General features: G+C 35.3%; 1 protein-coding gene and 2 long non-coding RNA genes across 3 annotated transcripts; 2 read left to right on the top strand and 1 right to left on the bottom strand.

Annotated features, from left to right (window-relative positions):
- The first annotated feature begins 14,097 nt into the window (after positions 1-14,097).
- LOC145792261 (uncharacterized) lies at positions 14,098-17,049 on the top strand. The gene is made up of 2 exons (XR_014331649.1): positions 14,098-14,309; positions 16,762-17,049. It is a non-coding gene; the product is annotated as an uncharacterized LOC145792261 (long non-coding RNA).
- A 31,040-nt stretch (positions 17,050-48,089) lies between these two features.
- On the top strand, positions 48,090-49,052 carry LOC114287654 (uncharacterized). Its single transcript, XR_003637973.2, has 2 exons — positions 48,090-48,386; positions 48,457-49,052. It is a non-coding gene; the product is annotated as an uncharacterized LOC114287654 (long non-coding RNA).
- A 1,894-nt stretch (positions 49,053-50,946) lies between these two features.
- On the bottom strand, positions 50,947-57,598 carry LOC114287644 (protein WALLS ARE THIN 1). The gene is made up of 6 exons (XM_028231081.2): positions 57,212-57,598; positions 56,951-57,013; positions 56,186-56,302; positions 55,236-55,641; positions 52,559-52,710; positions 50,947-51,434 (listed from the first exon to the last, which is right to left on the bottom strand). The coding sequence occupies exons 1-6, from the start codon at positions 57,430-57,432 to the stop codon at positions 51,245-51,247; spliced, it is 1,149 nt and encodes a 382-aa protein (XP_028086882.2). The 5' UTR covers positions 57,433-57,598; the 3' UTR covers positions 50,947-51,244.
- Positions 57,599-72,089: the final 14,491 nt, after the last annotated feature.

Here is a 72,089-nt window from a genome sequence, read left to right as displayed (position 1 = left end):
GAGGGGTCTCATTTGTAAGGCATCAATCCAAGAGATCCAAGAGAGGAGATCCAAGAGAGCTCTAAGAGTAAAGCACTTGTGAGGGTGAGAGCCTTGTAAAGCTTTGTACACAACTATACTTGTATAGTGAATACATTCTTCTACCTAAACTTTGTGTTTTAGTTAGTGTGGTTGAGTGGGGAAGGCTGACTTAAGTGCAACTAAGTGGGTTGATGTGACGACCCCACTGCGTATAATGAATAACACTTAATCAATTAAGGAGATTTGAATTCTAATTGCCCATTGTTCTAATTTAATTTGGGGTCATAAGAATTATTTAGTTTGATTCGTATATGATTCTATTGAGGATTTATTTTGGAATTAGAAATTGAAAGCCAACATGGCTCAAGAGAGTACGAATGGTGGATTAAATTATTTTAATTTGCAGTATCGGATCATATGGGAGTTTAATTAAATATTCGATTTAGATTTATAAATTGAGATTTGATTAATTGGGTCCGAATTGGAGTTAATTAAGTTAAGAGGATTGGGAATTAAGATTATCATGAATTAAATTCATTTATGTGGTGCCTAATTTGAATATGTAATTTATTGACAAAATTTTGAGTCTGATCAGAAATTAAAGGCTTAAATGATTTAAGAAACCAAAATTGAGGATGGAAATAAGTTTAATTTAATATTTGGAGCCTTTTGGGAGTTCGATTAAAAATCTGATTCGGATTGATAAATTTAAATATATTTAATTAGGCTCTAATGGAAGTCAATTAGACTAATTAAGTAATGTGAAATTTATGATTAGTTATGATTGATTTAATTATGTACTAATTAAGATTCATTAAGACCAATTGTTATTTAATTAAGCTAATTTTTAATCATAAACTAAACTATGAAAGAAACTAGAATTGTGGGTGTATGTGAGTGTGGTGTAGTGAGCAATTTTGTGGGTGTAATAACAAGTGTGTGGGCACGTGTCATGTTGTTGGGCAAGAAGGGAGGTGTGTGTGAGTGTATAATCTAGTGGGTTCAAACTTGTACTCAACCATGAGTAGAAAACACAATATAAGAGAGAAAGAAAAGGAAATGAAGGCATTATGTGTTTGTGCTGGAACAACAAAACCGAGAGGTAGAGAGAGAGAGAGAGAGAGAGACCAACTCTATATGCTGAAATGGTGAAGGAAAAGCAAGGGAAAGCTTGGGAAAAGTGGAGAGTTGAAGAGAGGCTCAAAGCTCAACAAGAAATTCAACAAATCAAGACTCCAAGTAAGGTATTGAAACTTAATTCTTGTAGATAAATCATCTAGCAACAAAAATCAAAAAGGATTTGGGTTCAATTTCATATCATTTGGAAGAAATTAGCAAGAAGATGAAAAAAATTGAGCTAGGCTCATGTTTATGGAAATGAATTATATTGAGTTTAATTTTTGTAATCTTGCATAAGATTAAGTTCCATTGTTACATGCATGAGGGAAATCTATGAGTATTTGAATCTATATCTACATGTATCATGGATTTTGAAGAAATTGAGCCATTTAAGTTCATATTTTGAAGAGAAAAAGGAAATGTTTTATGAACATCAAGTTTATGAAAATTTAGAGTTAATCCTAATGCTAGATAAAGTTTTGATTTTATAATTAGATTTTTACTCCATGCATGTAATGTAATTTAAAATTTTATTTAAATTCAACGTATTTTGGAACATCCATGATTATGAATTAAGTTGAGGTTACAAATTAAGTTAAGTTCAAGATTATGGAAATTAGTTGAAAAATTTATAAGAATATAAAATTAGTAATTTTGATGTCAATTTCATACATATGAATGATTTTATAAGGAGTTTATGACTTTAATTTCATGTTTTGAAGAAAAATAGAAGACCTTGAAGTCAATTTTATGTAACTAAAAAGAAAATGAGAAATTAGAGCCATATTCAATTTATGAAGATTAATTTAGAGATTAATCACCTTGGGTTTGAAATTTGGCTTGATATGGAGAAAATGAGTTGAAACTAAATTTAGGCAATTGGAGTATGATTTTGAATAAATGATTTCTAATTGAGAGTGTTTACTAAATCATACAATGGTTCTCCATATTTATGTACTAAAAATACATGTTTTGAGGCTTTGAATATCAAATTTGAACTTCAATTACAATTCTGGAAATTCCAGAATTTACACTGTCCGTCTCGCTCGAGCGTGAAAATCGAGCTTCCAGAAATTTTTTCAAAATTTTACAGTCTGCTCGAGTGACCAAAGTGGCGCTCGAGCGAAGTGGCGCTCGAGCGAAGACCCTATTTTCAGCAATTTTTGACTAACTCATTTAAATGCATAATTGCATCCAAATGACATTCTAAGTATTCTTAGGCACTAATTGGACCCGCATAGTCATGGAATAAACTAGAAACACATAAAGAGAGTTGAATTAAGATGAAATGAATATTAAACGGTGCTTCTATTGTGTTTTTGTTATGTGGTTTATATAGGTGGGCATCCAAGGCCTTATATCGACTTAATCCACTGTGAGTAACAATGTTGTAAAGCTATGTTCGATTACAATTATTTTCTGAATGATTAACTGTATTGCTTCCTGAAATGATATTGTTTACCGAATGAATGTTTTTCCTATTTTACAAACTGTATTCATAGCAATTGACTGTTACTGCTACTGCTACTGTTACTGTTACTATTACAGAGATCTCTGTCAGTTCCAATGTTTGGAACTAATACTGTTTACTGTTTCGATGGCCATGAACTGACTGTTCGGTCTATTAAGACCTACTGTACTGTTCTGCTATTGGATGTATTACACATGACTGCTATGATTTCTAAATGACCGATGTGACATGAAATATGAGACATTTATTGAATAATTGATCTATAGATGATATTGACCGTTTTAATTACTGAAAGGACATTCATTCTTAACCCCTTTACACATTCGTTATTCATTGGGTTTTAGTTCACAGCTTATTATATATATGTAGGTGGTCAGGCATCGGAGCAAAGTTAGCAGCGTCAGCCTAATTTCATTTTGTCAAGCCAACCTACTGTGCCTCACCACGAGATTCCAAACCGTTATTGTCAAGGCTTTGTTTTGGGTGGCCTAAATCCACCTCTTTTGAATGAATGCCATATGGAGTCAAGTGAATATTTCATAAGCTATTTTGGCTTTGGGATTTAATTCTCCAACATGTCTTTTATTTTGTACTTAGACGTGTTTTGGACTTCAGTTTTTACATATATAGTGAATATGGACTTGGACTTATGTCTGTATTGACATATATATATATAAGTGGTTTGTGCATTTAAGTCCTCACAACTCTTTGGACATTATGTTTTAATATTTACAGGCTTCCGCCGACCCCTCCTACTGTATAATTGCTATTACTGTTAAGCAGGCCTTTGGTAATCACGGATTACTGGCCGGTTACGATGCTATACCCTTAGGGGCGGGTTTTGGTCATGATAGAGTGGTATCAGAGCACGAGTTAATTTCTTACACACGTGTCCATTGAGCATTGGAATGTTTAGAACATATTTCAGTTTCATGCATATAGAAAGTAAGTAATAAGTGGTGCATTCAGGAATGTGTATATACATTTGTGTGATATGTTTAAGTGTTGAAACTAAGAATTAAGAGCTATTGTGAGCTTTTGATAATTATAAGGACACTGGAATGTGTTGAATCAATTTAGCAATGGGCTTAAAAGCTAACAATTATGGTGAAATTTCTAAAATTTCTACTGTTATAAGGAAATCAGAATATTTGACTAGTACATTGGTGAGTCTAAGTATGTTGATTTGTGGAAACACAGTGTTATGTAGAATTAGAATCTTTAATGAAAGTCATGAAAGCTATATGGGTTATATGTCAAATTGGACTATGAGAATATTTGGAAAATTGAGAAATTTGATGACCAATGAAATATGTGAAACTATGGTAACTGAGGATGAGAGAGTTATTTGGTATGTAAGATGGCCTATTTTGGAGGGAACCAATTATGTGAAATATTAAATCGTAGAGTCTCATGCATTCGTTGAATGACCTTGAAAGTCCGATTGGAATCACGTTTGGCCAGCGTAGCTTCGAATTAGAAATTCTTGGTAAATTCCGTGGGAATGAATAGGTTGCCTTACCAGTGTCCTTATATGCCTATATGTGTATGTCTACCTGTATATGATATGTGCTTTGTGTTATAAACTAAGTCAGTTAAATTAACCCAAGTATTATCAACCATCTTCTTATGTTTAACCTTATCTTCTATCATTAGGAAAAGATGGTGAAAAGTGTGAAGGAAGTGGAGGTTGAATCCTTATCAAAGCATCTAGACAAAGTAGAAGAAGTGTTAGAGAATATGATGAAAGTTATGCAAACGTGTCATGAGAAAATACAAGATCAAAAGAAAAATCTAAGTGTGAAGTCAATGAAAGGACCAAAGAATATAATTGAGAGTGTTGTGATAGGAGAGACGAGCAATCCTAACCAAGGTCGTAAAAGAAGTAAGCTTGCCCCAACATGTTCAATATGTCTCAAACGTCATAAGCAATTATGTTATCGACTCTCGGGGGGAATGCTTCAGATGTGAAGAAATAGGGCATCAAGTGAAAGATTGTCCAAAACCTAAGGGATGTTCTAAGTCACTCAATCAAATTATAAGTGAGTACCTAATGGAGAAATCAACAAGAACATGATTAGTATATGCAAGCAATTTTAAATTCGGTATGTCTGCATATGCTTGATTTGATTTAAAAGTAAATAAATAATGCATTTCTTTCTGGCTTATCAAGATTGTTTAGTCTAACGAAATTATATGCTTTTGAGAACTTGTTTGAATAGGAGGGAAGATGTACTTCCCGTTAGGAGACTGACACCTATGAGAATTAGAAAGGAAAGACTCAAGTAACCCATCTATTTGACTATTTAGAATTCAACCTGAGATTGCTGAAGAATGTTAGACTATCACCAAGACTTAAGCTAAGTAAAAGACTAAAAGAATTAAGCTAATAAAAATTTTCCTGCTTAGTATCCGAACAAGTAAGACTCAATTTACCGCAATCATATCGTTATTGAACTTTCTAATAACATTGAAAAGGATGGTATTTACGTTACTCCAACATAGTAATATTCCTACATGAATGATAGATAAAGTTAGAAACCATTACTTGGATATTTGAGACTTAACTCGAAATTGTCAAACTTAGAAAAACGAGATCAAGATTTAAAATGATTTGGAAAATAGGTCAAATAAGATCACAATGATAACATTAGAAGAGGAAGAAAGGATAAGAAGATCTAGTAATTTTGTATCTGAATAATGGTTAAAAAGGAATGATGATGTGATCTTATAGACACATAATTGAATTTTGATTTTGAATCCTAACTTAGATAGCCTAACTCATTATAAAGAAATTAAACTCTAGTGTTAAACGGAAGAAGGATATTGTAATGAGAAATAAGAAAATGAATTTCATTAGAATGACAATTGTATATTTCTTAATGGACCTTTGGAAACATAAGAATTTCAGTCGGCTAATTGTAATGATTTGAGAAAGTTAAAAGTTTTGCCCTAAGTTACCGTGTGACAATTTATCAAAGTCAATGAATATATCTCTGTAGGTCTAAGGCTTCAATGATGGCTACACGACCTTCAGAGAAAGACCAGATAAGAATGGTAGTTCGTAATCTGCACGGGAAATTGCTACAGAAAATGATAGTCCTACCCTTGTTCACATTCACCAAGCTCCATGAGATGGGAGTCCAGATTGAAGACGCTATGAAACAGAGGTTGATAACTGATGAGAAAGAACAGGCCAAGAGGCCTTTGTACGTAGTTCCAATGCAACCACTAGTGAAAGCACAGCTGCGCGACCGTCTGATGTGAGTGTTGTCACCACTACAACCAAGACCACCAATCCCTTCGCCAATACAACTCCACAAACTTCAAACAACTAGGCCCGATCACAGAGGACCTTTACCCCATTCTATATTGCCTTTATCACAAGCCCTGAGGGTGCTGATCAAAAAGGGGCACCTCAAGCCGTTAGAGCCTCGCCCACTACCCGATCCTTTCCTACTGAAACACAACCCAGCCAAGTATTGTGCGTTTCACCCACAGCACGGTCACGGCACTGACCAATGCTTCAGGCTGCATCATGAGATTCAAGATTTCATCGATAACAAAGTGATCGCACCACCCCAAAAGTCAAATGTAACTACCAAACCTCTCCCAGCCCACAATCAAGTTCCTCCACCTCACAACCTGAACTTAATCCATACACTGGCCCTCCCCTACGACCCCAGCGTATATATTACCCCTTCCCACCTACCAAGGTCGATTATGTTCATTCTTGAAAGCACAGATTTGTGTATAATGGACACATCCTCACTTCAACCTAAACCCGTAGTGGTGACAATGGCAAAAGAAGGGAGGCTGGCCTTAGAGGAGAGTATCAGTCCACTACCTGAATGCTTTGATGATTTGACTGAGGAGGAGTATGTTCCATGCTGTTACATTGTACCAGTTGATCAAGTCAAGCCAAAAGTGGCATTGCCAACAACAATAGAGGTCGATGTGGTTAGAGAGGATGGCCCGAGCCAAGGTTTGGATGATCTGGAGGAATTAAAGGAGGACTTAGACAATTTGTAATTCTATGACGAACAAGATTAAAGGGACGTGCAGATTGACTGGTTTGATTTGAATGGGTCGACGGACAACTCGGGGTGGTTAAGTGATGAACCTAACAGAGAGGAAGGAACTCAACCAAAACTTGAAGAAAAGGAAGCAAGAATAGCTATGGTGGCTGGAATGGTCGAGGAAAAGGGAAACTACCGGAGAGCACCGGCATAAAAAATTTAGCTCAGGAATTGGGCATGTAAGTACTGCTAATACAGAATAGTAAGCCGCGTTAAAGCGTTTTATGCCAAAAAGGAATAAAAACAAACAGGAAGTTGGAAAAGCCTAACACCTTGTGGGGGATACTTCTGATGTGAGAATGATTAGACCGGAGCCGAACAATTGTTTGTCAGTTGCCGGAGGAGTATGATAAAAGGATGATGATTTACTTCTGGCCAACACCAATGAAGATTGGGGTGGATCCCTGCCAGACAACACATGGTACGCTGAAGAGATAGACCATATGACTAGAAGTGGGCGGTATTTCAAGCCACCGCACTTGGACCAAGCTGAGGCCTCTGGGAAAGATAAGGAGGTTGAGAAGCAGAAGGAGAAGCAGAATGAGAAGTAGTTAGAGGAAGAGGCAGTGTTGAAACAACTAAAGAAAATCCAAGCCGATATTTCAACCTAGGGTCTGCTCATGGCTTCTCGAGTACATCAACAGGCTGTATTATTAGCAATGGACAAAGCCAAACTGTCCATTGACACCACCCCAGAACAGCTTGTGGAATTAGTTTTCTTAGGTAGTGCCAGTCCAACCCTAACCTTCTCCGAGAAGGAACTGTCGCTAGAAGGCTCAGCACACAACAAACCTTTGTACATATCTATTGAGTACAGAGAAAAATGGATGCTAGTGGTATTGGTCAATACTGGGTCGGCTATCAATGTCTGTCCGTCGCGCACAACTTATGCCATCTGTCTAAAACCAGCAGATTTCGTATCTACAGCCTAAGTGATTCGAGCATATGACAACACAAGCAGGGAGGTGATGGGCATAGTACAAATTCCGAGTTCAGGTGAGCCCAGCTCAACAGGACTTCGGTTTCATGTCCTAGATGTCCCGGCCACCTTTAACTTACTGCTAGGAAGACCCTGGCTGCACCTGGTGAAAGTAATCTCTTTTACCCTCCACCAAATGCTGAAATACCCTCACAGGAAGGGTATGGCTATTGTGTTCAGAAATTTGTCCATACATCCTCCGCAAGAGGTAACTACACTAGTATTGGAAATCGACCATGGCGATGGGGATATATTCCTTTCAGGGTTTACTCTGGCCGAGGCCCGGACAGTGCAAAACATCTTGGCAGCTGATGAGGACTTATATGTCAGTGCCTAATCAATCTATTTCATGAACAAGCTCCAACATGCGCCAAGAATGGGGTTAGGAAGAAATGGGCAGAAAAGTGTCACAACATTAGCCGATGTGCCACATAATCCATATGCCTTTGGTCTTGACTATACGCCCTCCAAAGAGGATTGGGTCAGGAGATGAGAAGAGATGGCAGGCAGAGCTAGAGCCAAGTAGGCCGAGAAACGCTATGAGCTTGTTTACAAGACAATCCGGGAGACACTAAATGGTCATTTTGTTCGAGAGGGTGAAGACTTCCCCTTTTATGGCTTTCCCGAGCCCTAGTTGAATTCTTCAAAACATCATGTCCCTGGTTTCAAAATCTTCTTTAACCTCCAGTTGCAAGATAGTGATGCCGAAGAAAAGGCTGAACCGAATACTGAAGCTGAACAGAGCGTGGAAAATAACTCAGAAAACAAGGAGCTTGGAGTAGGAGCAACACTGGCATTTCTCCTTTCAGATTCTCCGACCGACTCAAAGAGCTTGGGGGATAACCTGACCATCTCTATGATCGGGGACCAACTGGGGGTGAACCTTTGTAACAGCATTTTGGATGCATCTAAAGCACCATCTCTCGTTTGGCAACTAGAGGAGGGCTACCTGTCTAGTAGTTTTGAGTCGGGTAGTGAACCAGAATCTGATTCCACAGAGTCTATGGAGTCAAAATTAGATTCTGATTCTTCTGAGTCTGAGTCCGGTATTCTTGGGGGTGATAACCCGGTTGCCAAGGTCTTGTCTAGGTCTTCTTTTTCTTTTACTTTTGAGTCAGTTGTAACCGAAGAGCTGGATGAGCTGGACTTTATGAATGAGAATGCCGCTACTGATTCTGAGTATTTCTCTATGCCGCTTGTTTATTGCATTGATCAAGATTTTCAAAGTTTTAATGAAAACAATGAGGAAGGAATTCCTCTGGTTTTGAAAATTTTGATTAATCGAGAGGAGGAGAGGTTTGCTAAACCCTTTGCTGATGAAATCATTGCTTTTAACATGGGTGCTGAAAAGGATCCACGTCTGGTCCAGCTTGGGTCCATGTTATCTTCGGAGGAGCGCGAGCATTTAGTCGCTTTATTAAAAGATTTCAAAGATGTTTTTGCGTGGTCCTATAAAGACATGCCTAGAATTGATCCTGGGATTGTACAACATCAGATCCCTCTCAGCCCCGAGGCCCAACCCATCAAATAGAAGTTGTAGAGAATATGCTTAGATTGGGCTTTGAAGATTAAGGAAGAGGTTACCAAACAGATTGAGGCAGGGTTCTTACTTGTGTCTGAGTGTCCAACGTGGTTGGCCAACATTGTTTCAGTCCCAAAAAAGGATGGCAGAATCAAAGTCTGTGTTGACTTCAGGGATCTGAATAAGGCTAGTCTGAATGACGATTTTCCCTTGCCACACATCGATGAATTAGTGGATTTCACTGCCGGCCATGCATTGCTCTCCTTTATGGATGGATTTTCCCAGTATAACTAGATTTAGATGGCACCCGAGAACAGAGAGAAAACCGCCTCACTATGTCGTGGGGAACCTACTGCTACAGGGCGATGTCGTTTGGGTTGAAGAATGCCGGGACAACCTATCAACGGGCTGCAACCACTATTCTGCATGATATGATCCATAAAGAGGCCGAGGTGTATATGGACGACATGATTGTCAAGTCCAAAGAAAGAAATGGCCACTACTCTGCCTTGAAGAAATTCTTTCAACGGATTAGAGAATTCAGACTGAGGTTGAAACTGCAGAAGTGTACTTTCAACGTGATAGCAAGGAAAATGCTGGATTTCTTGATCACAAAGAGGGGCATCGAGGTAAATCCTTCCAAAATCAAGGCCATCCTAGAAATGCCACCACCAAGGACTGAAAAGGAGGTGCGAGGCTTTCTGGGTAAAGTGCAATTCATAAGACAGTTTATTTTCAAATTTACGTTGACTTGTGAACCACTTTTTGGTCTCCTGAAGAAAGGAAAGAAATTTCGATGGGATGATCAATGCCAATTCGCTTTTGAGCAGATTAAGCAGTACCTTCACGGACACCACAATGGGATGCATGCTTGCTTAGGAATCTAAGGATAGGGTGGAGAAAACCATCTACTACTTGAGCAATAAAATGTTGGATTATGAGACCCGCTACACTCTGCTGGAAAAGGCTTGCTTAGCCTTAGTTTGGGTTTCCAGGAAGTTAAGGCATTACTCGTTATCTCACTCTTTAATTCTGGTTTCAAGATTAGATCACATCAAATATCTCTTTGAGAAACCAGCACTTACGGGTAGACTAGCCCGTTGGTTGCTTCTTCTCTCCGAATTTAATCTGAAGTATGTCACTCGCAAGTCGGTCAAGGGGAGAGTAGTAGTGGAGTTCCTGGCAGATCACCCAATAGAAGAGGATAAAGTAGTAGAATACTTATTCCCAGATGAAGCTATTCTGCAAGTCGAGGAGGAGACTTGGACAACGTACTTTGATAGAGCGTCCAATCAATACGGTTATGGGATAGGTGTGTTACTGATAGCACCCGACAATTCCCATATACCTTTGGCCTTCAAACTCTGGTTCAAGGTATCCAATAACAAAGCAGAATATGAGGTATGTATCGCTGGTTTGGAAGCCGCCCTGGAACGATGGACAAAAAGGTTGGATGTTATCGGGGACTAGAACCTAGTTGTTTCTCAAACAAATGGAGATTGGAAGGTCAAAGAAGAAAAGATGAAGATCTATCACCAGACCCTGGACATTCTGATTCCTAGGTTTGAAAAGCTGACTTTCACACATCTACTGAGAGAGAACAACAGGTTCGCTGACGCCTTATTAACTTTATCTTCTATGATAGACATCTTGCTTGGAGTCCGGATGCGTCCAATCATTATTGAGCATAGATATATGCCGGCCTACGAAACTATCGCCACAATAGATAAAGCACAAGATCAAATCCCTTAGTACTATGATATCTAGAACTTCTTGGAAATAGAGGTTTATCCACGAGGGGCAAATGCCAAGGACAAAAGGGAAATACGGCAAATGGCCATCCAATTTATCATTTGCGGAGGTAAATTATACAAAAGGGGTCATCTAGGAATGCACAAGTTGTGTGTCAAAACAAAAGAATCAAAGCACCTGATGGAGGCCATCCATGGAGGAGAATGTAAAGTGCACATAAATGGAGTAATGTTAGCCCGAAAGATTCTCAGGTAGGGTTACTATTGGTCCACCATGGAGGAGGATTGTATTGGTTTTGTTCAGCGATGCCACAAATGCCAAATTCATGCAAATTGCATAAATATCCCGTAGTCGAAACTGTACAACATGACTTTACCATGGCCTTTTTCAGCCTGGGGAATTGACGTCATTGGGGCAGTCACACCAAAAGGGTCAAATGGGCATGAATACATTCTAGTGGCAATTGATTGCTTTACGAAGCGGGTGGAAGCTTAGTCTTATGCAGTGTTGAAGGCAGCACATGTGGCTAAGTTCATCCGAAACAACACCATTTGCCATTATGGAGTCCCAAACGAGATCATTTCAGATAATGGTCCCCATTTCAAGAAAAAAGTGATAGACTTGTTGGAGAAATACAATGTGGCTTTCCATAAGTTTTCTACATACAAGAACATCAAGCATATTTTGCAAAAAATGGTTGAGACCTACAGGGACTGTCCAAATAAATTGCCATTCATACTCTGGGGCTATAGAACTTCAATCTGGACGTCTACAGGGGTAACTCCTTATTCTCTTGTCTATGGGATGGAAGCTGTTCTGCCAATTGAAATAGAAGTCTCATTGCTGCGAGTCATGTCTGAGTGTCAGATAGCAGAGGCGGACTGGCAACAGAGCAGGTTTAAAGAACTGATGTTGTTTGATAAAAGAAAGCTGAAAGCATTGTACAATGTTCAGGGTTATCAACGCAGGATTGCTAGGGCTTTTAACAAGAAGGTTAAGTCCCAGAATCTGAAAGAAGGGGATTTGGTGCTAAAAGACAATCGAGCTCCTATCCATGACCCAATGGGTAAGTTCAGATCCAATTGGACTGGTCCTTACATCATCAAAACTATCTGGTCGGGTGGAGCTGTTATTCTTATGGACTCGGATGGCCTAAAATTTTCCTAACCGATCGACATAAACAAGTTGAAGAAATACTATCCCTAAAGGCCAACCTAGGCAAAAGTTAGAGTATGAAAAATTAGAAATAAAGAAAAACTAAGCTCGTAAGGTTGAAAACCCTAAAGGGCGACCTTGGAAAAAGTTAGAGCGCAAAAGGAGAGAGTTAATACTCGAGTGAACCCGAACCGAACTACGTAAGGCCTGATTCCCATCTTCGGGATATGTAGGCAATTCATCCTGAAGTTCGGCCATAAACACCTCAAAATCAACTGTCATGTCCATGTGTTTGATCAAGTCATCTTTGTCTGTTCTTTACCTAAGAGTTCGGTTATGATCTTTACTCTAAGAGAATAGTTGGTTATAGTGCAAAGCAATGGTGTTCAGTCAAGGGGCAGTTCTGATCTTTGGATTCGAGGTTGTACATCTTGAGGATTGATTCCGTTCGTGTCAAGTGGTGATCTTTTGAAAATGGTTTTGGAAAGTTTTAATAAAAGTTAATTTTGCTCAAATTTTACCTTTTACAACTTAGACCATTTTTGGACCAAAAGGAAAACTTTCAGTGTTCACAACTTTAATTTCATTAATTTCAATACAAAGTTCTCCAACTCTCGACACAAATCAAAGTTGCTCTTATTACATCTTAAAAACTTGAAAAGAAATATCAAAGCAATAAACTAAGGGTATAGATGAGTCAGGTGCTCCTGTGTTTCCCACTCGTACTTGTGGAAGCTTCTGATGCTAAAATGGGCCCGGTTTGTGCCTCATCCTCGAGCCAAGCCAAACACTCGCCAGAAAGGGCACAATTGAAACTAGGGGCAAGAGCCAGAAGTTATCTCGTCCTCCAAGTAGTGAGGTACCTAGCTAAATGTGAACCTCGGATGGGGAATGAAACCGGGTACTCTACCCTCTCCCCTGGGCGGATCTAATCATGTCCAAACTGACGCCTGAACTGGAAAAGGAAGTATAATACACAGTGAGTCAGGCTAATCAACTGAATACCGAACTGCCAAGCCATGTTGTAACTCATCTTGGTCAGATTAAGCCAGGGGTAATGCCAGGCTATGTCAGCAACAGACCTGTTGCACATCCACTCGCACTAACACCCTTCATTCAGGAAATCCACAAGTTGGTGGCAGAAGAAATAGCCTCGAGCTGAGTATGCAAGGCTGTAACGATCCCATTACGTATAACGCTTAGCACTTAATTAATTAAGGAGATTTGGAATTTAATTGCCAATTATTATAATTTAATCTGGGAATCATGAAAATTATGGGGATTGATTCATAAATGATTCTATTGAAGATTTATTTTGAAATTAGAAATTAAGGGTCCAAATGGCTTAAGAAAGTAATATTGAGAAGTTGAGTCAATTTAATTTTACATACGGACCCATTTGGGAGTTTAATTAAATATTTGATTCAGTTTAGTAAAATTGAGATTCAATTAATTAGGTCATAATTGGAGTTAATTAAGTTAATTAAATTATGAAGATTGAGAATTGTGATTATTACGAATTAAATTTATTTATGGGGTGTCCAATTTGAATATGTAATTTAATTGACGGAAATTCGAAGTCTGATTAGAAATTGAAGGCCTAAATAGTTTGAGAAATCAAAATTGATAATGGAAATAAGTCTAACTTAATATTTGGAGCTTTTTGGAAGTTGATTAAAAATCTGATTCAGAATGGTAAAGATTAAATATAATTAATTGGACCTTAATTAAAGTCAATTAGACTAATTAAATTATGTGAGACTTGTGATTAGTTATGATCAATTAAGATTAATTAAAAATCAAGAGGTGATTAATTAAGCTAATGAATGACCGGTGGCTAATTTGACTATGCTCAACTGATTAACATTGTGGGTGTATATTAAATATATATATATATATATATAATAAATTATTAAACCTTCAAGTTTTATATGTGTACATGAGGAGAGAGAGTAGGCAATTCCACTTATTAATTGTTGAGTGCATTCTGTGCTTCATATTTGTCTTGGCAAAACCGTAAGAGAGAGAGAGAGAGAGAGAACCGTGGGTGAGAGAGGGAGAACCGTGAGTGAGGGAGAGTTCAATTCCTTAGATCTTTGCTGGAAATTTTGAAGGAAAACCAAGAGAAAAGTGAAGAAAAGGAAGAAGAAACTCAAGTTTGGCTTGGATTTGTCAAGATTATGCAAGATTAAGTGTCTATGAAGACTCTAGGTAAGGATTTGTCTCTCAAACCTTGAAGATCCTATGGTATAGAGTTGGATTTATGGGCCATTACATGTATTTTGCTTGAGCATGTTAAGAAGAAGGTGATTCCTTACATACATACATACATGAATATGTTGGATTTTGAAGTTATATGTTACATGCATTCTAGGATTGAGTTATGTTGAAGTTCAATCTTATAATTTGAAAGCTATGGAAAGGAATTTAGACTAGATTGTTACAGGCATGAATAAATTTTACAAGTTTAATACTCTAATGATACATACATCATGAATTTTGAAGGAATTAAAAATAAAGCTTTGTAGATCAATTATGAATTGTTAAGATTTGGGTTTGCATGTAAAATCAAGTTAGGATCAAGAGTATGAATTATGATTTCTTAAATTTGTTAACTTGTGTTCAATTTCATGTAAATAGAAGAAGTTAGCAAAATGATGAATAAATGGAGTTATGTTCAATTTATAGAAAATTAGACATTGATTCGATTTTGATCCCCAACCCATGCATGCAATATAATGAAAGAGTTTCATTCAAAATTTAAATTTATGTTATGGAACCTCTATGATTATGAATTAAATTGAGGTTAAAATAAATTGAGTTAAGCTTGAGATTAAGGAAATAAGTTTGGGAAATTTATCAAGTAGGTTTAATCGGTGTTATTCCTCATGAATTTGGACTTCATCTTTACATGCATCAATGAATCTCTAAGAAAGTTATGGAATTAGTCTCATGGATTTTTGTAAGAAATGAGGTTTTAAGTAAGAAATTAAGTAGACTCACAGTTGTGGAAATTAGTTTGGAAGATTAATTGTTTTGATTTGGCTTTGTAGCATTTTCTTGTAATACATGAGTTTTAAGGGAATTAAGCCATTTAAGTTCATATTTTGAAGAGACAAAGGAAATGTTTTAAAAAAATCAAGTTTATGGAAATTTGGAATTAATCCTAAAGTTTTGATTTTATAATTAGATTTTTATTTAATCCATGCATGTGATGTAATTTAGGAATTTTATTCAATTTAGATACATTTTAGAACACCCATGATTATAAATTAAATATTTGGTTAAAAATTGAGTTAAGTGGATTTGTTATTAATAATAAAATTGGATCTATCTGTATTACATACATCATGGAATTTCAAAAGGTTGGGAAGTCTAATTTATATCTTAGAATTGTGGGTTGATATGAATAAGATGAATTAAAACTAAATTTGGGCAATTGGAACATGATTTTAAATGAATGTTTTCGAACTGAAAGTGTTTACTAAATCATACAGTGGTTCTCCATTTTTGTGTACCAAAAATACATGTTTCGAGACTTTGAGTACCAAATTTGAATTTAAATTGCAATTCTGGAATTCCAGAATTTACGTTGTCCGCTCGAGCGTGGAAATCGAGCTCCCAGAAGTTTTTCAAATTTTACAATCTGCTTGAGCGACCAAAGTGGCGCTCGAGCGAAGACCCCATTTTCAGCGTATTTTGAAAAGTTGCATTTAGTTCATATTTTTATCCTCATCTCTTCCCAAAGCATTCTAGACATGATTTATGACTCAATAAAGATTAATAAGCTATTAATCAACATAAATTAGTTAGTTAAAGAATGAATCATTGATCTGGTGGTAAGAAGCCAAGTAAAAGGTCAATCTATTTGAAAAAGAAGGGCTTAGTAATGAAAGAATGTATGAAATAAGAACCCGGTTTATTTGAATGGGAAAGAATAAGCGTAGTAGAACTTCAGACTATTTAGATGCAAAAAAAAAAAAAAAAAAAAAAAAGACTAGAAGAGTCAAGTTTAACCAAGGAAGTACTATTGTATTTCAATGTGTATATGTTATGTGCTTGTGTAGGTCATGCACCATTGCTTGCCTGATTTATCTGATATGTCCAGCCCATTTGATTTGCTTCTGCGGTTATCTGTGAGGAATAACATAGTAAAACTATGTTCAACTTTATTTATTTTCTGTGTGATGAATTAAGATATGTTTTCTGAAATGATATGTTCTGTACAATGAATGGTTGTCCAATTTCTGATATGTATTAGTGACATCCTTAGCATCATGTGATATCTGTTGGCTGTTACCCGGTATCGGAGGTTCCATCATGGAACTTAATCTGTCTGCACTCTGTTACCTGTACCGAAGGCTCCATCATGGGGCTCAACGTGTTTATTCTTTGTTACCAGGATCTGGAGGTTCCTTTATGGAACTGGTTGTTCGTAATCCTCACGTGTCTGCATATGTTTTGTATCTGCTTTGTTAATGCTAATGGATGTATCACGTATACTTAAGCATACCTCATGATTTTTGTATATGATCTGGACAAATTATGAATTTGATACGAAACTAAATTATGAATTCTGAATCTGTACGGACTCATTCATTAAAACCCTTTACTCTGTTATTATTCACTAGGCTCTAGCTCACTATATTATTTATGTATGTAGGTGATCAGGCGCGTGACCAGGCTTAGAGGCATCTGCCTAGAATCTGTTTTTGTCAGCCAACCTATGTGCCTCCCGTGGAGGTTCCGGATATGTCAAGTGATTATCGCTATGTGATTTAAAGTTTAAGTTACGTTTTCTTGTTTGGTTAAACATCTTCTTGTGTATTTTGAAAAAGGGGCTAAGTCCTTTTTATCTGATCGGTATATATATTATAACGTAGGGATGAAGTGTATATATGTATATAAAAAGTTAAAAAATTTTCTATCTCATAAAAGTCTGTACAGCTCAATGGATGTTGTATATTTGTTATTTGCTTCTGCTAGCCCCTAATATTATGTTAATTTGTCTCAGAGGCCTTCGGTAATCCCAGGATTACTGGTCGGTTACGATGCTAAACCTATAGGGGGCGAGTTTGGGTCGGATAAGGGCAAGAGTCCACTACTTTCAGCCTGTCCATAAATCACACCTGGGAAGGGATGAAAGAAAAGAGAGATTAATGAATAGAGAGATATACGTTAAGAGAAAAGTGAGAAAAGGGTTTTGAGAGAAAAACAGAGCACGAGTGCCAAGTGATGCGAGAAACACATATGAGAAAGGGTGGAAAACATTACCTAAAGAAGTAGTGGACTCTCCGCGAATCTGGTAGTCTCTCGCCGATGGAAGGCATCTAAACCCATCAAAGTCTCGGCCAGTGCCAAACCAATACAACTCTTGCCTTTTTTCAGGCCTTGTGCCACTTCGCTCAAGCGAATGCTAGACCCGACAAAACTAGGGGCAAGAAGGAAATGAGCTAGCATGCATAAACAGAGGGCATGTTGCCGAAAACCCTGTCAAAGATGGTCGTCGCGGCCATCAACATCGAAAAATCGACGAATCAAGCTGGGAATATTTAGTTCTCCGTTGTGGGCCAGAGATCGAGCCTCGTGCATAGTGAGCCCACACATCCGTCCCAAAGCTTGTGCATGACCAAAACAGGGCTGAGGTATGATTCCCTCATTGCGCCGGGATTTCATTAACGCCTGAAACTCTTCAATTGTTAGGCACATTTCTTGTCCCCCGAAGCTAAAGACGTGTGTAATTGGGTCCCATCATCTAGCCGCGGCATGAAGAAACGAAAAACAAAGTGGAGTTCGGCTCAACAGAAAAAGTGCATTTATACAGAAATCCCAAAAATTCATCTTTTCCGAGTCGTCTAAAGTTGCAATCCAATTCAAGAGTCTTTTGGTGAAAAAGGGCTCCATTTGTGAAGAATTTGCAACTGAAATGAAGAATCCCCAAAGTTCAACCTTTTGTAGAAGATATGGTAGTGAGTAGAAGCCAGCTGTCAACGATCTAGCGGTTCTGTACATTGATGGCCAGCAGGTGGCTGGCAAATTTCTCTTTTAGCCGGCACCCTTCCTCTCAGTTCTGCTGTCCACCTTTGTGCTGAACAATGTTGAAAACATGTGTTTTGGTTTGCTCTTTGTGTGTTTTAAGGTCTTGTTTTGAGTCGTTTTGGTTTTGGCAGGTTTGTTGAGTTTATTTGAGTTGTTTTGTTTATCGAGTTGTTGTTTTGTTGTTTATCAAGTTGTATGGTGCATTTTGTATTTTGGTTGTTGATCGGTTCATTACCTGATTAGGGATTTTGTTTCAAACAAGTGCTCTTGGCCATTTCATTCCATGTCATTTTCATGCCTATATGGTGCTCTTGATGCAAAAATGATAACAACACTTTTCATAAAAATTGCGAAGTTTTATTTCGATCATGGCTTTTTACAAAAGAGGAGTACAAGTTTTAAATCAGTAAAACTTCCTAAAGCTATACATGTGCTAATGTTATAAACAAAAAGAAACTACACAAAAAAATCAAAAAATCAGCGCCAGTCACCTCAGGCTCGAGAGGCCCTCTTTGTCCTCTTCCTCGGAGGAGAGGACTCTAGGGCACTATCTTCATTGGCTCCGCTGTCTGAATCTGCCTCTGAGTCAGAACTCGAGCCAACGTCATCGTCTTCACTCTCTACCCCAAAGCCCTCCTTAGCGTCGTTACCTCCACTCTTGGAACCCGAGCCGGCGTCATCATATCCTCTCTCAGATGACCCAGAGTGCTGACTCGCTGCCTCCTCCGAGCTGCTAGTCTCAGCATCGTCGTCCCTCAAGATAGGCTCGGGAGGACTGCTCTAGGCTCGGGTACTCCTGTCTTTACCTCTCCTCCCTGCTGCTGGAGGAGGTACTGCTGCTGGTGGTGCTCCCACCGCTAGAATAGTTGGTATAGTGGGGATCTGAAAGGGACAGTTGTCACATATTAGTTTCATTATGTATATCAAATGCAAATATGGTATATAGTGTGTATCAGATGCAAGCATGGTATGCAGAATGAGCTTATGCAGAAGTCAGGTATAATGTGTGAATGCGGTGCGGTATCAGTGCGGTTTAGAACAGACTAAAGTTGAAATGCTAGTGTATCAGTGGAAATTTGATGCTTGGAATGTAAACTGAAGAAATTGCAGGGATGCCATGGAGACCAAACAGCGTCTCCTTCCTTTGTATCATACCCATCAAGGAAGCTATCAGCTCAAGAGTGCTCCCTGTGTACTCAATGGATGCCTGCAAATGCTTTTGAATGATCAGTGTTCGTAGTGAATATATCTGAAATAAAATGTGGGGTGCAAGTGGTGAAGAGTAGTCCATACCTTAGTCGGGCCTCTAACCCCGACAAGCTCGTGCCCAGCCGCTGCAGGCTTAATCTAGACCTGGTAAGCATCCCCGGTATGCCGCTAACAAGTCAGCGCGGTAGGAAGCTCTGTCTCGCCCGGGAAACACGGGCCCTGGTCGCTCTAAGCGCCTTTTGTGCAACAGGAGCTCTTGCCTCCTCACCTCTATGAGTGCCTATCAAAGGTGGCATGAGATGCGTCTGGATGAAGGCTGCATAGTCACCCTCTGTTCGGAAGTAGTCAGCATCTAGGCCCACCATAAATTGAATGACCTCATCAATGGATAGGCTACTTGATGATTGCATTGACTCTGGCAGAGCCATTGGAATGATCGGGTCAGGTAGGCCCACAGTCTGGTGCACGAATCGCTCGCTTTGGAACCAGGCCCGGCAGACTGGGCCCTCGAGTAGGATGCGGAAGCGAGAAGTGGCCCAAGCCCTAGCATACTAGTCCCGAATCCCGACCGACATCATGGCCCATAGTTGCCACATGATCTATAAATAGAAGTTGTACAGATTATTAGTTGTTGTAAGTTGCTAAATGTGAATCAAAACAGTTTTAAAGCAAAAATGACTGTGTTTCAGGTCATCTCATGAGCAGCCACGGTGTCGAAGTAGTGGCAGAAGAACGTGAAGGTCTCGCGGGTCCTGCACTGGAGCCGGCAGTCATATCTCCATGAGTAAAGGACTGTCAGTGGAAGCTCCTCCACAAGCTCTGGGGCTAGAGTCAGAAAATATACATAAACCCACAGCTACGAAGAAAATGCAGTGATATGTGATCAATACAGTATGAACAGATACAGAAAGTATAAAGCAGAAAGCATAATGTATGAACAAACGCAAAAAGTACAAAGCAGAAAACACAAGTGTTGAACAGGTATAAGGCAGAAAATGTAGAGCAGAAAATGTAAAGTGCAAAGAGGGAACTGAAATACATACCTCCCAGGCTCGCCAGTAGCCCCCAATCAAGTCTTTGCTCAGACCGGAGGTCGAGCTCATATATCCATATAGAGTTGCAAGGCCAGCTCCGCCCCAATCATAGAAGCACACCCGAGGAAGGGTCACCAAAGCGGTCAGCAAACATAGGCCTATGGTTGTAATATCCCTGTCCCGCAGTATGATAATTGGTCCTTAATATGAATATGATTATGTATTTGATATGATTTTGTGTGCCATTATGTGAAATATGTGGTTTTGAATTTCTCTCTGTTCACCGTAAGAATATCTGTTTAATTATCTGCTTTGGAAATTAAATTGAAGGCCTTATCGGCCACAGAACCCAAAATTGATTACGCCATTGTGATTGGCATAATTTTTAGAGCCTACGGTGAAATTTAATTTGGAAATTGATTCGAATAAGATTAAATTGATTTAATTAATCATAAAGTGGGGCACTATGTACTCAAACATCCTCTTTGTTATTCTACTTGGCTGATTTTAACTCAAGAAAAAGAGAGAGGGGCTGGCTAGAGAGAGAGAGAGAGAGAGAGAGAGAGAGAGGGAGAGTTAGGTGTTTGGCTCAATTTTGTGAAGATTGGAGGATTAAAATCAAGATTTTGCCATAGATTAGGAGAATTAAACCTCTAGGTAAGTGAGTGCATGAATTGTAATTAGTAATTTTGTGAATTGAAGGTTGAAAAATGATTAAGAACATGAATTAGATTGTTTATGAGGAGATTGAGTTGTATGTGTTGAATTTAAAGTCAATAGATGCATGCATGTAGGAAATTACTATGAATTTCCATATTTGAACACAATGTGTATAATCTATATTGAATCTTGTTTGAAATCCATGTATTTGATCATCTCTTCACCAATTAAGTTGATATGAATGAATATTTCTCTCATGCAAGAGTAGATCATGGAGGTATGAGCTTTGCATGTTTGAATTTGATGTGTTGGTGATGAGTTTGGGTTAATTTGAGACATGCATGTAAGTAATTCAAGAAATTGAGCTTCATCATGTTGTAATTTGGTGTTGGTATCATGTTAGTATATGTATATGTGAAATTTGAGCCATGGCATGCAAGGAATGTTGGTTAGAGTGTTGAATTCGAGCTCAAGAACCATTCTAGAAAACCCAGAATTTTTTATGTCCGCTCGAGCGGAGATTTCGAGCTCCCAGTATTTTCTTGCAGGCATGGTGTCCGCTCAAGTGGGGAAGTTCACGCTCGAGCGGGGAGCTATGTAGGATGAACTTCCGCTCAAGCGTCTGAGTTCACGCTCAAGCATAAAAATGATACAACCAGTACTTTTGCAGACCTAATGGGTCCGCTCGAGCGAGGACCCTATTTTCTTAAATTTTAAAAGTGTACTTTGTGTTTCATTTTTCGTTATCTTTCACTTGCAAGCACTCTTAGGCATGCATTAAGCATTGTAATTGAGTTAAAGAGATAAGAATGAAGCCTAAAGAGGAATATGTGAATTAAAGAACGGATCGAATCGTTTGTGACCCATATGTGCTATATGATGTGTAGGGTCAAGCTCCAAGGCAAATCCACAAGCCGATCACTGTGAGTAATAGCTTAACAAGATATTTGAAATATATTGTTGTCCAATTGTTTACTTTTATGTAAGTTTTGTAAGTTCATTAATTTGAATGGTGGACAACGATTGACATAAATGATTGGGCCAAAGGCCGATTGACATAAATGATTGGGCTGAAGGCCGATTGACATGAATGATTGGGTCAAAGGCCGATTGACATAAATGATTGAGCCGAAGGCTGATTGACATAAATGATTGGGTGTAGACACCCCATTTTTGACTGTCCTTTAGACTTGGACGTCCTTTAGACTTGGACGTCATCGTTTGAACACTCGATGATTACCCTTATTTGTGTTCATCTTGAGTTCTCAGAGGTTTCGGCTATGCGCCTTACCTCAAGACCTCTCGACTTGTTTGTTTTGTGTTTGGTTTTGTATCAAATACTTGTGGTTTTGCTTCTAAGGGTGGGAAGTAGCTTGTAGGCCATCCCCACACCTCACCGGCCATGGCTTGAAGCCACTGGCCATTAGTGATGGCCGGTCGGCACTATTGATGGTCGGTCGGCATTGTGTTTGGTCGGCCGGCCATTGTTTCTGATCAATCGGCCACTTTTCCTAGCCGAGACCTTTTCTTGAGGGAGCTTGACCCTTTTGAACCTTTTTTTTAGCTTCTTGAGGAAGCTTGAACCTTTTTAGCTTCTCCAAGAAGCTTGACCCTTTTGAACCTTTTTTAAGCTTCTTGAGGAAGCTTGAACCTTTTTAGCTTCTCCAAGAAGCTTGACCCTTTTTTTAGCTTCTCCAAGAAGCTTGAACCCTTCTAAGCTTCCAAGAGAAGCTTGCATCTTTTGCACCCTTGTTCTAGCTTCTCCAAGAAACTTGAACTCTTTGCTCCAAGCTTCTAAGAGAAGCTTGAACCCTTATCTAGCTTCTCCAAGAAGCTTGACCCCCTTGACCCCTTTTTTTTGTTAGCTTCTCTAAGAAGCTTGGCACCTTGTCTTGCTCTATAAATATAGAGCCTATCCTTCCATTCAAGAGGTTCCAAGAATCGGTCTAAGGCTCCATACATATATCTCTCTCCATATCTCCTCCATTTTGGCTCCAAATTGCTTGGTTCTTGGCTCCTTTGCACACCAACCCCTAGCCTAACACCTCCATCATCAACCTAAGGAGCTTGGAGGCCATTTTCAGAGGCTAAGGGACTGGTTTTTTGTCCAAGAAGCTGCTGGTTTCGTTGGTCTACAAGGGTGAGCCCTTAACCCTCTTTTATCCCCCATTTTTGCACACACTTTTAGCCTGTCTTGATTTCTGTTTTGAGCTTAGTGTATGACTGAAAAAAGTCTTGTTTTTAGCTCATTTTCAAGTTTGTTGAAGAACACATTTGTGTTTGGGGTTGTCTACCCCCTCTTAGGCCTTGTTTGGCCTCATTTTTATGCATTTTTTGTGAGCTCTGGGACCACCTTGTTTAGGCCTCCTCACCACTGAAATCTTAAGGGATTTCAGTGGTGGGGAGGGTGTCTTAAGGTCCTAAGAAGGAGAGGGCCATCCCCTCTCCTTATTGTCTTCATTACTTGCATTTTTGGCCTTACAAAGGGGCCTATGTTTGCACACATATTGAGCTCAGTTCAGGCATTTTTCAGTGGGTTTTAGGACCCTCGGAACTCATTTTCAGAGTTGATTTGGTCTTGCTAAATGTCTATCTTGCATGTGCTTAATAACTCCTTGCATGGCCCTCTAAAGTAACTCATCATTTTTGCATGCCATGGTTGCATATCAGTGGTTATTTGGGCCTATTTTCACATGTTTTATTCACTGATTTTTGATGGTTTGGTGAGATTCCATGTGCATCATATACTTGCCATACAACCCATGTTTGCTGGTCAAAGTTGCATGCTATTTTAGTCCATCTTGCTAACATCTTTTGGCCATGCTTTGAACTGGAAATATGCATGTTTTGGGACTGCCTTGACTCTGTCTTCATGCTTCATGATCAAATAATGCATGCTTTGTATAGCTGTAAGCCATCATATGTGCCTAGTTTTGAGTTTCGGGGCTCATCTCATGCATCGGGTGCCATGTTTCCATGTTTCGGGATCATTTTGCATCACATTTCAGTGCTGAAACTTGCATGTTTGTATGCCATATTTCATGCCTTGCCATGCCTTGTTAGAGTGGCATTTATGCCTTAGGATCGGTCCTCGATTTGCGTGCATGTATGCACACATTTTGATTGTCTCATTTTCATGGCCACTGTTTTGGACCTAGTAGAGAGCTGTCCAAATTAGTTTAAGACCATCCCTTTGGCATGTTGTTGCATGCTATACATGTTTGTATTTTTAGGTACTTAGCCTATTAACATGTTGCATGTTTAAGGGGGTGTTTGTTTCAGTTTTTCAAAGCCAACTTATGGCTTTTAGCTTTGAAAAAGTTATTTTGGACTGTTTGGTTAAACTTATTTCAAACAGCTTCTGATTCTAACAGCTTATTTTAACTCAAAAAAGCTGATTCTGAGAAGCTGCTCACCCCTTGCTTCTGATTGTCAGCTTCTGCTGTGGACATGTTAATTTATGGTTATACTCTTAAATTTTTTTATTTTTTATTTTTTTTAAAAATAGAAAAAGACTCAAATGGACTATAGATTATTATTTTTTTTTTTATGAGAAATGTAGACAAACAAAAAATAAAAATTAATTGAAAAACTATTTCACGGCTTATTTAACAAACATTACTCAGCAACTTAAATCTATAATCCAACAGGTATACCAAACAGATTAACAACTTCTGATTAAAGTCATAATCTATAATCTGTTAAGCTATAATCTATAAGTTGTTTTAACAGCTACACCAAACGGGGCCTAAGTGTCATTGCATTTGGCATGCTTCTTGTGTTAAGTCGCTTTGCATATTTACATGTGTTATGCCTTTCATGTTGTTACATGTGTGTCATTAACATTGATGTTATATGCCTTGCACGCTTACTTGTTTAGTTCATGTGCCTATTGCACATGGTTTTGTTGTTTGCATGATCATGTTGCACACTTAGCTCACATGCCTAGGTTGCATTACATTAGCATGCATCTCTTGCCTCTTGAATTGATTATGATGGAGGTTGGGGCCCATTGTTCGTTTTGTGCATTTCATTCCATATTGAAGTTGCACACTTGGCTTTTGGGCCATCACGCATTGAAATGCGCGATTGGTGGTCCGAGAATCGAGCACCATACCCCTTTGAGTCACAAACATGATAAGGGATGTGGTGGTGCACACATTGCTTTGAAAATGCATTGCCATGCCTTGTCTGCCCTCTGCTGCTGTCAAACAGGTTTTTGCAGGAAGTTTTGGCCGGCCGGCCATATATACTGCCGACCGGTAAAACATGTTTGGCCGATAGCTTATTCAGTGGCTGGTGATCATCCCCTCCGGCCGGTGGCATTTCTACTTGGTCGGTGGTACCCCCCAGCATCCAAAGAGCATACCCTTGGACTTTGGCAGTCCTCAGAGGAGCAGAGCAGGGAAAACAAAGGCAAACTTGTGCATGGCGTTGGATTTCCGAGCAAACCCGAGCACACGTGCATTTGATCCTCTTCCCGAGGCCTTTACTGCTTTCCTTAGCTTAGTTAATTTGTTAATTAATTAGGTGATTTGTAATAATTAATTAGCTTGCGAGTTAGTTAATTTGTATTATTCTTTCGGTCCCTCTGAGCGAGGGCGAATTTGTAATAAGTGTGGGTGAGTGTGTGTATGTCTTCCAACCCCACGTCTTTCTTCCCTTTTATTTACCCACTTATGATGGTAAACTAGGGCATATTTAAATTAGCATACCTTATGCTATGCATGCATGCATTCATACATTTGTCTTGCATGCACCGGGCTCGTCGCATCATTCTAACTGCATTTGTATTTCAATTCCAAATTGAATACGTGTTAGTTATAGCATTTCACATGTCATTGTAGATTATCCGAGCCTATCTTAGTCGCATTTTGCATGTGTTGCATTAGCCATTTTAACATGAACTAGGATCATGCATATGATTACTAACTAGTTTTTGTTTTAGCTCGGAGTACTAGGTGAGCTTTTATGCTTTAGCATGCCGCATGTGTGTGAGTGTTGCCATAATTGCATGATTACCATGAGGCTAGCTGCTTATGTGATATAACTGCTTGAATGCCTGTGGATGGAGGTTGAATTACCTAAATTGGAATAATGCATTAAAACTGTGAGTTTTAAGCCCACTAGATAGTGGCAAAACCATCTTTTCTAAAGCCCACTTGAGGGTGGCAAAACCTGCATTTTAAGCCTACTTGCGAGTAGCAAACCATTTTCAAAACAAACATGCAATGTTTTGTTCCAATTTAGGCGACTTGGCCTATACTTGTTTGTCGTGCGCACAACATAGTAATTCTAGGCTAATAACCGAAATAAGAACACATAATGCTTTCAAAACAAGATATCACGGTTAGTAGAGGCCGATCTTCGGATCGGGCGAAAGGGGGTGCTCATAGCTGACCTTCCCCAATCGTACCCAAGTTCCCGAGCCGAGGCAACTTTGGTGATAACGGACACGTGGCCTTTGGCACCGAGTCAGGGTTTCCTAAATTCCCCCAAAATAAAATATTTAGGTGGCGACTCTGTATCTGGCAAAGCAGTCCATGTTTGGCATTTCTTTCAAAAAATCTGTTTTCTCAAAACGATTTGCCAGATTTGGACTCTTTGGTTCAGATTAAGAACCGTGACACGAATCGAGTCCGAACTGTAGCGAGGCCCACGGGCGCATCTACATTGGGCCGAAGGCCGATTGACATAAATGATTGGGCCGAAGGTCGATTGATACAAGTGATTGGGCCAAAGGCCGTCTGCTGTAACCGTTTCAAAGATTGTTTATGTATCTTCCTTATTCGATATTATTCACTAGGCTTTTGCTCACGCTCATTCATATACATGTAGGTGAGCCAAGGGACGTCCAGAACCAGCCTCGGTGAAATTGTGAGAAACAGTCAAAGTTTTGAGGAGTCAGCCCAACGTCTCACGCACGAGACAGTCTTCGCCTTTGTCCTTTGTTCATAGTTTTGTTATGTTGGCGAAAGCATTGGACTACTTTTGTATATAAGTCTTGGGTTCGACTGACTTAAACTTGTATGATTCTGTATGTACAGTGTTCTGTGTTAATACATATTTTGATGTGAGTTATCAACATATAAATGTTTGGAACGTTATGGTGTGCATATAAGCACAGCTCTATGGACAAAGTTTTAAATTTGCTTCCGTTTCGCCCCTTTACTCTGATGAGTTTTGTTTTATTTGGTTTGAGGCCGTAGGTAATCTCGTGATTATTGGCCGATTATGGCCTTAACCCATAGGGGCGGGTTCGGGTTGTGATAGAGTGGTATCAGAGCACGAGTTGATAACTCACACACTTGTCCTAAAGAGCAATAAGCGTCTAGAAAAGATCTAGGATGCATTCATGTGATAAGTATGAATCGGAAAGCATCAAGAATACGCTTAACTGTTAAATGTGAACAACTATGTGTTATAAGTTTGTGAACTGCTTGCATTTCAAATTTTTTTGATTATGTATGCTCTTTAGTATATGCATACCTGTGTATCTTTTGTATAAAGTATAATGCAAGTTTAATCAGATGGTGAGAACAAGAGGTGATGAGATAGAGGAATCTTCTACTGCCAGACTGGATAGAATGGAAAGACTGATTCAGAAAATGGCATAGACATTGAGGCAACAACAGGAATGGCAACAACAGTGGCAACAGCCACATCATCCACCTCCACCTCCGGCACCTCCCGTGCCAGATAATCAGAATGATGACCGAATCATAGCTCTCACCAAAGAGTTCAAGAAAATGAAACCACCACAATTCCATGGTGGATTAGATCCTTTGAAAGCTGAAGCTTGGGTCCTCGGTATCGAAAAACTGTTTGAAGTGTTCCCCTATTCAGAGACACAGAAAGTGCTTCTAGCCACCTTTATGCTAGAAAACGAAGCAAGAAGATGGCGGATGTTAATGCGTGAGACTTACAAAGATGCTGATTAGGCAAAATTTCTGAAAATTTTCTATGACAAGTACTTCCCGCAGTGTGTCCGGGATAGGAAGGTGGCAGAATTCATGGAACTGAGGCAAAACAGCATGACTGTAGGCGAGTATGAGGCCAAATTCACTGAATTGGCCAGGTTTGCGCCACACGTGATTGATACAGACTATAAGAAGGCGAGACATTTTGAAGGCGGGCTTCGAAGCGACATTCTAGAGGGTGAATGTCTTGAAGCTGAAGCTAGAAACCTACATTGGGGTACTAGACAGGGCCATAATATCAGAAGCTAATATAGCTAGACAAACTAAACCAACAACTGACTAGAAGGGTAGTAAAAGGCAGGGCTTCTTTTCAAAGAAGAAGTTTTCAAAGAAGCAAAATACGGGCTCCTCGAATACTTCTAATTCTTCCCGAGATATAACCCCGTTGTGTACTACTTGTAATAACAGGCATCGTGGGGTTTGTTACCGTGTGTCAGGAGCTTTTTTTAATTGTGGTAAACAGGGGCATATGGCCAGAGATTGCAAATAGAATAGTGGAAAATTTGCTGCTAGTTCGACAGCATCAGTCCCAAAACCAGGAAATGCTACGAGATCTACTCCCATCGGAGATACCATGAGACAAGGGAGAGTTTTTGCGCTTGTTCTGGGTGATACCCGGAATGCCAACGCAGTTGTCTCAGGTACCATTTCTATATGTAATCAGGATGCCTTTGTGTTAATTGACTCTGGATCAACACACTCATTTGTAACATGTGCATTTGCATCTAGACTGAGTAGACCTCTAGAATTATTGCCATATCTACTATGTGTGTCTGCTCCATCTGGGGAATCGGTATTGTGGTAATCTGTCTATCGTTTTTGTGACATGCGAATTGGAAATGCCATTCTATATGTGGACTTGTTACCATTGAACCTTAGGCACTTTGACATAATTCTGAGCATGGACTGGTTAACTAAATATTGTGCCACTATTAACTATGTGACAAAACAGGTTGTGTTTAGACCACCAGAACAAGAAGAAATTGTGTTTGTGGGTAACGGGGTAGTGCCTCCACCTTATTTGATATCTGCAATAAAAGCATGTAAATTGATCAGGAAAGGGTGTCAGGGTTATTTGTGCTATGTGTTGTCTGAACAATCTGTAAATGCTGAATTGAATGATATCCCTATTGTTAGAGAATTTCCAGATGTGTTTCCAAATGAACTACCAGGGGAATTGGTGGACAGGGAGATAGAATTCACTATTAAGACTGTATCAGGCACCCAGCCTATTTCTAAAACTCCCTATAGAATGGCTACAGCTGAAATGAAAGAATTGAAAGAACAGTTACAAGACCTGCTTGAGAACGGATTTATCAAACCTAGCACTTCACCATGGGGTGCACCAGTGTTGTTTGTGAAAAAGAAAGATGGAACCCTACGCTTGTGTATCGACTATCGAGAATTGAACAAGGTAACAATAAAGAATAAATATCCCTTACCCCGTATTGATGACCTGTTTGACCAGTTGCAGGGATCACAAGTGTTTTCCAAGATTGATTTGAGATCCGGGTATCATCAGTTGAAGGTAAAGGCGGAAGATGTTGAGAAAATTGCATTCAGAACGAGGTATGGACATTTTGAGTTTCTTGTTATGCCATTTGGAATGACTAATGCTCCGACATCATTTATGGACCTAATGAACCAAATTTTTAAAACCTACCTTGACGAATTTGTTGTGGTTTTTATTGATGACATTTTGATATACTCTAAAGATAGACTTGAACATGAACAACATTTGAGAACTGTCCTGCAAATACTTAGGGAAAGGAAATTGTTTGCTAAACTAAAGAAATGTGAGTTTTGGTTGGATGAAGTTATTTTCTTAGGGCATGTGATCAACAAGGAAGGGATTTCAGTGGACCCACAGAAAATAGAGGCAATTGTGAATTGGCCTACACTGACCAATGTAATAAAAGTCCGCAGTTTTATGGGTTTAGCTAGGTACTACAGGAGGTTTGTGAAAGATTTTTCGAAAATAGCTGTGTCTCTTACGCAACTGACACGCAAGGGGCAACCTTTTGAGTGGAATGATAAAAGAGAATTAGCCTTTCATGAATTGAAAACAAGATGGACCACTGCACCGATTCTGAATCACTCAGTGAACCAGCTGTATTTGACTATGCATGTCCAATATATGGGCGGATGCACTCCCAGCAGCTCGAACTAGGCTGCCTCTCACCCCCCCATGTCTGAATTAAGAGGGGTCGGATCACCCCCTATATCCAAGCCTGTGATCATGGCGAAGTCGTAGGGAGTCATCATCATCTCCCCTGCAGTGGAAAAGTGGAAGGAGTTAGTGGTGTCCCACCACCTCTCCACGAGTGCTCCTAAAAGAGGACGGCATGCAATGACTCACGTCAGGCCAAAATAGAATAGGTCGAAGCCTATCTTGTCTATGATGTCGCGAACTCCTGCGGGGAGCTCGTTATACCAATCTCGCGCAGTAGCAGTCTATAGCCTTGGAAGGCACGAGACTCGCCCTGTAGCAAAGAACAGATGAATCAGATTAGGCATTGATGAAAGTACAGTCAGATGAAAGACAATGCAAGAAATACAGTGAAAAGTGATGAAAGTATAGTCAAATGAAAGGCAATGCATGAAATACAATCAGATAAATGAAGTGCAAGAAATGTAAGTAAAGACAAGTAGGAATGCATGAAAACAGAGCTTATACCTCAACTACAACGGATGAAAGGTGGGAAGCTGGCTCCTTTAACAGGAGATCCTCCGGCACACCGGCAATGAAGTCGTTGAAGTGTTGAATGCTACCAGCTGGCAAGATATGTGTTCGGGATGGTACCTCTCATGATCAAATGACCGAACTCTCACTAGTACTGGCAATGGCTCCAACTCAGGTGTGAACTCTACCTCGAGGTCAGCCTCAATACCTCTAGCTACCTCGGTAATGATAGACTCATCCACCTCGGGAATAGGTGGAAATATTAGGGAAGTCTCTAGCGGAGCCTCGTCATAGGGTACATTATTCGCCATCCGAAAAATGGGTGAAAAACAGGTGAAAGTGAAGAAAAATAGAGAAAAATGGATAAATTTGGAAAAAGTCAACCCAAGGAGAGAGAAAATGGAAAAAAAAAGAGTCAAAACTCGAGAAAAGGCACCGAACCCAAGAGAAACTCGAGGAGAACAAGCTGAGAAGGGTGAAAATGAGGAAAGAAGGGTCAAAATCAAATTTCAATCAATTCAAAGTAAAGAGAGCTAAGAGGGTTTAGCGAATAAAGTTTGCATGGGGCATTGGAAAACGCATAGAAAGCGCAAATCTAGAGAGAATGAGTGCCTAGAGAGAGGGAGAAGAATTTCGATCTTAGGGTTGTAAGGAAATGAGCCCTTGTCATTTATTTTTAAAGACCTGTGGTGAAAAGACAAAAAAGGCCCCGAACTGCTATCGGTGGCCGACATGGGGCTAGCAAGGCCTATCCGTGGCCGACAAGACTCATCCGTGGCCGGTACGTGGCCGGCACCTTCCTCATGTGGCCAGCTAATGGTCGGTGGCCTCCCTTGGAGTCTTGATGCTGTTTTGTGTCCTTGGTTTTCAAGAGGTGTAGGGATGGTTCACTGTTGGGTTCAAATTGTCTCTATGGAAGCTCAAAACTGTGTTTTCGGTACACGATGTTTGTCACTTGTCAATATGAACGAGATGTATCCTTTAAACATATTGTAACTCTTCCGAGAGGTAAATCAGAAGTTGTTACTGAATTTGTTTTTGTCAAATTATGCTTTTGTACCTTACGTAGAATGTGCATTTCACTTTGTTGCATAAAACATGCATGTCACTTTGTTGTGTAGAATATGCATTTCACATATGATGTTACATAAGATATGGATTTCATATATATGTTGCATGCGAGTCTAGCATCCGTTATGAATCATGAATAGAATATGCTTCCGCTCTTGTTTCACGCATAGAATCCGTTTTTGTTTCTCGCATGGAGCATGCCATTAACATTGTATCTCGGTTGTTTGTCTTGCATAGAACATGCATTCTTGCTATATCGTACTTGTTAAGTTTCTTTCTTACACAAGCAAATGATATTGTACGTACGGTTCATTCAGAGGAAGTCCAGATGAAGTTATGCATGTCTCGGTAGGAGAACCCACACATGCATTTTGTGCATCTATCGCACTCATTCATTTTGTACATCTGTCACACTCATTCACTTTGTGCATCTATTGCACTCATTCATTTTGTGCATCTATTGCACTCATTCACTTTGTGCATCTATCGCACACATTCATTTTGTGCATCTATCACACATATTCACTCTGTGCATCTATCGCATTTGTTCACTTTGTGCATCTATCGCACTTGTTCATTCCGTACATCTATCGTACTTTTTACCTTCGTGCATCTATCGCACACCGCTCTCCTGTACTTCAGGACGTATGAAACAGGGCCCCGAGCAGTTTTGGTTTCTCAAGATGCATGAAACGCAGCCCTGGGCGGGTATTATTTCGGGACGTATGAAGTACACGCCCAAGTGGTATTTCTCAAGATGTGCGAAGCGCGGCCTTGGGCGGGTTTCATCTCAGGACATGCGAAGCATGTGCTTGAGCGGTTTTTCTCAGGACGTGCGAAGCACGACCCTAAGGGGTTGTTTATCTCGGGACGCATGAAATGCGAGCTCGAGCGATTTTTCTTTTGTTTCTCGAGATGTATGAAACACGACCCCGAGTGGTTTTCCTAGTTTCTCAGGATGCATGAAACGCAATTATGTGCGGTGTTTTCTTTCCTCATCTATTGCTTTGGCATGGTTAGAGTGCAGTTTTATCTTTTTAAGCTTGAGCTGCTCATTCATGTGTTGTTATCTTGCTTATTGTATTCATTCTTTCTTATCGCATTTGTTATTGTTTCTTGCATCATCTCACATGATTATAAGGCTTCAAAATAGCCGGCATCACGAAGCGTGTAAGTCTAACTTTCAAAGTTGCATTGTACATATTGTTTGCATCTTGCCCCAGAACTGTGCTGGTTTGATTCCTTGCAAAGGGATACGTAGACAGCTTGCGGGTGCAATCACTTATTTCTAGCTAGATTGTTTGTCCAAATCTTATGGCCTTGTCAAAATGGGTCGTCTCTGTGCTTTGACATTCACTCACGTCATTTCATGACTCCACGTTCTGTCAAAGAGGGGCAACTGTAGACACCCCATTTTTTACGGCCCTTACGACTTGGATGTCCTCGCATGCAAACCCCATGATAAGTTTGTTTGCTCGCCAAGTGCTCGAAATCCTCAACAGAATGCCACAACTTTGAGCCTCGCAAACCCTGATAGCCTTTCAAACCCAGTTTTGGACTAAGCCTATCTTTTTCAGTCTGCAACCTCTGGTGACTTGCCGGCCACTGATAAAGACTTGCCAGCCATCACTTTTTGCTTGTCGACCTAGTGCCGGCCACTGATGTGGCTTGCCGGCCACCAGTGTGTTTTGCAGATATTTTATGCCAACTGTTTGCACAGATGCATGCATCTTCACCCACGTGTAGGGCTGGATGTCTTTGAGGGAATTGCTTGGTTCTCTATATATAGAAGACCTCTCATATTGTTTTGATGGTTAGAAAATTTTGAGCTTAACTATTTTCTCTCTATCTCTCTACAATTATCTCTTTCTCTACCAAATCTCTACACTTTTGCTTACAATTCTTCAACCTTTGCCTATACACCCTTAACCAAATCTCTTTACTTTTTAGCTGAGGTACTTTTGAGCTTGGTTTCAGCTCTAGAGGGTGTTGTTTGCTTGTGTTGTTTCTTGGAATTGCTTCTTCTCTTTAAGATGTATAAAGCTCTACCTATTTGCTTGCTTGCTTTGCTTTTATTCCTACTATTTTTCCATTGTTTTGGGCTGTGAAAACTCTGTGTTTTTTAGGCTGAAGCTTGGGTTTAAGGCCATTAAAGGTTGAGGGGTTGATAGCCCTTCTTTATACCTTGTTTCGGAGGCCATTGCCCTTGTGTTTTCCACCCTTTTATTATCTTTTTCAAGCTTTTAAACACTGATTTTCAAAGCTTTTTCAGTGGCCAAAATCATGTTTTGAAGTCCAAATTCGGAAGGGTTAGCCTCCCCTCCTTGTGTCTTTTTTACTAACCTAGTTTATGTTATGTGTTAGCTTAATTTTCTAGCCATTTATAGTTAATTCCAGCATGTTTTAACCTTTGATTTGGATTGTTTTAACTCTATTTTGGGTTGGTTAAGTCATCTGAGTCTTGTTTTGCATACTTCTAGTGTAAGTGTCCTCACAAGCTTGGTGTTTTAGGCCTTTTGACACCACTTGTTTGAGTTGATATGTAGTTCTAGTGTTTTTCTCACTTAATTTCAACAAGCATAATCTTTGCAATCTCTCTCATTTCTTCACTCTTTGTTTGCTTTGAGGATTATTTTAACCTTGGGATTGTTTAAGCTTGAGATTGAGGTCCATGCTTAATGGTTTAATCCTCCTTTGGGGGTTCATTATCAACGGCATGACACCTTTCTCTTGCCTTAAACTACCCCTTATTTGACACTTCTTTCTGTTTTAGAGGACTCAAATCACCATTGGACTTAATTGATTAAAGGATGGTTGGTAAATTAAAAGGAGTAACTAAAAGTTGAAACTACAATTGTGCAAAGATAAAAAATTTGATTGTGTCTTGGTTTTGTTCAATCAGACGTTAATTGAACACATGGAAGCTTGGACCATTTCATACTTGCTAGTGGTAAAATGATCCAAGTCTCCAAGGTCAACCACTTCCCTTGATCTTTCATAAAAGAGAGGAGGTTTGTATCTTTTTTTTTCTTGCATTTATTGAATTTGCACTCTTGGGTTCACAAGCCATCATGCAATAAAATTGCTTGAATTGGTGGTTTGTGGGTTAGGCTCACCACTCCTTGGGTTTATTCATGAAAAGAAGAGGTGAGTTGTATAGACAATCCTTGAAAATACCCTGTATATGCTCTGTTTGTCCTTTGTTGCAACAAGATGAACCTAGGCATCAGTGGCCGGCAGGCCACTTTCCATGGCCAACAGGTGGCTAGCACACCACCTCAATGACCGGCTAGTGGCCGGCAACCTTCATCTTTGGTCGGCTGGCCACTGATGCAAAACTCAGCAGATTGTTGTTAAGGTGGAGCAAAGTTGTTCTAAAAGTGTTCAACTATGCAAACAGAGGCATTCGGAAGCAAAACAGCTGTGTTTTCGGGTGGAAACCGTGCATGTGCATGAACATTTCACATTTCTCGAGGCGAAGTAGTTAATTGCTTAGTTTAATTATTAATTGCAATTGTATTGTAATTCTTTAATTAGTTAAGTAGTTAACTAGTTATGATGTAATGATTTTAGTTAGCATAATTAGTTCATTTGTTATTGTAATAATTAGTTAAGTAGTTTAACTAGCTATTCATTTTGGTTTGTAATAATTAGCTTTAGCTTAGCTTTAATTAGTTAGCTAGTTAGCTAGTTTATTCATTCAGACTCTCCTTCGTAAGAGCGAAATGATGTGATAATATGTATGTCTTCCAACCCCACGTCTTTCTCCCTTTTATTTAACTGCTTATGATGGTTAGGGACATCATGTTTCAATTAGCATTCTTCATGTTTGCATCCACTCGTATTACATGCACCGAGGCTCGGTTCATCATTCTAATTGCATTGTAGTTTAATACTTCTTTGAATACGTGCTTAGACCATATGTTATCAAATTGTTTCATATGCCATGTTTAGTAGCCGAGCCTAGTAAATTGCATATCGCATGTGTTGCATTAGTCATATCACAAAGTTAGAAATCATGCATTTTTCTAACTAGTTTCTCTTTTAGCTTGGAGTACTAGGTAAGCCTTTACTCGCTTTAGCATCTTGCATGAAATGTTGATGTTGTCATGTTTAGTATGCTTACCATGAGGCTAATTGCTTAAGTGCTATAACTGCTTGAATGGCTATGGATGAAGGCTTATTGTATGAATTGGAATGATTCAATGAATGTACGTTTAAGCCTATTTTGTCAAGTGACAAATTCACAAATTTTAAGCCCACTTTGTTAAGTGGCAAAATCAAACCCTTTTCAAAAAACAAACATAAAATTGAATTGTTCTAATTTGAGCAAACTAGTCTATACCTTGTGTGCGCACATCACCTAGTAAATGCTAGCCTAAAAGAAAAAAAAAAGGGAACAAAAGCATATATTGTTGATAAAAATCATATCATAATTAGTAGAGGCCGATCTTTGATCAGGCGAGCGGGGGTGCTCAATTTATGACCTTCCCATCTCGTACGTAAGTTCCTGAGCCAAGACAATCTTGGTGATGACGGACATGTGGCCTTTGGCACAAGTCATGGGTTTCCTAAATTTTTCAAAAATATTTAGGTGTCGACTCTGTATTTTGCAAAGCAGTCCATTTTGGACATTTTTTTATTCAAAATCGATTTTTTAAAAGATTTGTCAAATTTGGACTCTTTGGTGTTTATCAATTTCACATTGCACTTATGAGATTAGATTCAGAACCGCGAGAGTTCAAACTATAGGGCTTATATTCGAACTTCCGAAAGAGGGCGTGAAAAAAGTCGAGCTGCAGCATCCATGACTTGAATGACTCAACAACATTTGAAAACATCTCACCATAATGTTTCCCCTTAAACTATGCATCACTCCAATTTTTCATATGGTAAACTTCTCAAGTAAACACTCACAATGTCTCCTCCTTCACTTTTTAATTTATTTAACTTGAAATGGAATGATGCATTTGTTGGCGCATATGCATACTTTGAAAACTTGGACACAATCATTTCCTTAACCAAATTTGTGTTTCTACATGATAACCTGTCCTTCAAATTTCTCTTTAGACGTTCAAGACAAAATCCATGATAGCAATTAGGGAAAAACCTAGCAATTCCTTCCACAATACCATAATGTCGATTTGATATAAAACTTATCACCCTCTCTGATCCCAATACATTACATAAATGTTCAAGGAACCAATACCAATTGTCTTTATTCTCAGCATCAACAACGACAAAAGCTATAGGAAAAAAACCTACAAAACAAATAGGAACAAGCATATTAGATATACACATGTAGAGAAAATTAGAACAATAAACAACCATAGAAATTTGACACTGCCAACATCGAAAGAAACTTCACATAGTGGCCAAATCCAGAGAAAATTCACACAATGGCAACCTCCAGAGAAAATTCACACATTGGCAACATCCAGAGAAAATTCACTTAGTGACCAACTACGAGAAAATTCACATAATGACAATATCCAAAGAAAATTCACTTAGTGACTAACTACCGATAAAATTCACACAATGACAACATTTTGAGAAAATTCACACACTGACCAAAATCCAAAGAAAATTCACACAGTGGCCAAAACCAAAGAAAATTCAAAGTGTCAGAGAAAAATCACAAAACATAACCACAAAAATAGAAAATTCACTCAATTCCCACATGTATAGAAAATTCACATACTTAGAGAAAATTAGATATATTTACAATTACCTTCATTCCCATATTTCCCCGTCACAACAAGCATAACTCCTTTGTATCGTCCTTTCAAAAATGTTCCATCAAGAAACAGCAATGACCGACAATATTTGAAACCAACAATGTATGCATGAAAAGCCACAAACACTCTTTTGAAAAGCTTGTTATTTTCAAAATCTAACTCAAAACGACTACCTAGATTGTTCTTCAATGCCTCATCAAAATACCACCGTAATTGATCGAATGACAAACAAGAATCCCCTTTTGTACTACATTTTGCTTTTTTAACCCCCAACCAACCACAGTTATAACTGATTGAGACCCCATACTTGTCTTTCATTTCTTTGACAACATCTACGGGACGAGTTAAAGGTTTTGCCTTTACCTCTTCAAGTATCAGCCCAGAAACTAAACTGGAAGTCATCCTAGCATGTTTACTAGTATAAACCACCACACCATACGTCTGTTCATTGTTCAAAGTTCTTATGTAAAAGAACCCATTTATTTTTTCAAATGAAGCATGTACATGCCACATACATCCCCTTGATTCCTTATATGCACATTCTGTCGTAACCCTCAACTTGTCATTTTTAACATACGTAAACTGAAAACTAACCTCAATAGCATACCTGCATAAAACAGTACAGAACTCAACCACACTACCCTCAAACTTTTGTCCAACACTCGTAATATTATTTCATCAACTAGCTGACAATAACACCTTTTCTTGGTGAGAACAAAACTTAGAGAGTGAATTCCTTTCAATACCCACGAGCCTATCACATTCACCATGCACAACATCTACCTAATTATACCCCACTTCATCCTCTTGATCAGAAGTACTACACTTAATAACTAAAACATCAACTATATCAATATCACGTGCATAAACAACCCTCAACATATTCAAAAATTCAATATTACTTTGAACCTACAATTCAGATGACCCACAATAGAATATGAAATACACGTCGTCTTAGGTTTCAAATTCTCCCATGTTTTACACAAAATGCTAACTAATTCCTCAAAATTCAATTCTCATGAAATGTTAATGACAATAGTACCATTCCTATATTTGCACAGCAACAACACTACACTATCCATCGAAACTGAAAGAAAAAACAAGAAAAATAATTTGTTTAATATCAAAACACTTCACAAGAACAACATAAAAGTCCAGAGAAATTTCTAATAATTATAATTTTCTCTAGATTATAATAACAAGCTTATAATTTTCTCTGGACTCAAATAAAAGTCCAGAGGCATTTACAAACTTATATTCACCTTCAAGATAACAAAAACAAAATCACAGAAAACTTAATAAATCTAGAGAGAATCACAGAGAAATTTACTGCTAACTAATAAAAACAATCATAGACAAAAATCACACAATATCTGTTATGAAATTATAAGCATCTCTGTGATTTTTACTGAACTACAAGCTTACAATTTTCTCTATGTGATTGTGCAATATTGCACTCATATCAAAATCCAGAGAAATTTACAAACTTATATACACCTCCAAGATAACAAAAAACACTGCATTGTCCATTTAAACTGAAAGAAAAAACACAAAAAATAACTTTTGCTCAGAGAAACAAAAACTTATATTTACTTTGAATTACAAACTTATAATTTTCTCTGAACTACAACAAACTTATAATTTTCTCTAAACTACAAATAAAAGTCCAGAGAAATTTAAGAACATATATTCACTTTCAAGATCACAAAAACAAAAACACAATAACATCAAATTGACAAAAATGCTAACTATTCCACACAAACACAGATAAACTCATAAAGAAGATCTGTTATGCTCACAAAACATTCAATTGAGAGAAAAATAAAAAATAAAAATAACAAACTTATAATAACATGTCCATAACAAATTATAATTTTCTCTGTGATTTTCACTAGACTACAAACTTGCAATTTTCTCTGTGATTTTCACTGAACTACAAACTTATAATTTTCCCTGTGATTTTATCTACATTTACTTATAATAATATGTCCATATGAACTTATAATTTTCTCTATGATTTTCGTTGGATTATAATAACAAACTTGCAATTTTCTCTAGACTATACCAACAAAAGTGCAGAAAAAAAAAAAACAAAGAACAAAACTTAGAAAACAAAAAATGATAAGAAATTTACACTTATCTTTGGTTTAAAGAAAGTTCTCTGGTTTGAAAAAATAGAGAACAAAACTTATCATTAATAAGCTTGTTGATGAAAAACAGAGCATGAAAATTGAACTCTAAAAATAAAAATCAACTCCACTGTCAACTCTCTTTGAATTGATCAAAAACAGATAATGAAAAATAAACTCCAAAAATCAAAATCAACTCTACCAAGCTAGCCTCTCTCTAAAATTAATCAATAACAGAGAATGAAAAATCAAATCCAAAAACCATAAACAACTTCACTGAGCTAGCCTCTCTTTTAAATTGATCAAAACTAAAAACAAAAACCTAATGCAAAAATACACTCGAAAAACTAATATGAAATCGGAATCCTTATATAAAATTTAAAACAAAAATCAAAATCCATGTGGAATCTCCATCGAAAACATACCTGATTCAACTCCACGTAAAACCTACACGATCAACACCACTGTAACACCTGCACGATCATAGCAATCTCCATCGTCAAGTCCACTGCAACACTTGCAAAATCCCTACGAAATCTCCACCGTGAAGTCCATCCCCGTGAAATCTTCTACAAAACAACAATAGAATATTCAGTTTGCCAAAATCCAAAAAAACTTATGTTATAAAGAAGGGTAAATTAGGTATTTTACAACGTAAAATAAAGTTGAGGGACCTTAGGAATCAAAAAATATTATTGTGGACCTCTCCTCCTATCAAAAGTTAGGCAGGGATCTTAGACCAACTTTTCCAAAAAAATATGTATATTTGAGATAACTTCTTAACTTTTTAAGAAAATATGTGTAATAAAATATTGTGGTAAAATCAAAATGACCATTCTACCCTTGTTGACTTTTTGACTTTTGGGTAGTTCTACAAGTTTCTCCCAAATAGTATGAACTTTTTAACTTTTTTGACTTTTGTAGATTATCCCAAACCAACCTTTCTAGCTTTGTAACATTAGTAGTTTAACACTTTCCCCATTGTGGCGTGCAAATATAAATATATATATATATATATATATATATATATGTATATATTTAGATATGAAATCTATTTTAATGCCGATTTAACTCAACATTTTCTCATATACATCCTAGGTAAAAATAACTTATCCAATATTATATATAACATTATTATTTTAAGGGTAAATTAGAATTTACCCCCTTCAACTATTGTGTCATATCATTTTACCTCCTTTAACTAAAAATTGTAACAACTAATCCCCATCATCTACTAAGTTTTTTCAATTTGGACCTTTGTGACTAAAATATCCTTTCATTAATTGGATAAATGACATTTTATCCCCTTGAACTATCACCTACCTAATATCACTTTCAATTTGGACTTTCTAATTTATTTTTATTTTTTCATTCACCGCTAAATTAATTTTTAGTTTGTTAAGAGGAACAAATTTAAAAATTTGACAACCAAACAACGAAATAATTATGAAAAAATCTCAATGTTCACTAAATATAAGAAATTTAAAAATATACTAGCTTTTTATTTTTTCCATCTTTAATAATAAAAAAAATTTAATTTCTTCACAAATATTTAAATTTTAGATGCATCAAAAAATTTAAAATTTTTTACTAAAATATGAAAAAAATATTTACTAAAAATAAAAAATTCAAAAAATTATTAAAAAAAACTTTAAAATTGTATTTTAAGTTGAAAATCAAACATTTTTTTAGTTGAGAGGGTAGAGTGATATTGAGTGATAGTTCAAATGGGTAAAGTTTAATTTACTTTTATAGTTAAAATGATATTTTCATCATTAAGGTCTAAATTGAAAAGAATTAATAGATTAGGAGAGTTAAGTATTACAATTTTTAATTTAAGGAGATAAAGTGATATGGGACAATAGTTTAGCGAGTTAATATATAATTTGTCCTTATTTGGTGATAAATCCAATCTGAATAAGGTATAAGGCATTAGGTCCCATCACTCTCTTTTCTTTTTCTTTTTTGGGTGAGAAATACAATATTTGTAAAGTATTGTAGTGAAAAGTGCATTTTATTATTTTATAAGGCATTTTATTTCCAATTTTGTCCTTTTAATTTTTATTAACACATATGTGTTGAAATTTTTATTCTATTTGTTTAAAATATGTCTATGTGAAATTCTATTTGTTGAAATTCTTGTACTAATTTTTCTTTATCTGTTGAAATTAACTAATCCAATTTTTCCTATTTGTTAAATTTCAACAAAGCTTTGTTTTTTAACAGATATGAACCTTTTAAAGATGGGAGAGAGTGATCTATTCAAACTCTTATTTTTTTATCTATTCAAATCAAACCCAAACAGATTTGTGTTGTGTTGAGGCACTTTAAACAGATCAGTGTTGTAATCTGTTTAAACATAACAAATATTAATAAGGGGTTTCACTCAAAAACATTTGACTAGAATCAAACATTTCACTCAAAAGGATCAATTATATGTTGGGGATCTATGGTCCAGCCCAATACATTCTAGAAATCATAGCAAGTAGAAAAACAACACACACACGTCCAAAAAGACAATATTTAACGTGGCTCGGCCTCAATGCCTACGTCCATGAGAGAGTAACCGAAGATTCATTATAAATGGAGATTACAAAGAGATTTATACAATGGAGAAGAAGACTCTCTCACTCAACTTCTACTGAGCTCTCTTTCTTATACAAAGGGAGCTCCCCCCTCTCACACAGAGGGACTCTCTGTCTCATTCTCTCTACATATATCTTGGTTGCTTACTCTCACTCTACTCTCTCTTCCTCAATTTATACACTGTGGAGAAAAGAAATTGGTTGACTCTCTTTCGCAGATCACTCCTGATTTGCGGTTTCAAATTTAGCGCTCTCGCATGTGCCGCACTCTACCGAATTCGGTGTCGTTATTCCTAACTTTTTCATCCAAGCTCTAGCTTAGTTTCCCATGAGCAGAAAAGAAAGAAGATTACCCCTCACATGGGGTGATATCACAACAATCACCCCCTCAACCCATGTAAGGTGATTCGCAGCACACACTGTTGCTAATCTTGTCACGTTCAAAATCTAACATGTATCTCCTCACTGAGATGCTTGCATACACCAGAGATACAAAAGGATGAGGGAATCATATATCCTCAACTCAATTCACACCACTCTTTGATTTGGAGAGCGTCTCTGCTTTTATCTCCCACAGATCTTTTCCACGCTTCCTGTCTCGAATGTCTTAATCTGCTATGCTTGAACTTGCGTAACAAAGATATCTAGCACCCGCTGATTAGATGCCTTGCACCTTCTGCCCGGGATGTCATGCACTCCCTTAAGTGCTTAGTGACATTGCAGTTTCTCTCTAGAATGCCACTAACCTACCATGCATCACAATACAAAACTGAAGCAACAGAAAACACTCTCTGTTTTCCAAACAACACGCTTTGCTTGGTCTGTCTTCTTTGCTCGGAGCTTTTCCTCTAAACTATTAGCCTTTGCCCTCTGCACTTCTAAACAACCTCCTAGCTTTCCCATACGCTTGTTGTTTGTACCTTTGCAATCCCTAATTTGTTGTTCAGTAGATTGCTGGTTGACAAATTTCTTGCATAGTGCTCACATCCATGGCTTCTGGTCTCCCTGCATCGAGCTCGCTTGAAAGATCCACATCAACTCTATCCTCCGCTGCCATGGAACTAAAGAAACCACTATAGAGAAAAGAGTTTTTCCATTCATTGGCACTCACTCTTGCATTTTACCTGTCTTAATTTATGTCTAGAAGTTCCTATGAACTTTCAACAACCTTTGTTGCACATTCTGTCCGAACCTTCTCTACATTGTACATATGCATCTAGCACGATACTCTTGCGTACCCATCCATGCTTTTGTACCTCTATGCTTGGGCTCAGTATGCTCCTCTACAACTATTGTTCTATTCGTCCACATACCACTAGTATCCACTCGTATATAGTAACTCTAATTGCCACAACATTTTTTTGAGCTTGTACTAGTTGCCAATCATCTGTCAAGTCGATGATTGGACTTTTGATTGAACTAGGTCTTCCGATCAACTCTGGAGATAATCATCTGTAATCCTCTGATTGCCCCAAACCAATCCTAATCTCTCTTTATCCACCACTTGATCAAGCTTGATCTCTTTTGGTCTTAAATGATCTATCTCGATCTATATTTGGCTGTTCAATCTGGTCAGAATCTGCTTATTCTAACCTCTTAGTGAATTTGCAACGTTCTACAATATCTGGCAACCCTCTCCAACTATTGAAGATGACGAACTCTCATATTTTGGCTATCTTCAAAAACCATTTAGAATCCCACTATTCTAACCTCGCGGTTACGTTCGAAATGATCCATTTAGTTAGGACCAACCTTCACTACACTTCCGGGGGCTCATTGAAAATATCTTCGAAAGTTGGGCCACACCATAATTTTTGAAAAAATCTGGGCCTCATTGCAATTTTCCAAAACTCCAAGAATATTCCGTTAACAGAGAGAACATTTTGTTTGACATCATCGCCCACGGACCCCTCTTAAGTCGAATCTAGATCGGGTTAGACCTGCTTGCCTGCTACTAATGACGTCATCCATTGCGTCAGGGCTGCATTATCCTCCATTAAAAAAAATTAATTTTTAAGGATGCAACCAAGTAGTACCACAGCAATTTATCCAATCTGCCAGAGCCACACCTTGTGGTATATTTTCCTCAACTAATATTTAAACACTATGACTTTGGTGAACAATGATCTTCTTCAATCTCTTGCTGCGCGTATGGCACATGTTCAAGAGTGGTTTTCACTCGCCATTTTCAGAGGATGCGTAAGGTACACCCTAGTTTTCGTTTGGGTTAATTTTTCTGGGTCTAGATTCATCTCGTCGAGACCTTCCTCCTAGTATGCTCAAAACTTGATTTCGAGCAACTTAATTTCTGGACCATTGGAGAAAAACGCTCTGTTTTTCCTCACCTTGCTCTGATACCAATTATTGGGGATCTGGGATCCTACCCAAGACCCTCTAAAAATCATACCAAGTAGAAAAACAACACACACATACTCAAAGAGGCAATATTTAACGTGACTCGGCCTCAATGCCTATGTCCATGGAAGAGTAACTGTAGATTCACTATAAATAGAGATTACAAAGAGATTTATACAATGGAAGAAGAGACTCTTTCACTCAACTCCCACTGAGCTCCCCCTCTCACACAAAGGGACTCTTTGTCTCACTCTCTCTACATTTTCCTTGGTTTCTCATTCTCACTCTGTTCTCTTTTCCTCTATTTATACACCGAGGAGAAAAGAAGTTAGCCAGTTCTCTTCTGCAGATCACTCTAGATTTGTGGTGTCAAATTCAACGCTCTCGCATGCTCTGCACTCCGCCAAATTCGATGTCGCCATTCTTGACTTCTTCATCCAAGCTCTAACTTGGTTTCACACGAGCAGAAGAGAAAGAATATCACCCCTCACATGGGGTGATATCACAACACTATAGATATATATATATATTCACCAGAATCAAATAGATCAAACATTTCACTCAAAATATATATAGATATATATTCGCTCTCAACAAATGATCAACCACTAAAATCAAAACCAATGAAATTTGATCCAGAATAACAACAAGAGCAGCCTCCCTTAGATCCTCCGAGCAACAATGCTTCGATTGACGAATCAAAAAGAATCGAAGACTCCCCTGTGACTGAAGTCTTCGTCACTGATCTTTACGTCCCCTGTGATTCGATTGCTGGTCCGCGCAGAGAAAGAATGATCGTCTTCTTTAGGACTATATCTGAGAAGTGATGAGAGATGGACTGTACCGATATACAGACACAAGAGAGAGAGCTGATAACGAAGATGAGAGAGAGAGAGAAAGAGACAGAGACAGAGACAGAGAGAGAACCTTAGGGTCCAAAATATGAAACTTAGTCTGTGTATGATATATATATATATATATATGGATATTTTGATCATTTTGACTAAGTAAATCTTTATAAATAAAGTATTTTAACGTATGAATTTTTAACAAAATAAAATTTAAATATAAATTTACGAACCAAGCGTCCTATTTTAAATTAATATTAATGGTTCCTGAAGTAATATATTATCCCTTGTGTTCTTAAAATTTGAAACTTGAAAAAATTGAAAGTGGCATATAGTTAGGGGTGGGCAATGGTTTATCCGATCTGCACAATCCGCCCAAACCGACCCTATCCGCACAAATCCGACCCTACCCGCATGCATAAATAGGGCGGGTGCGGGTGTATTTTTTCATATAAAATCGGGTTCAGGTCAGAGCCAACTCTATCTGTGCAAATCCGAAACCCGCCCGCATAATCCGCAGATTATTTTTAAAATTAAAAAAATATATATCTTCACATGTGGAATTCATTTTTTGATCCTCTCATTTTTTTATCCTCCTTTCTCTCTCTTTCTCTCTCTCTCTCTCTCTCTCTCTTCCCTCCTCCCAATCGTCGTCACTACCACCATCTCTCAACCCTTGCTTGTTGTCTCTCTCATCTACTTCCCATCGCCATCTCTCTCCTCTCCTCTACCATCGTCGTCGTCTCTCGCAGATCAACCTTACTCCATTGCCGTTGTCTCTCCATTCCCTCATCTTCTCCCTGTCGCAATGTCGTCGTCACCCAATCGCAAACCAGATATGGAGATGCCAGATCTGGAAGATTTATTGCCAAAAAAAAAAAAAAGTTTCACTGCACGAACGAAGGTACCCAGATCTAGAATCCTTCTCCTTTGCTTGTAGATTTCAGGTCAGCAAATTCATCTCAATGGTTGTCCTCTGCTTTGTTTAAAGGGAAATTTTATGTATTTGAAATTTTCTTATACTTTGTTTCGTCTTTTGATTTGAACAAACACTTTTGGAGTAAGGTCTAGACACTTAGGCCTCTTGGGGTTTTATTTTCATTCTTGGTTTCTTGTTAAGATCAACTTGTATTAGCTGGATTGTGCAATGGCCCTCATGGCCCGTCGTTTAATTTGTGAAAGATTGATGAGAAAACAATGACGTTCAGTGAGATAGCAATCATGCCTCAGGACTTGCTTTATTGTTTGTTTGATAGTGATGGGTTTGTAACTTTCTGCTTCTTTTATTTAATAAAAGAAAATGCTTTTGATTGTGTTGTGTTGTGGCCAAGATGATATAGATCCAGATAATATGACTTCTGAGGGGCAAGTTAATAGATATACACTACAATTTTTTTTTCATTTTATTGCGTGAATTTCATACTAAATTCAAAGCAAAAAGTTATAAATATTTCAGTCTAATTTTTGTCCTATACAGAACCTCTAACTGTAGTTGAAGCACAAAAATAAAATTTCAAAAAAAAAAAATTTTAATTCACAAACCGCCCGCATCCGCCCGCGAAACCGCATGACCTACCCGTTCAATCCGCAACCCGCACAGCGGGTGGATGCAATTCCATTTTTTCCCAACCTGCATCCCATCAGATGGGTCAAACTCGTCATCCGAACTGCACGAAACTGATCCGTGAACACCCCTACATATAGTGGGTTCTCCCATTCACATCATTAAAAAGAAAATGAAAAAAAAAAAAAAAAAAAGCGAAGGGCATAATATAAAAATAAATGTCTTTAAGAAAAAAAAGTGTATTAATCATGGAACCTAAATGATTGTTTCTCTTTAATGATGCCATCTTGGGATCTGTTAAATCTAACCTTAAAACCTACCTAATTTTGCAGCTTGATTAGATATACATCTCAGAACGTTTACTTTTGAATTTTGGCATGCGAGGGGAATTGATGGTTGGTGGATCATCATATTTTATCTATGAATTATGAAAAAAATTAGAGTAAATTATAAACATATTCCTTGAAATTTATTGAAAATACGAATTGTTCCTAGTGATTTGAAAAATTACAAATACTTTCCTGTCAGAATTTTTTATTTAACAGAATTAATTAAAAAAGTAAAATTTATAATTGTTTACATATACAAGAATAAAATTATTTGCATTCTTAATTGAAATAAAATTTTAATATTATTAAAAATTGTTAATTAACTTGATGATTATTAATAAAATGACTTATTTGTTATACAATTAAAAATTAGTAGGCAAAATGTAAATTTTAAAATCACAGAGAGTAATTTATAATTTAAATAAATCTCACTAATGTTTTCTAATTTACCCAAAAAATTATGGGTGATACACCAATAAATATCAAATTAACAACTTATACACTATTTAGTCCTAAAAATTTTTTTATAGACTGAAAGGTCCCATTATAGAGAAATTGACCATAGAGGGCATATACATCAAACATCATCATTATCAAAACAACATCATCATCATCAAAACAACATCAAACATTATAACATCATTATGAAAACAACATCAAACATCATCATCAAAACAATATCAAACATCACAACATCATCATCAAACAACATCAAACATCATCATCAAAACATCAACTACATCACCGTCACTAAAAAAAACATTATCAAAATTCAGCAACATCATAAAAACACCATCAAACATCGTCAACTACATCACCAACATCACTAAAAAAAATCATCAAACATCAACAAAAACCAACGACATCAAACATTAACACAACAACAACATCAATCTTTTTCTTTTTTCTTTGGGGTTTAGGTTAAAACCCAAAAAGAAGAACCCAAAAAGGCAAAGAGAGCCGAGATTTGCATTCATGACAAACAGTGAGGTTGATCACTTGGATGATGGGTATAGATGGAGGAAGTACGGCCAAAAAGCTGTGAAAAATAGCCCCTTTCCAAGGTATAATACCATCACAGATTTTCTAATGTTTTGGTCTCCATTTTTGTTTGATATATGATTTTCTTAATAGTCCCTCTGAGATCGGAACATCAGCGACGCGAGATCGGAACATCAACATCAACGATCGTGAGATCGGAACATCAACATCGCAACACGTCTGCAACATCAACGCCATGATCAACATCGCAACATCAGCGCCGTGAGATCGAAACATCAGTGCCGTGAGATCTCCCTCTCTTTCAGAATTGCTGATCAATTCGCCGGAAAACAATTACACAACAATTCTATTCCTTGCGCAACAAGATCTCTGCAGATCTAATTCAAAAAAGGTAACTATATATATATATATATGTATGTATTTGTGTATCTTTCTTCTTTTGTTGAATCTGGACGTTTACATGTTCCTTTTTTTTTCTTTTTTTTTTTTTTTGTGGGTTTGGTTCGAAATCGATTTCTACGTATTGGGTTAATTTAGGTCTGATCTATTCGTTGGGATTGTAAGAAGTTAGGGTTTCAAAGGTTTATGGATTGATTGGTTTGTGTTACTTCTGATGTTCACCATGTTGATGATTTTGCTATTGTTCATGATGATGTTCACGATGTAAAAACCCTAGGCGTTCTGATGATGTTTGATGATTTTGCTAATGTTTTGATGATGTTGATAATGTATGTTTGATGTTGTTTTAATGATGATGTTTGATGTTATTTTGATGATGATGTATAAATGGAACTAAATAGTGTATAAGAAAACTTTTAAGACTAAAGGATTCAACTTTTCAGAAAATAGGATTTATGGATAAATTTTCCAAAAATTATGTTTAAATTTTAAATTTTTAGCTGCAAATTTAAACTGATCATGAACTTCAATATTAATGTCTTGTCTAATCGGCTCAACAATCATTGAGCAACTAAGCGTTCGATTAAGACTGAATGGGGAAAACCTTATTTTTAAGGAATAATTAATTACTTACAAGTTCTATTTTGTGAGATTGTGACAGGGTAAGTTTTTTTTTTTTTTTTTTTTCAAAAGATTCTTTTTTCTAATTATTTTATTTTTAGACAATTTTTCCTTCAATTTAAACGATAAACGACCCACATGTGTTGATGCAAAAGCTTGATGATGTGATAAAATTTTACCTTTTTTGTATTTTAAACTTTAAAATATAGAACGAATCGCAATTACAATCACATTTTCACATTTTCATGTTATCTTCGATCTCATTTTCCATATTGGTTTGATATATATTGCTAATCAGCAAACAATGCTAGCATCACATAAACCAAATATAAAATGTGTCACACAAAACACATAGATAAATTTAGAGGTGGTTTGGAATGTTCTAAATAAGTGTATTTTTTGACTTTTTATAAAAAAGATGTATAGAAAAATAGAGAGGAGATATTAATTGATGTGACCCAAAAAAGATAAAAAGATGGACTAAAATAGTGTATGCCAAACAACCCCTTAATATTATAAGATTTGTTGATAGAGCTCACTTCCCAAAAATTCAATTCCATTCATTTGTCTTCTGTGTCTAATTATTTGTTTATATTTGCATTTTCAAACTTAATAATAGCCAATCACTCAGATTTTGGCACATAATTCTTTATATTCAAAATTTATTTAATTCTTTATTTAATGTACTACTCACTGTATAATCATATTTTTATATTTTTATATTTTTAAGATCCGAACAATAAAGGTATTAAGTAGAGATATCCTTGGCTCCCTCAAGAGGTCTAAGTGTGTCCCAGTTTAATTATGTGTTGTATGTTTTAGAAATGACATACAATAATACATGATGATGATGAAACAAAATCAAATGGGAGCGGCAAAGTTAGATGATTCATTTTGTGTTGCACAACTAGAATCATTGTGAATTTGTGTGGCTATGATGTTGTCATATGAAAATCTAAGACATGCCAAGCTTTTCCAATCTTTACCATCACACACCCAACTTGTGGGTCCATTCATTTCCAAGCCACAATCATCATAAACATTAACATTAAAATAAAATATACTTTGTCACTTTAGTTTTTAAATTTTAATTTTGTTAATTTTATTTTGTGTTAAATTAGTCTAATTCAAATGATTTTGTCAAAATCATTAGCCGAATAATAAGAATATTTCTCTGCTCATGTTATTTTGGCTCTCAAAAGTTCAAATTTATTAAATTCCTCCCTAAATAGTGATGAAAAGATGGATCAAACGAATATGTAAATAGTAGTTTTTTTTTTAACAGGATTTAAACTGTAGTTTGAAATTAAATAAATTTGACTCGAGATTGTTTTGGATATGATTTTTAAGTTGATTTTTTTGTTTATTTTAAAAAGGCGTGTGCAAAAGTAAAAAAGTAATGTGACCCAACTAAATCAGTAAGTTAATAAGCTGACTTTTTTAGATATCGGCAAAACAACCTCAATCTGAAAACTTATAAATCAAATTAACAAAATTAAAACTTAAAAAATAAAAACAATACGAAATGTATACTTTTTAAGGACATAAATTTATCCTAAAAAACATGATGATGAGCATTAGCATGATAGTATTGTGCATATCTTTTTCTGGTGAATCAAACCATAAAATTAACATATAAAATTAAACCATATGGGAACATCCATCAATTCCTCACATCCCCACATCAAAAGACAACAATCATCACATTCATCCTCTCTCCTCGCTTTAAGCCTCTCTCTCCTAGTGAGAGAGAAAGCTATTGAATCTAACAAAAACCTAAAAGATGAAAAATCATTCAAACACACAAAGCCTTTTCTTAATATATGGCATCAATAGTTTTTTTTTTTTTTTTTTTTTAATGGCAAAGAAGGACTGTGGTTAAAAGTTGAGGTTGTGGTGGTCAAACGCTTTCGGTTGACTGAGGGAGTAGAGGCTGAGCAAGGGAGGACTTGATGTGGGTTGTTGTTCGGTTGTTATCGTGGTCTGCAGGGGACTGAATCACGGCCTTTTGGGCTGAAAACTTCCTTTCTTCGTTTTTACCCCATAGCACAAAGTACAACCCAGCTATAATCAACACTGCGCCAATAATCCTGTACATCGCAGCAGCAAAAGCATGTCTTCATTAAAGATTCCAAAACAAAATATGATATACTCTACATTAAAGATTCATGTATTTCGTAAGGGTAATGTTATAATTCTAAAAATTTTACAAAAAGTTTTATCAAATGTCTCACAATAATGTGGAATCTACATGGAACTCACATGGTGTGGGTCTCACATTTGTGTGAGACATTTGATTGAAATTTTGGTAAAATTTTTGAGATATCTACCATTTTTCATTTCAAAATGAGTTACGTTAGGAATCTCAAATAATTTATTAAATTTTTTACCAAACATCTCACACACACATGTAAGTTTGTGTGAGTTTCACACCCATGTGAGAGGTTTGGTGTAAAATTTAATAAATTATTTAAGGTCTATATCACTTTCCTTTCAGAATTCTTAAGTTATATTTTTTGTGATAAAAATTATACTTTTTTGTATGTTTTGCAGTGCACAATTAATTATTTTATAAAAATTTTAAAACTAGTTTGGTGGGAAAAAAATCATTATTTTTATATATTTTCTCTTTTTTCAATAAAAATAAAATTTTAAAATATCCTCGTAGTGTTTGTTTTTATTAAATAAATTTCTATAAAAAAAAATGTTAACCGTGAGACTCAAATTCAAATATCACATATATATGGGTTGGTTTGGGAAGTGGGTTAGTTTTTTTACTTTTTTACTTTTTTAGCTATTTTAGCTTGGGTTAAAAAGTTTGGTTTGGGAAAGGACTTTTTAGCTTTTTTAACTTTTTTTTGTGAGAGAAGAGTGTAATGATTATGAGTTAGATGTGATGTTTTGTTTTTTAAAATAGTCAAAAAAATCCCTAACCCAACTTGCCTAACGGAGGCATAACAGTATGAAAACGTCTTATCTAATAGGCCAAACATCCCATGAGTTGAATAACAATTGTTAATGACTAAAATACCCTTTTAAACATAAGGTTTTTAGGGTCATTTAGAGAGTATGAGGTCAAATCATCCATGGCAGGCTAATGAACGGTTGGGGATAATTTCTGGCAAATGGGGGCTTTGAAATGCATTATAATGATTGATGAGAGAGTGAGAGAGAGAGAGAGAGAGAGAGAGAGAGAGTTTGTGTGTGTGTATACCCTCCCAAGTAGAACTCTTCGCCTAAAAGGACGGAAGCCATAAGAGCGACAACAAGAGTCTGAACAGGTTGATACAAAGCCACGAACACTGGGCCACCCCTGTCTATGCACCATATCTGTACTGCGAATGCTATCCCTGATGCCACCACTCCCTGCATCATCATCATTAATTAATTAAATAATTAAATAAAAACTACCCTCTTCTCCTAACTAACTACACAATCTATCATATAGACTTCTTACACATATATCATCACCATAAACCAATAATAATTAAGATAAAAAAGAATAAATGTCCTAATTGGTCAACATTTATCATTCGTATAAAATGTGATGAGTTAGTGACTAAAATATTAAAGTTTGGTTTCTTTGTAATGATTTCTTACAGTGATCTTGTTGTATTTTCATTTTCATAACAGCAAAACATGTCAAGTAAGTACATAATTAAACTATTTGAGTTGAAATTGAATGAAATTGACATTAAAACCACACAGCTTAAAATGACATAATTTGTTTTAAACGTAAGTTGTTTGTTGGATTACCAGACCATTGCATGAGGGTCCATTTCAAAAGACTCTTAATCCTAAAAATTTCATTAGAAAGTGACCAAATTGAATCATAAAAGCATAATAAGAATGGTTAAAAACTTTATTCTCTACTCTTTATTACGGCTGTAAATTAATTGAATTGTTCATAAATACTAGAGCTCAGCTCGTTAAAGACTCATTCAGCTCGGTTTGTTTGATATTTAAACAATTTCGAGCCCAAATTGTGAGCTCGTTTGATAATTGAGCCGAGCTCGAGATCAAGAAGACTTGACTCAAAAAAGCTAGCAAGCTAAGCATATATATATATCATATATTATTATATTCATCTTAAAATTTAGACTCAGTAATTATTTAATATATGTGAAACAAAACGAAATCATATATGTTGAAAACTAATAGAGTCAAAACTCCATACAGTCCTCAAGAAAAATGAATAAATGGAAGAGGTAAAGATTTTTTTATTTGTTTTTTTTTTTAAATTTTATAAATTGGCTTGTCATATTTTATAGGATTATTTACATAGAGATCCCTTAAATTATTGAAAAGTATTATTTTAAATCTCTAAATTTTAAAAGTGAACAAATGAATTCCATAAACTATTGAGAAGTATCACTTTGTCTCCCTTAAACTATAAAAACGTACAAATAGATCTTTTAAATTATTGTTGTGTTTTACTTTAACCCTTTCCGTTAAGGGTCCAATTTATAGGTTTTTATAATTTAGGAACATTTGTATGTTTTTATCGTTTAGAGAATAAAGTGATATTTTTTAATAGTTTAAAAAGTCAAAATGATATTTTTTAATGATTTAAGAATATTAGTGTAAATAACCCTATTCCATATGCATGAACTTGGTGAGGTCTAACCCCACTGGTGGTGAGTCTAGTTGTTTCAAAGGTGAGTTGTCCATTTGTTTGGGACAAAGTTAAATTTACCCTTTTTTATTTCACATGCATTTCGCAAACTTTAAAACAGTCCCTGAAATATACGGATCCTGATAGGTCATTTTCATTCACAACTCATAAAAAAGAAATCGCAAATCAAAAAAGAGTGCCAAACTAGAGGAATGATTTAAGAAAATAAAAAATAAATAAATTAAAATAAAATCAACATGCTTAATTGATTCATTCATGGAATTAAGCAAGCATGCATCACATTTATATACACGTTATACACACACACACACATATATATATATATATATCATCATGATTGTTCCGTAAGAACCAACAATTGACTCACTGAGTTGACTTAGTTTTTAAACTCGTGCAAATCATAAAGCTAAGCAACAAAGATTAATATGTTAATATTATATTCGGGTATTGTATGATATGACACTTCACATAATAAATACAAAATATTAATAGTATAGGTGTTTTTTAGTTAAAAAATAGGATACAATAGTATGATTAATATCATGACACGTCAAATAGTATTCAAATGTGATTATTTTAATATTACGCTTCTATTAATTTTGTGTAAAAGTAACTCGGTTGGCTTATGAGGGGGTAGAATCGTCATGTTACATTTAGCAAATGTATTCAACCATGTCATATGTGTCACTTCATTTGTCTAGCTCTCATGGTGAGAGATCATATATATATATATACTTATATATCTCCAAATATTTCTGCCCTCATGTCTCAAATATCTACAATTATTAAATATCTCTCGAGATTTATGTTCTTTGAGACTTTTACATTATTCAATGATTATAAATATTGTGAGATATGAGAACAAAGGATATTTGGAAATAAAAAATTTTTGCTCACTTCATATCTTCCGTGGTGAGTTTTCAAATAACTCATCAAATTTCTTTCCACACACATATTTTATAGTAGGATTTTTTACCTATAGCTAAAATTTTGTCTCAAAAATTTTTCAAATTAATATATCGGCGCTGCTTGAGGGCCCGAATTTCGGGGCTCGAATGCCCCGAAATTTCCACTTTAGGTAAAAAAAAAAAAAAAAAAAAAGGAAAAAAGAAAGAAAAAAAGAAAACAGTTTCTAAAAATGGAAATTAGGGGCATTAGGGGCAAATTTTTTAGGGCCACCAATCATTTTCCTTAATATATAAACTCAAAACTCAGAAGTAATAATGAAATGGTTGAATTAAAGTGAGTCACTCACCGCATAGAAGACGCTAAAGAGCTCTTCACCAGAGTGAACAAGCCAAGCTTGTGGATCTCTCTCAAGGAACGCAGCAATAACTAAAAATTGAATAACACCAAAGAAACACTGATAAGAGGTGACAGAGAGGCGAGCTGGATACTTTTTCAAGATCGGAGCCTGCAACACGAGCCAGCCCGCCCATGACAAGCAATGACCCACCAAAAAGAGGCAACCCAGAGTCCAATTCTTTCCCCTGGCATCTCCAAGTGCGAGCAATGCCGGTGAAACTTGTTGCAACGAGGGAGTTGGACTATATATGGTTGGACCCTTGTACAGTGTGATCACTGATGCTCCTGTGATGCACAGGACTGTTCCCACCACCTTGGACACCCCGTCTTTTCTATCTAATCGCACTTGTTCAATCCTGATCGATCGAAGTGAAATACATATTAGCTTTGAGATAAAAAAAAATTAAATCAATAGGAACTAAAAAAGTAAGTGTAAAAATGTTAAAATACAAAGTAAAATTTTTACTCTAATACTGTGTTTGATTGAAAGATTTGATAAGGGATTTGGAAAAGAAAATAGAAAAAGTAGGAGAAATGTGAATAAAGCATGCCTAAATTTCATCTAGTTTCCCATACTTATTCCCTTTCCTTTCCAAATCTCTCCTCAAATCCCCCAACCAAACACAACATAACACAACATAAATCATATTTTTAACCTGCATCAAAAGAAAGAACCACTTGCTTTTTATGATTACTTTCTCTATTTCATGTGTGAATCAATTCAAGGCACTTTCTTCTTTATTACTTTTTTTTTAAAAATTGACAGAAAAACTTTTATATTTTCAATTGATGTGGCAATAGTGTACTAGCAAATTAGGAAAAATGACCTTACCTTTTTTAAGTGCACATATCATAATAAACTATATAAATATTTAATTTAATTGAAAAGTTTGAACTTGCCGGAGTAGTGCAGCCATGAGAAAAGTAATGGCAGGAACTGAGTTCTGAATGGCAGAAGCAAAGGTGGGAGATGTGTTGTCTAATCCCAGCAGGTAGAATCCTTGATTCGCTGTTATTCTGTATTCCATGAAACAAAATCAACAAAATTAAGAAATTAATTCTTATGCACTGAGAATAACATTATTAATTCCTGTTTCTTGCAATTTATTTTTAGTTAAAAGTTTATAAATTATAAATTAGATCTAAACTCTTTTTTTTTTTTTCTTTTAAACTTTAAGATAATTAACTCTCTTTTTTCATTTGATTTAGATTATCTTTATCACACATCATAAGTCAAAATAAACAATTTTGAAATTATATAATTTCAAATTAGGAAAAGTGAAGGGATTCTCCTTAATCGACTGTTAAACTGTGAAGTTACTTATTACAGGTCTTATTTTGACAATATAAATAGAATGTTTGGTCAAATTTTATGCGTAGGTCATTTATAAAATATTTAAATTAATCCAATATATATAATTATATAATTTTATTATATTTATTTTCAAAAAAAAAAAAAAAAACTAAATGAAAAGTACATTTTTGGTTTTTTTTTTGGGTCACAATAAAACCCACAACAATAACACCCCTCTGTCCAATCGTGGATTGGAGATTCAGAAAAATTTACAGCTGTCCATTTAAACTTGGGCAAACAGTTATAGGATCCTTTAACAACCATGTCATATATGGATCATTTCATATATATATATAATTCTTTAAACATACCCTACAACTGCGAGGAGGAAGAACTGAACAAGAAAAGACAGAGTAATCGGTGGCCTCTCCTTCCTGATCAAATAAGAATGAGCATAGCATGTTATACTAATTTATTAGTTGCTTCAATCACCAAAAACTACATACATATTTCTAAGAAACATTTCATATATATATTTAAATCGATCACAGAACTGGACACAACATGTTATAGAGTTGTGTTTAGTTCTGTGATCAAATTCTGATAGTTTTAATTAACTTGTAGGAACCTACTTTTCAAGAAAATATGCGAAGGGCAAGAGGAGAATGAGCGCGAGAACGTTTCGGTAGACAGGAAATACAATCTTGCTAATGCCCATGTTAAGGGCAGCTCTGGAGACCACATGGAAACCAGCATACCCAAACTGCAAGGCCAACATGGCCAAGTGTAGTTGGAGCCTCTCTGGCATAGAACACCACATTTTAGGAGTGGCTGAGCCACTGGTATCTGCCATTGAAACAAGCCTAGCAGAGAACACACACACTATAAGCTAAGCTAAGCCAAGCCAAGGTTGACAATGAAAAAAATGCAGAGAAAGAGAATTGGAAGGTGAGAGTTTTGGTAGTGGTAAGGCAAAGAGTTTGAGAGATTTAAATATATATAGTGGGAAAAGAGTAAGGTTGAGAAAGAGAGAAAGAGAGAGTGGAGGGTACGTGGGTCCTAGAAGAGGAGAGGAGAGGCCTAAAAAGACGTTATGTCAACTGTTGGTAGCCTTTCAAATGTTTTTAGTTGTCTTCCACATTCTTTTCTCTTCCAACCTCCCCCCTCCTCCTAGCTGACAAGACAACCCCCCATCGCACTACTCATACATGAAAAATAAAGTGAGAGAGAGAGAGGTCGGTAATGATTCAATATTTTTTTAGTAAATGCACATTTTGAGGTCGTCTCATTGCGTAAGTCTTATTTCGAAAAGTTTATTTTAAGAGCATTTTCAATGCACTAGGTATATAATATTTATTAGTTAAAATGTTTAGTGTGATTCACTTTTTTTAATTCCAATGCACTAGGCATATGATTAGGCATTTTGGCTCAACTCATATTCACTAGTTACATGTAGCTAGCCTTCAACGCTAGGCAAAATGTATTCAATCATTAGGATCATTTCCCTCCATCTTTGTTGTTGACGTGGCATTCTATAAAATTAATAATATTTGGATCAATAGCTAAAATAAAGAGCGTGGTTGGAGTAAAAACATAAAACAGTTGATAGGCAAAATAAAATATATACTTTATAGTAATATTTAGATAGGTAAAATGCCTACTACCATTGGAGATGCTCTAAGAACATCTCCAACCCACTAGGCATATGATGTTTGTTAGTTAAAATGTCTAATATGACTCACTTTTTTCAACTCCAATGCACTAGGCATATGCTTAGGCATTTTGGCTCAGCTCACATTCACTAGCTACATGTAGCTAGCCTTCAAGGTTAGGCAAAATGTATTTAATCATTAAGATTATTTCCCTCCATCTTTGTTGCTGAGGTGGCATTCTGTAAAGTTAATAATATTTGGATGAATAGCTAAAATAAAGAGTATGGTTGGGGTAGAAACATGAAATCGTTGACAGGCAAAATAAAATGTATACTTTATAGTAATATTTAGAGCATCTCCAACGGTAGTAGGCATTTTACCTATCTAAATATTACTATAAAGTATATATTTTATTTTGCCTATCAACTGTTTTATGTTTTTACTCCAACCATGCTCTTTATTTTAGCTATTTATCCAAACACTATTAATTTTATAGAATGCCACGTCAACAACAAAGATGGAGGGAAATGATCCTAATGATTGAATACATTTTGCCTAGCGTTGAAGGCTAGCTACATGTAGCTAGTGAATATGAGTTGAGCCAAAATGCCTAATCATATGCCTAGTGCATTGGAATTGAAAAAAGTGAATCACACTAGGCATTTTAACTAACAAGTATTATATGCCTAGTGCATTGGAGATGCTCTTAGATAGGTAAAATGCCTACTATAAGTTGACCTAAGATACCCTATATAATAAAAAAAAAATTAATATTTTAAAAATCTTATATCATATAGATATTCACATAATTAAATCAAAAATCAAGTTAATCAGACATTTATATCGCATTTTTGAAAGTTTTTATTCCGTTGGTTTAAATTATATAGATATTCACTTGATATTTAACGCAAATTATTTAATTAATCGAATATCGATATTAATATGATCAAATAAAAAATCATACAAAATAATATATGATTTATTTTTAAATTTATATTTTTCATTGTTTTTTTAATGATTTTGTGATATAATCTTGTGGTTATCAATATTTAATCAATTTTTCTTTTTTATATATAAATAATGTACTTGATAATCTCTATAAATTGTAACATTTGAATTGTTGCGTTGAGGTTGAGTGAGTTCATAGAAAGCAAACTACACCGTAGATGGATTGGAAAGAAGCATGCTGCTTCAATTAATGATGTAGCAGAAAATTTTAGGAGTGAAATTAGGAGTGTGCGTGGTGTGATGTGCTGCAGTTTGGGAGTGAAATTATAAATTAAATCGTAAATGATAGATTGACAAATAATTATATTGCAGTTTGGACAGTTTTAATTTATTAATTGATTGAAGAATAATCTTAAACAATTATTAAGTATTTGTATAATACTAAATATTTTATATATATATAACACTAACTAATTTTACATAATATTTTTATATATATATATATATATATATTTTTTATCAGCAAAGAAAAAGAAACCTTATTGATGAGATGAGCAAAAACACGCAACAATATACAATATTTTTTATATATATAACACTAGTTTGTACCAAATTCTACATCTTAAGTCTCTATCACACTAATTTTTACTTTAATATTTTATAAGTGGTAAAAAAATCTATATATATTAACTATAAGAGAGTGGGATGTTTTCAAAAACAAATTTTAAATTTTAAATCATAAATCAAATTAACTCATAATTAGTGAGTGAATTTGTACGATTTTAACATATTGGACAGTAATAATATATTTTGGTTAAGTAACTAAAAAAAAGAAGAAGAAACTGCCTTCTACTATTTTATTTTATTTTATTTATTTATTTATTTATTTAGAATACTCTTCAAAAACCAACTAATAATTTTTGGAGAGAGAGAGCAAGAGGAGTGTAATATGTTGAGGGGTTCTGTTTGGCAGCATGCCATTAATGATGGATAATTGAGGGGAGAGAGAGAGAAGGGGGGGGGGGGGGGGGGGGGTGTGATGACTATAGAGAGCCGTCATCGTTAGATAGCGCGCACGAGGGGGGAGGGTGGTCACTCCATGCGACCACAACCACCCATGAAAAAGCTATTCAAACCCCACCACCACTTCCTCACTAGCTACCTTTTCATTTTTTTTTGTATTTTTCATTCCATAGAGCGTATTTATATTATATTTGATTGGTATATATGCTTTATATATATTAATGGATTATAAAATACAAATACTTTAGTTCACAAGGGCCGTACGAGTACCCCCACACACATATTAGATATATTGTGAATTTTATGATACTCCTAATAATGTGCATCATAGTCTCGGTTTTAATTTTTATGGTTTTCAATAGGGTGTGTGCGGTGCGGTTCGGACGATTTGAGAGTAAAATTACAAATCAAATGGCGGGTTAGCGGATTGACGGATTAACAAATTGCGGTTTGGGCGGTTTTTGGCGGATTGGCGGATTGAAGAATATTCTAACTAATTATCATACATTTGTATAATATGTAACACTAATTTGTATAATATTTTTTAGATATATAACACAAAGTAATTTTGCATAATATGTTTCATATATATAACCACTAATTTGTAATAAATTTCATATTTTAAATCTTTTTCACACTCATTTTCACATTGATATTTCATTAAAAGTTAAAAAATATATATGTATTAACTTTAGCGGAGCGGAGCGGTTCGGTTGGCGGATTATAAATTTTAAAGTTTAAACCGCGGTTAGCGGTTAGAGTGGTGCGGATTGATGCGGATCGGTGCGGTTTTAGCGGATTGGGCGGTATTTTACACGGCCCTAATTTTCAGTTTTAATTTTTTTTTTGGTATCCATTCTTTTGAGGGATCAAGAGATCCTGCTGTGTCTTAGTAACAGTAGGGTGCTTCAATGGGGAGTTTTCTCGAGTTTTTTTATTTCTATTTTTATAATTTAAACTATTCATATTATAGAATTTATTGAGTAGATTATTTATGCAAAAAATTAAATTTATTAAACAACTATAGCTTAATAACAAAAGCACATTTGTTTTTTTAAAAATAAATGTTAGCATGATCTTAATAATTTTTTAAAAATAATTAGAATCTGATCACATGGTTACAATTTTTGATTAACTTAATTTTTTGTATGAATGATAAACTTGATGAATCGTACAATATGAACAGTTCAGATTATCGAAAAAGATTCGAGAAAAATTCCCATGAGAGCACCAGAGCACCCTGTTGTGACTATGATCATAGTAGGATCCCCCGATCCCCTTTTGAGGATGTATACCATAACATTATCCTACATACATATACCATATGTTTGTATTAATTGCACTAAAAATGTGATGGGGTAATAATTTACCATACAAAAATGACTTAGACCCCCAGCGGGGGTGACCCCCACCACCCCCACTAATTTTTGATTGGCTAAAATTTTCTTATTTTATTTTATTTTTTGGGGGGTCTTCCTCTCACTGCCCTCCACATGAAATTTTTTTATTTTATTTTATTTTTTGGGAGGGTCTTCCTTTCACTGCCCCCCACGTGTATGTAGGGGTGCTCGGGGTCACCCCCACTAGGGTATGGGGTACTGCTGGTTACCATATTGGTTCAAATTTCTGTACTTGTCTGTGGAATTTACCTTATAGATTTATTTAGAAGTTTTCTCTCATATTCTAGGATTTTCTTGGTATTAATTATGTGTTTTATTGTAGTATCAAACATTAATAAAGGGAAAAAAAAAAGGTAGTAGAATAATAATTCACAAATATAATTTATGTACAAAATTATTATATATAATGATTAGATTTTTTGTAATTATTTCAAATCAAAATAATCATTATTGTAGTTCATACTTTTAAAATTGTAACTCTTACATCATTTTGAATGATTTTTTTTTTTTATTACAAAAAATTACGTTCATAGATCATTTTCGTAATCTAGTAATATGTGAGACTTACACTAGTTATTTCCTCATCAGTTTGGGTCTCTCATTTTCTTAATATTGGCATTAGCAGAATTTCGAAGAAATGGGATTCTTTTGTTAAGCTTCTTGAAGAGGGTCAAAGTAAGTTAGTAAGGTTGGACTGAGTCGAACACGTGTATGGCCTTCAGTTAAGCATAGGGGTGGCCTTGGGTCGAGCCATTGGGCCCCTGGGAGTGTGAGCAAGCAAGTCCTAAATTAGGCGCAAGACTAAGGCGAGGCACACTAAGCCACTTTTGGATGCACCCAAAATAAGTAGTTTATTAATTTATTTAGGTTATATTATCTTTTTTTATTTTTTTTATACGTTTTGTAATAAATAAATAAAAATAAAAAAATAAGCAATACACAAAACAAACCTAACACAGCCTTGCCTAAATCGGGCCAAGTTCCTTACCTAGCAAGACTAATTACGGATCAAACAAGACTTAGGTTGATATTGGCTAAGATTTATAAGTAGGCTAGATAAGGCTGGCCAATCTAGAGGCACAAGTCCTATGAAGGTTAGAGATTTTATGAGATTAGCACGAGACCCGTCATTTACATGAGATAAAAAATTGTCTAGCAGATTTTTACATAATAGAATATCAGTCCCCCTTGACTAGAGATGATCCAACTAGAGGGACACGTGAGATCATAGTTTTAAAACCGGCCGCTACGCTACGTATCAGCCGATATGTATCGAAAAAATAGGATATCGCGATGGATACAGGCCGGTACATCGCTGAGATTGAAAATCGCAGACGTATCGGCTGAGTCCCGGTGCGTATCGGTCTGTAACCGTTACACAAGCCGCGACAGGCCGATACTTACCGGTTCGGACCGATACGGGAAAGAAAAGGCTGAAAAAACTGTGAAATGATTTTTAAAATTTTACCGCCGCAACACCCAATTCCCGATACGTACCGATCAATACCGCCGATACCGATACTCCGCGATCAATTCCGTTACGTTACCCGATACTGCAATTTAGAACCATGCGCGAGATAGGTATCCTCAAATGGTTCTTGGAGCAAGAAAGGGAATTTATAAAAGAAAAATGTCTCGTAGTTCAAATTTTGTGGCTCAAAAGTGGCTCAAATAGCCAAAACGACGTCGTTTTGGCCATTTTTATGTTATTCTGTACTCAAAACGACGTCGTTTTGGCTACTTGAGCCACAAAATTTAAGGTACGTAGCATTGTCGTAAAAAGATATGCTTCGTTCTCTTGAGGGGAATACATACTCTAAACCCTTATTCTCTGCATTTCCTTGGTCTTTGACTTCTCATTTTCATTCACCGACTTTATCATCAAAAGGGCTTCTTCGGCCAAACACCTGGCCGAACAACAATAACGATGCACTCCATGGTACAAACTGCAGTTCCTGGATCGTTTTGTGAGATCATGAACCTTCAATTCCATTTGTAGACAAATCAACCCGGACAGTTCTCATTACCTATTAGAATCTCATTGTGTTTAGCACCCTTTTTTGGTACTTCATGAGCTAAGCAAAGTTGTTGATGTTAACCATCCATATATCATTAGTCAAATTATTATACAAAGGTCCCTTGATTTTTGTTTTGATAAGTAATTGAATATGGAAAACTAAGATTATATTGTGCTACGACAAAATTTGAATTCAAATATTATGTTTGGTAAAAAAATATCTCATTTAACAAAACCGTCTCATTTGATCTATCCACCACATATTTTTAGCAAAAAGGTCCATCAATTAGTAGAAGAGTTCACTAATTAGACGGTTAAGATAATTCCAATAAAAACAGTTAAAGATATTTTAAGAAACATATTGACAGGTGGCTTTAGATCATTCATGGGATATTCGTTAAAAGATGTCAACATTTGGTTGCAGAAAGTGCAAAAAAAAAAAAAAAAAAAAAAAAAAAAAAAGGAAAAAAAAAGAAAGGCAAATTATGACATTAGTTCTTCTTTTATCCTTATATTGTTATGGTTCTTCTCATTTTATTTTGCTCAATTTTGACCATAAATTTATAATTTTATTTCAATTTGGTCTAATTAATTACAACTCTTAACATTTTTTTCACAATATATATATATATATATATAAGTGGCATGTGTCATAATTTTGATAGCAGAATTATAAACTTACTCAATTCAGTGTGTTAACCTCAACCAATTCAGTAATTATTTTTCGTAAAAAACATTAACGACGTTATCAATTGGACTAATTTAATACAAAATCTAAAATGAATGGTCGAAATTAAGCCAATTGAAAGTGTAGAAACCAAATGACACAAATAATAAAATGTAGGAACCATGGAAGTAATTTGCAAAAAAAAAAAAAAAAAAGTAACAAGGAAAAAAAAAAAATGTAGTAGCCAACAGGAGGAATCCATCTTTATGTATAGATAGTGCATTACTAGAAATTTAGACTAAAAATAACTTTAATTATAGTTGCTTATCTTAATCAATTGAAGCAAATGGCCCTTTTCTGTACCTTAACAAGAGACTAATCTTTTTCTTAAGGAACCCAATGAAGTGTTCCCACTAAGGTTTCCCACTCCCAACATTTGACCAATGGCCTGATATCAAAACCTCCTTTTACTTTTAAGAGACATGTTGCCCCCCATCAATAGAGACCACCATCATTTCTTAAATTTTGAAGATTTTCTTTTGAAAAAGCTTTGCCTAAGTCTGCCCAGGAAGAATATATTAGCATTTTGATCTCCAAAAGTGCAAGCTTCTATCTGACAACCATGCTTTTTGAGAAAACAAAATCAAATAAAATTACAACAATGCTTTAGATCCAATAAAAATAACTAAAAAAATAGTGTGACAATAAAATATAGGGACTAAGTTCGTTTTCAGTGTTAACTTGATATATATTGTTAGATTTTTATTTTTTTTTTTTTTTTTATATAATAGTTTAGAATTTTTGGATGTAACTCATTATCTCTGCATTAATTATAAGTGTATTTGTACACTGCAACACATAAGAGTTATAGAGACCAAGGGTGTGTTTGGTTTGGTTTTAAGAGATAAATTTTCAAAAAAAATCTTGGGGAAAGAGTTTAGAAATTTTTTTGATTTGTTTAGTTGTATATTTCGGAAATAGTTTTGGAGTGTGGAAGTTTGAGATGATTTGATACTTTGTTATACTTGAGTAAATATATGTGTGAGAGAAAAAGTGATTGAGAATGAGAGAGGAGAGAACAAAAGTAATTGATAGATGTGTAAAAGATAGAAAGTGATTTTGGAAATTTTTTTCCAAAATCACTAAACTAAACAAAATTTTAAAAAAAAATCAAAATTTATTTCTCAAAAACAAACCAAACAAGGCCATTTTTTTTGTTTTTTTTTTGTTTTTGTTTCTAAAGGTATAAATTTTGTAGTAAAATATATTTAATAACTAATTTCAATTGTCGTGAGGGTAGTCTTGAAAATGTCGTCTCGAAAAGTCAAAAAATGAGCTTTTAGGGACAATTTTGAAAATATTGCTAATAAATACACTTTTAAGAACAAAATAACTTAGTCCCAAAAAGTTTATTTTTTTAGACAAAACTTTTAGTCTCAAAAGATGAGTAATTTATCACTAAATATCTAATTTTGTCGTCAAAAATAAAATAATAACATTTTTTACAACGAAAATAGTTTATCCCTAAATTTTTGTCTCTCAAATCTTAGTTTCTTGTAGTGGTATGTGACGGGCAGTGTTAACGTTTGCATTTATGTGACGGGCAGTGTTAACGTTTGCATTTGAGAGGGAGTGTTAATTTACTATATATTGTTTGGTCAATTTCTTAACCGTTTAAGTTTTTTTGACAATTAATTCGTAACGGTGAATATAGTGGATATCATACTAATTTTAAATATGCAGTATACATTTTATTTTGAACAAAGATTGGGACTCTCTTTGGGAGTCACCCCTTGACCCCCTTTGCTTTTGATTGGTTAACTTTACTTTTTTTTTTTTTTTTTTTTTTCTTCTCTCCCAATCCCCAACCCCCACGTGTGTGTGGGGGTGGTGGAGGTGGGAGTTTTAAGGGGTCTGAATCAATGCCCTTTTATTTTTAGGCTATCTTTAGAACTGCCTTTCCTTTTCCATAAAATTAAGACAAAGGGATTTTTTAACATAGCATCAAAATTCTAATTCAAATAGATCCTGAATTTTATTCTCATGTCTTTCATTATCTTTGTCATTGCACACAATCTATTCTCTCATTGTTTACAACATATGTTTTCACATTTGTCATTGCACACGATCTATTCTCTCATTGTTTACAACATATGTTATCACATCTGAATGAGATTATTAATTTGATATATATTGTTGGATCAATGTACTAACTATTTAAATTCTTAGAACAGTAGGTGACTTGGCACTAAGTGTGACACATATCCCTTAATCAATAATGCTATATTCATCATACTTTTATGAAAAAATCTGTTAACCCAGATTTATTTATCCAAAATTTTTTGGGTGGGTAATTGTGTAGTGGAGATTAATTTGTGTAGTGTGGCGTCCATGTGGGGTGTGGTGGAAATTAATTTCTACGTAATTTCTAGACTAAAAAGGGTGGATTCGTAGTATTACTTTATTTTTATATCATATTAAGTTTATTTTGTCAACACAATATTTGTGTAATGAGTCTCATTCCTAATGTATAGCTCCAATGTAGTACTAAATACTAAACTAACACGTTAGTTGGTAAAAAATAGATTGTCATCTAAGAAGTATAGACACGTTGATATGCAAAATTTTAAAATATGTTGAACACGACATATGGAGAACACGCACAAAATATATAATTTTATACATTTATTATTTGTCATATATGAAGACAAATAACTATTAAATGTCATATATATGAATATTTAAGTGAAAAATTAAAAAAAAATTAACAAAAAGGTTTAAATTTTAAAGGAGGAGAATATATATATAAATTTACATTATTTTTGTCTTATCATCTGATTCTAAGTAATTTTATTTAAACTTGTAATGTGTTTCATGTGTGTCTAAATGTTAAAAAGTGTCTAACGAATCTCGCGTTACGTTTTTAGAAGTGTCTATACTTCTTAGATTGTCATTATAATAGTATTCAATTTTAATATACAACATACACTGCATTTTCAAATCACTTTTAATTTTTTTTATTTTTTATTTTGTGACAATTGTATTTGAATCATAAATTTAGATAAAAATTTAAAAAATAAAAGAAAAAAATATAAATGAACTATAAACGAACTATTCCAAATTTTTATTCAAAATCAAGATAGAAGCAGACATAATTTTTTTTTTTAAATAAAAATGAAGTTAAAAAGAGATTTGGAGGGAGAAAATGAAAAATTATTAATTGGTTCAATGGCGTCATGTGTTTATACCTCTTACTAATCACAATTCACTATGGGCTCGCTTGGTTTGATTTTCTGAAAAAAATTTGGGAAATTTTCTCTACAAATAAGTTTTCAAAAATAACCAAACCAAACAAATTTTCCCAAAAAAATTTCCCAAAACTTGTAAACCAAACAAGTTTTCCAAACAAATCTCTCTCTCACACACATCAAATCAATCACTTTTTCCAAAACTCTATCTCAAAATAATTTTCCAAAACATCTTTTAAAAAAAACCAAACCAAACATGTTTTCGTACTTTTTATCTCTAAAACACATCTCTCAAACACAAACCAAACATACCCTATATCTCTTTATATTTTCTAATTACTGAATACAAATTCATATAAACTTCCCCTTTCATCAATAACAACATTGTTAAAGCATCATATGAGAATATTCCAAGATCATTCAACAACTTGTCGAGAAAAAGAGTGAGAGGTATGGTTGTCTGACCCGGCCAGAATGAACCGGTCGGACAATAGCCTGACCAAAACAGGTGGGTGAGAATCGATTGTAACCTGCGACGGTTGATCCTCTTTTGGGGGTCAAATTAAGATTTGGTTTGCCACGAGAGAATCTTTTTCTTTCTTGCTTCCTACTACTATTATTTTCTCTCTCTTCTTTTCCTCATTCTTTCACTTTCTCCTTCCTAAAAAATATTTCTGACTTGCCAAAAAAAAAAAAATTTACAATTTGATTAACTTTAAGATAATATGATAAGAACCAATTTTTAATTAATTATATATATAATAATATAAAACTTATCTTTATTATCATATCATTATGAATAAATTTATGAATCTAAAATATCAGTCTTTTAACATTACTAATCTCTCTTTGTCTAGAACAGAACCCAGTTCATATCTGCATTGACCAGCTTAGACTCACCCTACCACTTTCTTTCTCTTTCTAAATGCACTTGATGAGTTTTGTGATAACTATTGTAATCTTTGAAAACAAAAAAGAAAACATAATATGAAGATAGGGGAAAACAAAAGATTTCCTTTTCTTTTTCTTCGATTTTCAACTTTCATTTGGATTTTAAACCGAAAGAAGGGGTTTGATAAAAGTACAATAAGATTTACAGTTTTAATATAATTATATTAATTTTCATTTAATAAAGTTACTAAAAATATGGGAGTTGTCTAGCTACTCCAAGTTATTACATCACTATATCTATTTTTTTTGCACGCCTTTACACGTCTATGACTACATGTATATAAAAATATACATGTTAAGAAAATATTTAGTAAAATATTCAAAGTTTAAATTTAGAGTAGTGTTATTAGTACCCATGAATTATTTTAGATTTCTATTTCTTTGGACACTCACTTATAAATTTTGAAACTCTTAAAAAAAAATTTCCTCCAAATAATACCAAGATTATCCTTAAACATTTCTACCCGTACGTTGAATGCATACCCCCCCCCCCCCCACACCCCCACACTCCCAAAAAAAATCTCTTCCAAAAAAACCCTAACAAAACCCATTAAAAAGAAGAAGAATCTCATCATTTTCAAAACCTACAAAGAAGAATACTGTCTTTGTTGGTTTAACTATTGTTACAGCTAGTATGCTCTCTCTCTCTCTCTCTCTCATTGTTTCTTCAAAACTGAAACTATAGAACTTGAAAAAATAAAATTTTTGTGAGTGTTAAGAATTTTAACCGTTGAAAGTGTTAACAAATTTTCATGTTCGAACCTGCATTTCCGAACAAATAATATATGTTCGGGAATGTGTTCACGAACAAAAAAGTAATGTTCGGACATGTATTCCCGAACTTGAAAAAATGAAAACTTTTACAAGCGTTAACAATTTTAACCGTTCAATGTGTTAAAAGAATTTCACGTTCGGACCTGCATTCCTGAGCATTACTTATTTGTTCGGGAACATATTTCCGAACAAATAAGTAATGTTCGGGCCTGTATTCCCGAACTTGAAAAAATGAAAACTTCTGAAAGCGTTAACAATTTTGACCGTTTAATGTGTTAAGAAATTTTCATGTTTAGACCATTCAATGTAGGTAATCAAATGGTTGTCACCGGTACCATCAGAATATTGCCGCCAAGTGATTTTCAAGATTTTGAGGATGGGTAGGTTTTGAAGGTGAGATTTGGGAAAGATGGATGGGTGGTGATAGAGGTGGGTGCTCTCATAAACCCTAATTCATGATGTAATGGGTGTGTAGATTTAATTGTGAAATGGGGTGTCCCAAAATTAATGATGTCTTTTATAGTAATTTTATTTGAGGTTATTATTTTAATTAAAAAAAACTAAAAATTAAGGGATCGAAAACAATTTATAGAGTGCTAATAGCAACGTTCTAAATTTATGGTATAAATTTAGACTTCTCTTTGGTTCATAATTTAGATTAAAGGGTGATGTTGGCTTCAATGTGAGCCCATCACAAGTCTAATTTGATAATTCAAACTATTTATTTATATGTTTGTTGAGAATATCATTCGTGCAAAAATTCAAGTTGATCGAATATCAGTAATCACATAATCAGATTACAAAATAACACAAAAAATGTATCACAAGTACGATTTTAGAAAAACATGTTTTTGTTTTGGTGAGGTATGATTTTGTGATCCGATCACATGGTGTATATTCAGTAAATTTATTTTTTTCATAAATAATATTCTCAATAAACCTTATAAGATGAATGATTTAAATTATCAAGATGAACTTATGATAGGCCCACAATGAAGCCAACAAGACCATTCCGTCCAAATAATGGACTCGAGATAAGGAAAGTTCTAGATTTAAACTTGGTCCGGTATTGGTCACACACAAAGTAAATTTGATTCACAATTGTCAGTATTATAATGAATGGTACATATAAAGCAAAAAGGATAGCATTTGACGAGAATGGGATATCTCATCAATTTCAGGTAATAGATAAAATATTTTCTTGTTTTTCTGTTGTTTTTTAAATTAATTAATTTATTTATTTATTGTATTTTAGAAGTTATTAAAAATATAAATGGTAAATTATAAGTACACTTTATGAGATTTGCTTAAAATATGGATTGCGCCTTATAGTTCTGAAAATTATATCTCGTCCTTCCAAAATTCTAGTCGCATAACAAAATGACCTATTTTATTAATAAATTATTAACTTAATTAATAATTTTTAATGTTACTAGAAACATATTTTAATTAAAAATTCAAGTAATTTTATTATTGTATAAAAAAATAATTAGAAATTTTTTTTTTATTAAAATTTTATTAAATAAAAAATTTTAACAAAAAAATATTTATAATTTTTAAATTATAAGAAATAACTCCTACTTTAAATAAATCATAAGAAATTTATCCAAACATTCATTTAAATCTATACTTACTATATATATAACCAAATGTAGTTGTTTTGTCAAAAGCCTCTAAATATTTATTTCTAAATTCTCATAATTTTAAAACTCTCTTTCTTACATGACAATCTTCTTTGATTGCCTTTCATGTTTTCTATTTTTCTACATTTACTATTTGTTTGATTAATTAAAATGAGAATTAATTTCATTGCTTATTGATAAAGATTTGAATTTCAAAATTCCTCCATATAAATAAACATATGAAAACTAAAAATTAATTTTATAGTCTACAGGTAAAGATAAAAATTAAATAATTAATTTTAAAAAATTAATTTCATAACTTATAGATGATTTAAAATTTCTTCCCATAAATAAACACATAAAAGTTGATAAATAACTTATAAAAATTAATTTCATGGCCCACAAATAAAGATAAAGATTAAATAATTGTTTTTTTTATAAAAAAAAAAAAGAAAAACAAAATTACTCCTTTTTTTCCCTTCATTTTGTACTTTAATTAATTTCATTATAGATAAACGAATAAAATTCATAAATAATTTATGAAAATTTATTTCATGACCTATAGATAAAGATAAAAATTAAAAAAATTATTTAAGAAAATTAATTTCATGACTTATAGATAAATAAACATAAAAATTGATAAATAATTTATAAAGATTAATTTCGTGGTCTACATATTAAAATAAAGATTAAATAATTGGTTTACTAAAAATTAAAATAATAAAATTTAGATAAATTTATGATTTGTTAATCTATATATCTATCAAAAACATATATATCTAAATCTTTATTTTGATTTACTCATATTTTTTTCTCCTTCTATCACATATTATCTTCTTCTTTTTTTTTTAATTTTTTATCTTATGAAATGCCTTTATCTATGACTTCTTATCTCCTCTTAAATTCTTAACTTTCTCTTGATAATTTTTATTATTCGTTATTATCTACCAACTGATAAAGATCAAAAAAATAAAAATAAAAAATTTCTCTGAATGAGAATTAATAATGAAATAATGAAGGTTGCGGGAGAAGGCAGTACAAAAATCTCACAAAATCAATTTTCGTCACTATATTTATCCAAGGTAACAATTTGATATTCTTTCTATTAGTTATTAAAATAGTTTGCATTAGATCATTTTTATTTTTTATTTTTTTAAGACTGTCATTCGTTATAGTATTTCTTCAATCCTATCTCTAAATTCTCTATT

The sequence above is a fragment of the Camellia sinensis genome, chromosome 6 (genome assembly GCF_055761805.1).
Source record: "Camellia sinensis isolate YWXY chromosome 6, ASM5576180v1, whole genome shotgun sequence".
Classification (NCBI taxonomy): domain Eukaryota; kingdom Viridiplantae; phylum Streptophyta; class Magnoliopsida; order Ericales; family Theaceae; genus Camellia; species Camellia sinensis.
Note: the sequence above shows the minus strand (reverse complement) of the source record. Positions and strands in the feature narration are given on the sequence as shown.

What these genes read in the sequence shown, in the direction of transcription:
- LOC114287644 (XM_028231081.2), bottom strand. Translation starts at nt 57,432, where the DNA reads ATGGCAGATACCAGTGGCTCAGCCACTCCTAAAATGTGGTGTTCTATG. An exon ending in TTCGCATATTTTCTTGAAAA is followed by an intron (nt 57,014 to 57,211) that starts GTAGGTTCCTAC and finishes TTATTTGATCAG; the next exon opens with GAAGGAGAGGCCACCGATTA. An exon ending in CTCATGGCTGCACTACTCCG is followed by an intron (nt 55,642 to 56,185) that starts GCAAGTTCAAAC and finishes TCGATCGATCAG; the next exon opens with GATTGAACAAGTGCGATTAG.